This window comes from Acinonyx jubatus, chromosome D2 (genome assembly GCF_027475565.1).
Source record: "Acinonyx jubatus isolate Ajub_Pintada_27869175 chromosome D2, VMU_Ajub_asm_v1.0, whole genome shotgun sequence".
Lineage (NCBI taxonomy): Eukaryota > Metazoa > Chordata > Mammalia > Carnivora > Felidae > Acinonyx > Acinonyx jubatus.
Genome location: NC_069393.1, coordinates 9,266,845 through 9,338,933, shown reverse-complemented (window position 1 = coordinate 9,338,933; position 72,089 = coordinate 9,266,845). Strand labels below are relative to the sequence as shown.

The following is a 72,089-nucleotide window of genomic DNA, read 5'->3' as shown; positions in this document are numbered from 1 at the left end:
CTTGTGACATTTCAATAATAATCAAATAGAAGTTAAATCATATTAATGTACATCTCAGTTGTCTATAATTGTGTGTGTGTGTGTGTGTGTGTGTGTAATCTTTGTCAGAATACCTAAGAAAATGAATAACGTCATTAATGGCCTGTGAGGGTGTGATAAAACAGGTATCTCATAAACCGTTTGTGGCAAACATTTCAATTGGTACAGATTCTCTGTAAAACTGAATGCTGTTCACACAGAATTTTATATTATGAAAATAATTTGTTGGGGCACCTGGATGGCTCAGTTGGTTGACTGAGCTGGACAAGCTCTTGATTTTGGCTCAGGTCATGATCCCAGGATTGTGGGATGGAGCCCTGTGCTCAGGCTTTGTGCTGAGTGTGGAGCCAGCTTGTGCGTGCTCTCTGTCTCTGTCTCTGTCTCTCTCTCAAAATTAAAAAAAAAAGAGAAAAGAATTTGTTTAATGGAACAAGGATGCATATAGAAAGTTAAACTTCTGATGACAGTGTTTTGTAAGAGTTCAAAACTGAAAATAAAGTAATGTTTATTTGTCAATAAGACACATCGGGGTGCCTGCTGGCTCCATTGGTTAAGCATCTGACTTTGGTTCAGGTCATGATCTTGCAATCCATGAGTTCGAGCTCTGAGTCAGACTCTGTGCTGCCAGCTCAGAGCCTGGAGCCTGCTTCAGATTCTGGGTCTCCCTCTCTCTCTGTCCCTCCCTCACTTGCACTCTTTCTCTCTCAAAAATAAACATGAAAAAATTTTTTAAAATAAGACACATGTGTATTTATCTGCATGTATGTGTGTGTATATATGTGATAGTAAAACCCCATTTTTGTAAAAATGCATTATAAATGCATAAATTTTGAAATATCTTAAGAAAAATTCTGAAAAGTATGCCCAACATATTAAAAGTATGCTATGTCTTGGTATTTATTAGCATATTACACTAATTATCCATTGATCTATGCTTTCCCTCAGTCTAGCTGTTTTGGGATAAGTTATAAGGTCCCTAAGAAGGATGGGTGTCCGGAAAGAAATTTAACCAGACAGGGGCATCTGGGTGGTTCAGTTGGTTAAGCGTCCGACTTTGGCTCAGGCCATGATCTCACAATTCCTGAGTTCAAGCTCTGCATCGTGTTCTGTGCTGCCAGCTCAGAACCTGGAACCTGCTTGGGATTCTGTGTCTCCCTCTCTCCCTGCCCATTTCCTGCTCATGTTCTATCTCTCTGTCTCTCTCAAAAATGAATAAACATTACCAAAAAAAAAAAAAAAAAAAAAAGAAAGTTAACCAGACAAATCAACTGACATAATGAGACATGAAGGTATAGACTCCTCCTCCTCCTCCTCCTCCTCCTCCTCCTCCTCCTCCTCCTTCTCCTTCTCCTTCTCCTTCTTTTTGGTTTTTCTCCCAAAAGCAGAACTTGATAGAAAAAAAATGTATGTGCCTGTGGTTGGTTCTGGAACACTGTTCCTAAAGAAAGCATTAGGGACAGGGGTGTGAAACAGGGAAAGAGAGAAAATCCATTAAAGACTACATTATCAATTTGACTGCCACTTTGATGACTAGCTGCTTGATTTCATGGGCTTCGGAGGTAAGATTAATTTCATCTGCCTTGTGGCAGATGAAAAGTCTGACTTTCTTGTTCTCCCTGTGCACACCCGTCTCTGTGGGGCTCAGGATCTTAGGAACCAAGTTCTGCCAGGTGGATGTGACTGAGCTATTTGGAAGGAAATAACGAGAAAAAATGCAAATAATTATTGCAGTTGCTAATTTTGGAGGGAACATTGTTGTGATCATAAAATCCTAGCAATACAATTAGGCTTCAAAGCATTCCTTTGGGAATATTAGTTACTCCTTGGGAGAATTTCCTCAGCAATCCACAACAGTTGTAACTGATACTGTTGAAGGCAGAGAAAGCCCACACAAGGAAAGCTGCATTCAGTCTTTCCTGAGTTTCTAGCATGAATTACTAAGACTTCAGAAGAGACATTAGCCCCACTTCAGAAATGAAATCTAAAGAGCAGATACCTAGTTTGCGTTGCTAAAGAGAAGGGATTGCAGTGTAAACAAAGCAGGGGAGTGTCCTGATAAGCACACCTCTACGATTAGGGATGCATGTGTATCCAGAAAATGTTTTGAATCCCTGAGCCCTGATAAGAAGTTGATAACTGAGGTCAACCATACTGAGAATGGTTTTTATTTAGGATTGAAGGGGAGAAGTGTGTCTGGGTGGCTCAGTGGTTGAACGTCTGATTTTGGCTCAGGTTCATGATCTCACAGTTGTTAGATGGAGCCCTGTGTTGGGCTCTGCACAGTGTGTGGAGCCCGCTTCATCAAGATATGTCTCTCCCTCTGCCCCGCTCCCCCACTAGTGCGCTCGCGCTCTCTCTCTCTCTGTCTCTCTCTCTCTCTCTCTCTCTCTCCCTCTCTCAAATAAATAAATAAATAAATAAATAAATAAATAAAATAAAAAAAATAAGATAAACTTTTTGAATCAAGAATTTATTTTTGAAGATAACATTGGAATGCAATTTGTTTAGTTTTGGATAGCACAGTAGAGGTGGCTCATGCACTAATTAAATATGCTTACCTTGAAGAGCAGATCTATTTGCATGTAGAAAATGTGAACAGACAGGAATGGGAACTAGCATTATAAATGAGTAACTTTCATTTATGCATGTAGATGAATGAATCTGAGGTTTAAAAATAAATGAATCTTACTAGGCCCATGCTCTTACAATTGAAAAGTTAGTATCATTGAAATTCTGGTTAAATTAGAAATGTTCTAAAATGGGACTAATTGCCTTTTCCAAATGAAGAACAGTGTGGAGGTGAGCCCTTTTTTCTTTCTTTTTAATTAAGGCATAGTCATTCATTTCAACTATTTTATATTTAGTTTGGCATAATTCAATTAATAGGAACGTGATCCAGCGGTAAAGGAGAAAAGCTGGAATAATTTGCATAGTGCTGTTCAAACTGTATCACGATTGGCCATTCGCTAGGCCAGTTCTTCCAAAGGAATGTGGGATGCTTGGCCAGAAAGGAGTTTATTAAGTCGTTCTGCTCTAAGGGAGAGACTTTGAAATAAAGGGTATTTACTTCTGCCAGCTTTAATTTTTCTCAAGTCTCCAACCCATTATATTTTTTAATTGGAGAAATTGATATCCTTTCGATGACTTAATTGTCTCTGTACACTGCTCAAAATGCATGTCTTTCTCTTTCTAAGGAACTAGAATCTTCATCTTGGGGGAAACACTTGTGGCCATCCATCTTTTGCTCTGATTTCCTTGCCAACCTGTTCCTCTGACCTTTTCAGCCCCTACTAATTTCCATACCTTCCTCTACTGGTTATTTCAGTAGTGTTTGCTGGAAATGTTACCGAAACACCAAGAAGTTTTCTGACATCCTTCACCTTGCCTTAAATGTCTGCTGTGGCATTAAACATTGGATTGTTTGGATCTCAATCTGTCACTTTAAGGTTTTCCGTTAAGTGAGCAAACTATCCCTCACCCATTGATCTTGTACTGGCCGTGGCATTTGCTTTGTCCAACAGAATATGGGCAGAGTAGTGATTTGTCTGTTCCATGCTGAGGCCTCAGTGTCCCTTGCTGTCTTCCTGCTCAGGCGCTTGTCCTCTGTCATCCAGTGACCGCTTGCCTCAAGTAGCCATGGCTCCAGGGAAAGGGAAGAGATTCCTAGAACAAATCGAACCCAACTCAAAGTCTAGAAGCAAATCCAGGTGATCTGTAGGCTGAAGCAGAACAGCCCCAGACAAACCTGTGGGTAAGAAAAATGAATGTTTGCACTTGTCAGCCACTGACTTTTAGGATGGCTTGTAATGGAGCATTGTTATGGTGATGAATGACCTCAACCTATTCCTTTTACCCACTCGGATGAACTGAAACCCAACAACATGTACCCCTCTATCTTCACCTAGCTAAAAATAGCTATTTTACCTATGTCACTTTAAAGCGATTGAATCCGTTTGGAGAAGTATAACTGTTCTGGAGTGTAAGCTGACATCATCGATTCAAATTAAAACTAAGCCTCTCCTACAACCATGCACTCCTGGGTATACATTCAAAAGAAACGCTCACCCAGGCCCACAGAGGAGCATCCACGAAATTGTTCATTTAAGAGTGATGTGCTGCAGGGAGTTTGTTAGAACTGGAGTGCAGTCAGTAGCAGGTAAAGGGTTTATTGGGTTTAAATAGATGAATAGGCAATCAAACTAATCAATAACAAAACAGATTCTCTGTCGTCTCTCATTCAAGAGATAACAGATATCTATAAACCATCCATCCATTTACAGTGATCATCAAGTAATCAGACCATAAAACCAAATCCTCAGTGGCTGTCACCAATGGGGAATAACAATTATCCTCCTGTAACAAACCAAGAGCAAAATCACTCCATGCCCATCTACCATGGAGAATCATGTAGCAGTTTGAAGCGACGTTGTATTTGTACACATGGCAACCTGTGGAGTTTTAAAAACATAATATCCAATGTGTGTGCATGGGAGGGGGGGACAAGGAGCTAGACTAGGATATCTATCATGTATGCACACATGAACACATATAAATGGAAAATAGCAACATTTAAAAACATCACAATAATTCTCTAGAAGGGAAGCAGGAAGGGAGTGCGACATGAGATGAATGTTAGCACATTAAAAAACGTGGCAAGGGGAGAGCCTAGGAGGGATCCAGGATGAGAGTGTACCATGGACCGGGAGCATCACAGAATCAAATCTGCCTCATGAGTTAAAAAACAAAACAAAACAAAACAAAACAAAACAAAACAAAACAAATAGGTTATTAAAGTCTTGCCACGAACAGCATAAAAATAGTCATCTTATTTTTTTTCTCTGGGAGCTATTAAAATGATTGATTTTTCTCATTTCGTCTTTTGATATACTTGAACTTGCTTATACTAGATAGCATAAAAGTATGATTTAATTTTATTTTCTCTCCAAATAAATAAATCTCTCAGTCTTTTATGGAATAATCCTTATTTTTTTCCATCTGTAATTCCTCTGTTAAGATAAATGATTCTATGTCCTCTATGGACTTAAGGCTACTTCATGTTGTATTGAATCGTTTGCCTATTTTCCATATTACTATTTCAATACTTCAATATTGTAACTTTATATAATTTTAGATGTCTTCCCCTGAGACATTCAGTGGATTCACCTGACAGAACTGGATAAACTTCCTCTCTGGAGACGTGGGGAACCTCATGCCCAGGGTAAGTCTCAGTATGATGAATCCAAAGTGGCAGTAGAAAAATTAATTTCTCCTCTTCAGTAATTTTTTGTTTTGCTGTGTTGTGCTTTTGGCTTGTTTAAGGGAGATAAATTATGATCCACTGGTGTCAGCACGATTGGTAATTTGCTTTATGGTCTGATGGCTTGCTGATCTCCATAAAAGGATTAATGGTTTATTGAGATATTTTATCTCTTGAGCACAAGATGATGGAGAATCTGCTTTGTTACTCCAATTTATTTGATTGCCTATTTGTCAATTTGATTGCAAATCAATTATAAATTTTATGACCAATGGGAAGGAGAAAAATCCTTTAATATCTAGACTTGTGGATTTTTGTGTTTCCATATTTATTCTTGCCAATATTGTAGAATGCTACTGGAAACATCCTCTATGTTTATGTGTCTACGCATCTGTAATTTAGAACCGCCTTTACCTCTTATGATTGTGTAGTGTTTTCCTGTTTCTTAAGAGTATTAATGATGTAGGGACACCTAGCTGGCTTGGTCGGTTAAGCCTCTGATTTTGGCTCAGGTCATGATCTCACAGCTCGTGGGTTCAAGCCCCATGTTGGGCTCTGTACTGACAGCTCAGAACTTGGAGCCTGCTTTGGATTCTGTGTCTTCCTCTCTCTTTGCCCCTCTCCCGCTTGTGTGCACTCTCACTCTCTCTTTCTCTAAGATAAATAAACACTAAAAATGAATTTTTTTAAAGAGTACTAATGATTTAGATTTAAAAGATCCAGTTTTGAGAGGTATGGATATAAGCAAAGGGGCTATGTTTACCCATAAAACTGGGTATCCAACCCAAAGTGGGAGAGCATTAAGTCCCTGTATAATTTCTCCAGGTAGAAATTACTGGCCATGGTGAAGCTAACCACATCTTAAAACATTTTTTTAAACGTTTATTCATTTTTGAGAGACAGGGAGAGACCGAGCATGAGCAGGGTAGGGACAGAGAAAGAGGGAGACACAGAATCCGAAGCAGGCTCCAGGCTCTGAGCTGTCAGCACAGAGCCCGACGTGGGTCTCAAACTCACGAACCACGAAATCGTGACCTGAGTCGAAGTCAAGAGTCCAACACTTAACCAACTGAGCCATCTAGGCACCCCAAAAGTTTTATTTCTGAGAAAGATGCACAGAGATGTTCATATGGCATAGCTGAGATCAATAGTTAACAGTCACAATGTATTATGATTATGATTTTCCCAAGAGGAAAAGGAGAAAATCATGAGAAGTTTGGAAGGTGTTTGGATACTTCAGGATTGGCCCAGTGGTCACCTGAAATACCAGTGCAAACACACGCACAGCCACACACGTGGAGCTCCCCACACCCAGAAGCATGTCCCCAAGGGTCTATGTTGGGTTTTACTGAGAGCTCGGAGATGAGCAAGGGCATTTCCATAGCCCAGACAGAAATAACTCAAAGTTCAGTTTTAAATATTCCTCTTCTCTTTCCCCCCCTTTTTAGGAGACAGAAATAACAATTAATGGGAAAACAAATTCCCCTCATTTTCTAATTCAGAGAAATGTTGTTCTATCTCAGACCTCCAAAACCAGCTCTGAGACTCCCTAGTCCTACATCGTGCAAAAGGTAGTTAAATTGCTTTGCTGTACAGAGAGCCATCCTTTCAAGGCCCCTCCCTCACTTCCTCCTTTGCACCAAGGCTTTGAAGGCCGTGGAGAGATAGTAGACCTCTCCTCACAAACATGTTCCGTCACCGAGGCCAAAAGGGCACTATGGCTGACATTGCAAATCTCTTCTTTTGCCTACATCAGTGCAGTCTGATATTTGTATTTCTGTTTCTCTTCCCCCTCTATTTATGTGATAATTGTTTTCCTTTCCCTTATTTATTTTTAAACATTCCATATATTTCAGAGGTGTTTCTTATAACTGGCAGATAGGTGGATTCAGTTATGTAAAATAATTTATATTTTCATTTTTTTCTTTTCTTTCTTTTGTGTCTACTCCATTCCCACCCTCATTTTTAAAAAATTTTTACATGTCAGTTTTTACATTTTTTTACTTTTACATGTATATTTCAAAAGCATTTAGTATAATTGGCAGTTAGTTGGATATCATTATGTAAACTAATTTGAGGGCTGTCTCAGTTTATCAGGATGTGATCATCTTGTAACCATTGTGCCTCATTCTTGGATTCTGAGGATAGCATTTTTCTGCCTAATCTGACGCTCTAAGCTTTCTCTTAGATTGTAAGCAAAATGTAGGAAACACTTCAGATTCCTTGATGCGTCACTCCCGAAACGACACTGACTTCTCATCCAGATGAGATCCACCCCTGAATCCTATTTCTCACCTTTTTAATGAAAAGCAAAGGCAGGAAACTAGGAGCCCAGTGAGAGAGAAAGTAAGGCATCTTGAAGAAGTGGCTTCATCTCTCGTATTTTCCTGTTTCCTCTCCCGGCAGATCAATATTAGTACCTGCCTCCTGAGTTTTGGGTTAGAATTAACTGAGATAATACATTGTAAAATTCCTGGCATAGTGCTTGCCACAGAGCAAATAAAATCGTATGTATATACTTACTGTAATCACTATTATTATTATCAGTCAATCAGTATGGCTGGTTTTTAAGCACCTTCATTCCTTGGGCTGAAACGTATGGAGCTTCCCCAGCAGGTACTCGAGGTACTTGGGGGCACCAATTACTGTCACCAGGGTGCAGGAGGGATAAGGCTGAGTGTGAAGAGACTTAGGGCAGATACAAGTCAGGAGATGTTACCATAGTTCAGGCAAATCAAGATGACTGCCTCCTTCTTGCTTGCAGTCCCGGAAATTCCTACGTGAAAGGAAGCATCACATTGGTAACGGGACAGAATATTTGCGGGGGGGGGGGGTTCCTTCACAGTTTTGTCACTTCCCTTTGTGAAAGTTTGGGGAAAAATTTCACTTCGGGCAGCCTAAGTGCCCTGATCATTAAAGTCGGTAATGACAGTATCTCTCTCGTGAGTTACTTTGGAGTGCTCAGGCAGATAGTACCCACGAAGTGGTTTCATAACCAGAAAGCACTATTCAAATTTCAATTATTTAAGTAAAGAGCTTCCAGAATGTCAAACTCAATGCTGCAAACAAAAGCTAAATCTGAGTTCTTGGAAAAGTCTGGTAACAGGGCAAGAAATAATTTTCACATCCCTTCCCCCCCAACCCCCCTCATAGAAGAACTTCCTGGATGTTTATTTTCCTTCTTAAATAGATACTTCCTTTCTATCTAATTTTGCAGCATCGTACAGCTTCATCAGCTATCAGCAAAATCAAGCTGTCCTCACTTGACTTAGAATATCATAGAAATGATAAACTGAACAGCTTAGAATAGCACAAACTGGAGAGCATAATGCAAGCGTTTGAAGTTCAGAGTCTTAACCGTTATACACAGGCTGTATGTGTTAGCTTTCCAGAGCTGATTAAAGCCACACAAGTTCAATGGTGCCATTGTTTGCATTACACAGCATTTGCTACGTTCTCATTAGCGTGTGGTTTTCATCGCAACAGTGTAAGCCGTACGTTAAATTTAAAGTGTGGCTTTAAAAATGCCTTCAACACTGATGTCAAAAACAAAAATCTGCCCATCTCCAGGCTTTGAACATAACTTGTACAGTTTGAGAATAACTTACTCCTCAGCGTCTCAATATTTACGCTTTAATGGCCATGTCTCCCTGAGAAGAAAGATGTTTATCAAGAACCACATTTTAAAAATGTGAGAAAGATCACTTTTCTGCTATTTTAAAACAGTCTTCAGAATGAGCATAATGCACTCTCTCAGACAACTTTTGGGCTTCCATTATGAACATTTTCTTCTGTAAGCCTTGAAGAATGTGATTTCTGAAGACACAGACATGTAAATATTTAAAGACTTGGGATGCCCCGCCCTCTTCCTGAGGGTGCGGACCACTTCCCATCCATCACTTCTTTGAAGGAAGGGTTGCCTGAGCTTTCTCTAAGATGTCTCATTTAGGCCCAAAGTGGTAGGAGTCATTCAGATTCGCAAAGCACATTGAATTCTCATCCGTGTACCATCCAAGGAGGTAACTCTCCGATCTAGCTCTATATCTCTCTGTCCTTAGCCACAACCAGCCCAACTCCCAAGGCCGAGCTGGTCTGCAAGATCCTAGGAAGGTCCATCCAGACTGAAATGGGTGCCTGTGGTGTGAAATCACGCTTCCTAGACAGAGAAGAGTTGGTTGCATTCGGTGAACATTGAAAAGAATCTCTAGAGCTCCCCCATTGCTTTATGAGGCACTCTGTCCACTACCTTACCTTCGTGAGGGTGAGTCTGCAGTTCCCAGCCCATAATTAAGGAAACTCCCCTCCCACTGGCATTTTCACGAAAACTTTGCACTGTCGCAACAGACGTTCATGCTATAGGGGCAGGACGTGACAAGTCCACAAATGATCATTTGGCTAATTCCGTATGCACGTATGACTCACGACTCAAAGCATCACCGTCAAGCTGCCTTTGTGAGAGCGACAGCTGCTTTACATTAAGCATCATTATGAAACAGCTTCTCCTTATAGAAGATGTGCAGAGAATAATTTCTTTGTCTTAAAACAGGGTTGAGAAGACCAGATTGAGCAAGGTCTCCATATTTCATGGCAGGATCATAAACTCTGACACTGGCTCCCTTTGCCCCCTCGGGGAAGGGAAAGGCAGTGTGGAGCAAAGCAGTTAAGAGGCGTGGCCCCATTTTTAGTTTCATTTGCTCACCACTAGCTGGATGTCTTTAGGGCCTTTGATTCAGATGTTTTCCAGGTTAACCGTGAGCCTCATGGAAATGTATTTCTTTCTATATGCTGAGCACTTTTTTCTGTTTTTCTTTTCTCAGATGTCCAGGGATTTTATCAGATTTTCAACAGAGTCTGATTCCCAGCAGGTTAAGAACTACTCTTAATACGTAGTGAGTCTCATCATGGGGTTTCATTTCATGGATCTTTTCATTCTCTCCCAATTTCATCTAGCGATGATCAAAATAACAGATCATGACCAAAAGGAGGAGGCTTTATTTTCATTAAAAAATGCACAAATCCAGACTTCATTGCAAAAGATTATATTTTCAGTTACTCTGAACAAGGCTAAATTTTGGGTCAGTCACGGAGAAGAAAAATTATTTTGCTGATGGTACATAGTGGAATTTACTACACTAATGGGCTTCAGAATTTTATTTTGACTTGTGGAAGTCTGCTTTCTGCTTGGTGCTTTTTAAAACAAAGGGAAACCATCAAGTGGAAGTTTAATTATCTTATTTATTATAATAACAATTAAAGTTGTCCTCCTTTTTCATCTCTTAAGCATGTTACTGCTAACTTATGAGGGTATCAGGAAATCCAGACTTTCTGCCCTTAAATCTAGAGAGTTGGTTACTTCCGTAGCTCTCCCCTCATGGTGGCCTGTACGTGGTCACTGATGAGTGCTCTGTACGCGGTCATTCCAGCTACCAGTCTGCATGTCCCTACAGGAGCAGGTTGGGTATGAAGTGCTTACTGTCCTTTCCAGTGTCCCCAGATTAAGTCAGCTATCGATCAAATGTCACCCATGTCTCACTGAAGAATCAGACGTTTTGTGGTTGTTTTTTAAGATCAAACAATGAGAAGGATAGAGGCTCTACCTTTAACAAATTTACTTCCTTTTCCCACATTAGGATTAGGGACCTTTTCCATGTTAGGATTAGGATACCCTTCTATCTGGATATTTAAACGTTACTTTCTTTTTCCAGAGGTGACTTTAAGCTTTCCAATACCATGCTCTCTCTGCTTCCAGTGAACGTTCATTCTTCTCTGAAGAAGGAAGAGTTTCTCTCCCCAGAATGGCTCAGATCTCCCCTGATGCTAATCACAACCCTCCCTCCAGAGTCTCCCCCAGACTCCAGCAGTCCACTCACCATTGCTCTTGGATGGCTGACTGGTGCCTTGGTCTTAAGATGCTCCAAACTGACCTCATAATCTTCTTTCCCTAAACAGTTCTTCCTCCAGTCTTTCCCCACTGCCTTCTCCTCTCTCTCTCTCTCTCTCTCTCTCTCTCTCTCTCTCTCTCTCTCTCTTTTTCTCTTTCTGTCTGCCTCTCACTCACTTTCTCACCTACTTCCTACCCCTTTTCTCTTGGCTCACTCCCCTCTGGCCACCCTGTCTCCTTGCTCTTCTTCCAACACAAAGCACACGACCAGACACCAGACATTTGCTGTTGCTCTGAATGATCCCTCAGATAGTTTGTGGTCTTTGCTCAACCTACACCCTTCAGGTCTTTGCTCAAATGTGTCTTCTAAGTGCAGATTTCTCAGGACACACTGTTTAAAGTTACCACCCCTCTGCCTATGTCCCTGGTCCCCTTCTCTGCTTTATTCCTCCCTGTAGCACTTATGTCCTTGAGTCATAACATATAGTTTACCTACGTATTTCTTTGTGGACTGTGTCCCCCAAATCCAACTAAAAGGTAACCTCCGTAAGGGCAGGGATTTTGTCTCTGATGGTCACTGCTGTATCCACTGCACCTGGAATAGTGCTTGTCACAGTTTTTAGGCTCTCAGTAAGTGTTTGTTGAATGAAGTTATGAAAGAATAAAACTAGCATTATATTTAGAATAGCCATTTACCTTGGGAGTTTAAAATCTGTAATCTTCGTGAGAAACTGGCCATTTATGGGTGGACTTCTTTGTATTGGAGTGAAGAAAAGTCCTTTATTAGACATTTACAGCTATTGTGGTCCAACTAAAGAAATACCCAAGCTCGGGACCCGGCACAAAGGTTTCAACGTCAGATTGAGGTAGCCAATATGTTTTATGTTATATGGCAACTTGGATTGATTCATCAATCAAAGTACGTATATAAAGGCATACAATTAGGACTTGAGATCAGTTAGGATTAGGAGAATCTCCAGAAGTTTCCATTTTCAAATAAAATTTCACGAATCAATTCTGTGTTCAACTTCACATTTTATTTTTCTTAAAAATGGTGTTCATCACAAAGAAGAAGTAAAGATCACTGTTTATTAAATATCTTTTTAAAAATGTAGCCAAGAAAAACTATTTAGTTTTAATTTTTTTAAGATAAAAAATACTGGTGATAGGAAACAAAGCATGACTATTAACTATGGATTTCTTTTTAATTTACAAAAGCACTGGAAAGTAAATCACATTTCTCTCTTCCAACCCACACCCAACATTGGCTTCGAATCAGTTGTGAAAATACAGGTGTGTCATTTTATAGATCCCCAACTTCAGAATAATGGTGGATGAATTTATGGTCACTCTGGATTTTCACGTAATTAACCTACATAAAAATTGATGATACCTCATGCCGTATGACATATATTTAGCATTTGCTTTTATTTTGCCCAAGGCAGAATACCCATGGTTGAACTGTATTTGGGGGTTGAGCAGCGATGGAGCTGGATTTTATCTCCTCAAACGTTTGGTTAATCACTTCATTTTTTACATAAAGGGAAAAAAATGCATCCAGTGGAGTTCCTGGCACAGGGAAGGCATGCTATGATTGCATCTGTGTGTGCGATTAGAAACAGAGGCAGTTGGTTGTGTTGGTTTTTATATTAAATTATAATTGCTCTAAAAATTGTATTCAATATAAAAACAATTGAGAATAACTTTTAGAGGTAATGCTAAAGTCCAGTCCCATTCTTTCACAGTGAATTATGTTGAATTTATCAGTAAACCATTTTTACAGGCGTTCAGGACTCAGATGACTTTAAAACGTGGTGAAAATTCATGACCTGTGTCATGAAAAAAAACCCCCAAAAACCCAGATTGTCTGTTTTTTTAGTGATATTCAAAGGTCAGCACAATTCATCATTACCTTCTGTGGCAAAAGGTTATTTTATGACAAAAATTAAGGTAATAAAATGGTTTCAAAAAATTAGCACACGTTCCCTAGTGGTAACCGGCTGCTTGAAATTGCAAACACAAGAAGGGTTTGTAGGATATCCGTGGTGGTTCCATCTATTTTGGGAGAACCAGTCTGAGGCACCAAGTGGATACTTCTAGAATAGTGGAAACATTCGATTTCATGCACAGACTTATTTATTTAATTTACATATCTGTGCTCAAAATCCAGCGTCCTAAGAGCAAGTGGGAATTAAATGTCCACAGGCCACCTGAATAAGATGCAGGGGAGTCTGCTTTGACGTGCTGATAATTCATGCTCAGCCCTCACTGGGAAGAGCAGTGAAAAGCTTTGCCTGGCTTCTCGGGGGAAGGGATTTACCTGGGCACCCAGGGAGGTGCAGAGCTCGTGACTGAGGCAACTTACACTTGACTGCTCATCTCTGTCCTTTGGTCAAAGGGCAAGTTTTTGTTTGTCTCATCCAATCTCCTCACCTTTGCTCTTCTGTGTAACAAGCCCCAGCTGACTTGCCAGCAAGGGAATCATCTTTTCTCAGATGTGGAAGGGGTTGTATATCGGCACATCGAATGCATCGTCATCTTCTCTCCTTCCATCACTGCATTTTATTTTTGCAGGTGAGGTCTCTGCTATCCATACAGTTCTACTTGGGGAAAAAAAATCAGATTGAATGAAGCAAACCAAAACAGAAGTAACACTTTTATTTTCATTTCATTTCCTCTGTCTTAAATAGCCTGGCTTCCATGTGGAGATACTGCTTAATTCCTACACCCTTATTTTGTATTTCTAACTAACATACCATTTTCACTTTGATTGTCTACTCTTAAACTGCTCTTTTCTAGAGAAGACGATAACCATTTGCCATTTGTGTAGGTAGACCTTGTCCTAATACTTTAACGTAAGCATGGATTTTTTTCACTTTCTCTCTGCTATTAAACCTGTGAGGCAGAAATTATTCTTCCCATTTTATGGATGAGGAAATGGAGGTTCAAGAGGTTAAGTAATTTGCTCAACATCCTAGACTCAAAAATTTCAGGTATGGGATTTAATCCAAGGTCTGTGTTTCTTACCAATACTATGCAGCCAGGCTACATGAGCAAATCTACTGGTTTCAAGGAAAGACTACAAATGAGACTAAAAGAGTGTAGAATGACTTAAATTCTAAATCAGCTTTCAGCCCGACTTTCTCTCCATTTCCAGCACCATTTGCTCTTTCTAATTCTTTCTTAAAGGGCTTTGCATTTTCCATCTTTTTTCTGTCAAGTTTGCTCTTCCCACAGATGCTAGACACGGCTTTCAAATGTAAATCTGATAGTATTACTTTCTTCCTTAAGCTTCTTTGGTGTTTCCCTTCACCTACAGTTTTCCAACTGTTATTGCACGCAGGTGCTCTAGTGATTCAGCAAACGCTCGATTATGATTTTAGTTTGAAATAGTTGTAATCTTCTATACTGTTTCAAGAGATCAAGTGTGTTTAAATGAAATTTATTTTTAGCCTTTTGAAACTGGTGTGGGATTAAGGGGCAGTCTACCAGCTGATTGCTCACAATGCCTGAGGAGAAGAGGCATGGAAACCTCCCTAATAAGAATAGGTGTTTACATATACATATATTTTAATTTTGGAAAGACAGAGAGAGAGAGAGAGAGAGAGAGAGAGAGAGAATCTTAAGCAGGCTCCATGCTCAGTGTGGAGCCTGACGTAGGGTTCGATCCCATGACCCTGGGATCATGACCTGAGCTGAAATCAAGAGTCGGACACTCAACTGACTGAACCACCCAGACCACCCTCCCCCCAAAAATAGGTATTTTTAATGCCAGTAAACTCAGATTTCTATGAGGCACCTTTAACATCATCAGCAGAATGTAAATTTGTTCTTCCCTCGAAGTATTTAGTGCTCTCAAACAAAAATAAACAAAATAAATCCATAACAAAAAAACCCCGTAATTTTTACTGGTGCTGACCTACATTTGCTAAATATTTTACAGCTGGCACAGACTAAATGCATACCCCAATCCCAGTCCTGTTGCAAACTGATGTAGCCGATGTGGTTATTCTGAATTATCAGTTCTTTTTGATGGATATGGGCACTGGCTAATTTTTAGAGATAGCTGAGGTCTGTAGGTTTCCAAGCCTACAGCTGTGCCATGATAGGAGCCGTTAAAATGATGGTTCAATCTCAGACCGACTCCTGCCACACATACAAACCATCTATTAGCAAGAAATTACAAAAAGTTGTAGTATCACTTCTGAAAATTTGAAGTCCCAGCTCTCTGTCCTTGCACTTTACACAGAACATTCATTCACTCAAGCCAGATGTGACAGCGTTTTAGCAGCCAGTTTTCTGGTCAAGGGAAGGAAATATTTTTCTGATGATGCGCTGCAGAATCGCAAGCTTAGAGCTTTGCTTTGTAAGGTGTAGGACGTTGAGCTCATTGGATTCTTGGGTGGATTTCTTACAAATTTCTAGTCAGTGGGCATACCTTGAAAAATGTTAAGATCCATTATGCTACGTAACACAGTGTCCTCTGTAGCTGATGGAGAAAGCATTAGCACTTAGAGTAGCTATATTTGTTTGAACTACGAGTTTGTAAATAATAGACTTCTAAAGGATAACTAAGACTGGAGTTGTTTACTAACCACCTGTAAGATACGGAGTAAAACAACTTGAACCCCAGCCTCACTAGAATGAAGTAAATGGAATACAAAAATTCACTCATGTAACACACAGGTGATCTTGGGATATGGGGCCTAGAGAACATGGGGGAGGCTGCCTGATCCTCCAAAGGGTAAGAACTACTGGACATTGGCAGAACATTGGAGAATAAGGACTGGTCAGGTGATGGGAGACAGTCCCAACCAATTCATGATTAAATGTGAGGTTTCATGGGATATTTTTTGGCATATATCAAACTGTCTCTGTTGAAGTATTTCAAGATAAACTGCAAACCATAGAAGACCTCACTAGCAATCAAGTGAAATGCCTACCAAGAGTCCCTTGAAGTTGACTGTCCCAGTAACCATGAGCTCTAACCTAAGTAAACGGTCACCCACTAGTCTTTATTAGTAATGTGTTTTATTTTGTACCTCTGTATTTTAAAAATCTTTAAGATGTGTTTCAGGAAAATGTTTAATTTGGAAAATTACAAAAGAGCATTGAAGGGGCACCTCTGTGGCTCAGTCAGCTGAGTGTCCGACTCTCAATTTCTGCTCAGGTCATGATCTCAGTTTGTGAGATCGAGCCCCACATTGGGCTCTGTGCTGACTGTGCGGAGCCTGCTTGGGATTCTCTCTCTCTCCCTCTCTCTCTGCCCCTCCCCACTCTCACGCTCTCACTTTCTCTCTCTCTCTCTCCCCCCCCCCCTCTCAAAATAAGTAAATAAACTTTAAAAAAGAACATCAAAGAGAAAGTAAAAATAATAGAATATTAGGAAATGTTTTCCCACATAAAACACTGCAAAGATCAAATATATTTTAAAGAAAATTTGAGAACTATTAGCCAGTGTACTTCAGGGTGCCAATGTTAACTAGTTAGGAGTGATGAACAACTTGAAAAATAATTCCAAAAATTATATTTAGTGTATAGAATGTCTTCATTTTTCATGCAGAAATAGTTGTTATCAATTTTAGTTTGCAGGCCCTTGTGATACATGTAGCATATAAGCTGCAAAATGGGCTCTGGAGATAGATGGCCTGGATTTGGAACCTGGCTCTTCTCTTTATTTACTGTACAATTCTGTTGTTTAATTTCAAGCTTTATTTTTTTTTTTAATTTTATTTGAGGGAGAGAGAGAGGGAGTGCATGCACATGTGCTCAAGAGTGAGCAGGGGAGGGGCAGAAGGGGAGAGAGAGGATCCCAAGCAGGCTCCACTCTCAGCGTGGAGCCGGACCCATGACAGGGTCCCATGACCCTGGGATCATGACCTGAGCTCGAATCAAGAATTGGATGTTCAACCAACTGGGCCACCCAGGCAACCCTGTTTAATTTCACTGTTTCCTACTCCCTTGTGAGTAAAACGGGATAATGTTAGTACCTACTACATAGGGTGATGTGAGGATAAAATGAGTTGAATATGTAAAATGCTATGACTATTGCCTGGCTCATAGGAAGTGTTTTAAATTAAGCTTTTTTTTTTTTTCCTGAACATCTAAACTATCTGATATACTCTGACTTACCCACTGACTTGCCCTCCCTAAAAATATTTGAGAGTCTTATAATAAAGAAATTTCAACGAATGACTGTTCCTGAAGTTCAGTCCATGTTGGTAGTAATGTCTGTTGTCAGAATAATGATGTCCTATAAAAGTGGATGTTTCTCTGACTCTATGCCAATTTCAGGCATTTTCCTGTTGTAATCACAGGAAAGGTCACCAAAGACCAACCACCTTAGGTTACCAATCTGTTGTTTATGAATTCTCTGCGGTGTTGGGGAAAGAACAGGTAATGAGCCCCTGCTATTCACAGAATGCGTAATACTCTCATTCCCTTCGGAGTTGCAAGGGAGAACCCTGGTGATCTCTTTCCTCAGTGACGGACTGACTTCTACAGTCTAAACTTGATGCATAAGCTCGTGTTCTCATTGGCAGCCACCATTGCTCAACCTACGACTCCAGAAGCTGCAGAGAAAAGTTCCTTCTTCTCCCTGTCCCCAGAGAGTCAGGGATGGGCTCAGGATCTGAGCTCAGCTGAAAGGACATTGATGACCAAGGTAGGGTAGGAATCACTCATGAAGCCACTGCAGTGTCCCCGCAGTGGAGATGGTGTCCTGCTGCACACAGATGCGTCCTAACTGGATTGTCCCTGCTGAAGCTTGAGTTGCCATCATCCTTGATTTGGGAAGTTCAAGGTTGTCTCAGTTCCCGTGCACTTTCTAAGCTGTGTCTCCCGTTGCCAATGCTCTGAGCCCCCATACCTTCCAGTAATCTGTCCTGCTTGTTTCAATATCCAGACTTGGGAATTTCTTACTTGGTAATGAAAGTTTTTGAATATTTATTTATTTTGAGAGAGAGAGAGAGAGAGAGAGAGAGAGAGAGAGAGAGAGAGCATCCAAGCAGAGGAGGGGCAGAGAGAGAGGGAGAGAGAGAATCCAAAGCAGGCTCCATGCTTAGTGCTCAGCTCGGAGCCCAGTGCAGGGCTTGATCCCACGACCATGAGATCATGACCTGAGCTGAAATCAAGACTCAGATGCTCAACCAACTGAGTCACTCGGCACTTGGTAATGACAAATTTTGGATACAAAGAAGAAAACTGTTTCCTAAAAGAACTCCAACCCTATCTCTGTCTTTAGTAAATCTTAAGCAAGTATTAAGGCTTTTGGTGAAAGGACTATAAACCCTTAGCCAGTCCTGGGGGCTCCCCTGAAGGACCCATCCCTGGTCAGTTTATTAACCCCTTCTTCAGGCTTGCTGGCACACAGGCTCTCCCTTTGTCCATCAAGGTCCCAGAATAAGGCTTCTTTTGCCACTTCTGCTTAATAAAAGTTGTTGAATGACTATTTGCAAAAATTTCTCTCTATGACTTAAGAGTTATTTGGCTAATATGCAACCAAAATTCAGTTTAGAAATAAATATGCTGAGGGTGTGATTGGTGGGGTTCACTGAAGTGGCCTCATTGCCCTTGATGCTTGACTATTTAAGTTGATGTCACCAACTATAGCTTGTGTAATTACACTAATAAGGGGCTAAGTTTTTTTCATGTTTTATAAACTGGATCTCTGGGTAGCTATTGTTGGAATAAGGGGTTAATCCGCCTCAAAAGACTGAAAAGCGATGCCCTGCAGAATATGCTTCAAAGTATTTAGCAAAGGGTTAGAAAGCCCTCTATGATTTGGGCCCAACTACACTCTTCAGCCTCATTTCTGTCTACATAATGACTCATTCTGAAAACGTTCTGACAACTGCTCAGCTTGTAGTCCGCTTCTTCCCTCCCACACAATGTGTTGTTTTTGCCTCATGTTTTGGCTTCTGCCTGCAATGCTTTCTCCTCTCCTGTGAGTTGGTTAAGTGCTGCTACCCCTTAGGACTCAATCATTAGCAGCGGTGTCCTTCCTGCTCATAACTGTGTGGCCGGTGTAGGATCCCTTTAAGGTGGCTCCGTTGTGCCACAAGGAAAGAGATCATAAGAAATATATATTTCTTATTTCTTATATATCTCCGTCCCTATTTCTGGCACAGAGCAACTAAAACCCCTGTAAATTCCTAAGTGATAAGAGCACTAGTAACCTTTTTTGTTCTAGTATTTGGACTTCCATCTGAGTTCCTGACATAGGACTCTTGACACCCTTGAAATTTCCTGGGTGACATCAGTGTCTTTCGTTCCAATGAGGTGACTCTGGGTGGATTCTTGGATGAAGGCTGGTTACCAGAAAGACCATGCCATGAGTTAGAAGCTTGGAATTTTCAGTGCTTGCCCCCCCCATTCTTTTTTTTAATAAACAATTTTATTTTGTATTTTTTTTCAATATATGAAATTTATTGTCAAATTGGTTTCCATACAACACCCAGTGCTCATCCCAAAAGGTGCCCTCCTCAATACCCATCACCCACCCTCCCCATCAACCCTCAGTTTGTTGTCAGTTTTTAAGAGTCTCTTATGCTTTGGCTCTCTTCCACTCTAACCTCTTTTTTTTTCCTTCCCCTCCCCCATGGGTTTCTGTTAAGTTTCTCAGGATCCACATAAGAGTGAAACCATATGGTATCTGTCTTTCTCTGAATGGCTTATTTCACTTAGCATCACACTCTCCAGTTCCATCCACGTTGCTACAAAGGGCCATATTTCATTCTTTCTCATTGCCACGTAGTACTCCATTGTGTATATAAACCACAATTTCTTTACCCATTCATCAGCTGATGGACATTTAGGCTCTTTCCATCATTTGGCTATGGTTGAGAGTGCTGCTATACACATTGGGGTACAAGTGCCCCTATGCATCAGCACTCCTGCATCCCTTGGGTAAATTCCTAGCAGTGCTATTGCTGGGTCATAGGGTAGGTCTATTTTTAATTTTCTGAGGAACCTCCACACTGCTTTCCAGAGTGGCTGCACCAGTTTGCATTCCCGCCAACAGTGCAAGAGGGTTCCCGTTTCTCCACATCCTCTCCAGCATCTGTAGTCTCCTGATTTGTTCATTTTGGCCACTCTGACTGGCGTGAGGGATATCTGAGTGTGGTTTTGATTCACTCCATTCTTTTAAGGAAGGAGAAGTGCTTAAAATGGAGGTGGTGATTGATCATGTCTATGTGATGAAGCCTGCGTAAAAATTCCAAAGGTGCAGAGTGTGAAGAGCTTCCGCGTCATGAACCACAAGAGGTGTGGAGACAGTGGCACACCCGGAGAGGATGTGGAGGCTTCCCGCCCCTTCCCAATACTGTGCCCTAAGCATCCTTTCCACCTGGATGTTCATCTGTATCCTTTATCCTATTCTTTTATAATAGACTGGTAGACGCTAAGTAAACAGCTTTCCGGAATTCTGTGCACTGCTCTAGCGAATTAATCAAGACTGAAGAGGAGACGGTGGGAATCTCAGATTTATAGCTGATTGGTCAGGAGCATAGGTGACAGTCGGAACTTGCCCCTGACATCTGGAGAAGGGGGGTCGGATGCAGTCTTGTGGGAATGAGCCCCTTAAGCTGTGGGATCTGATGGTACCTCCAGGTAGACAGTGTCAGAATTGAGTGAAATTGTAGGACACCCAGTTGGTGTCAGAACACCGCTTGGTGTTGGTGGGGAAATGCAATACCCCCCCATTTGCATTGGTTCCAGAACACCCTTTTAGACTCCATGAAGGTTCATACGTGTCATGATAGCGTCACGTTAAAACAGCTAACACGTCAAATTTTCCACATTTTTGTTTGACACTGCATACGTATACGTTAAAAAAAATGGGAATGTGCTTAATATTCTCTAACTTAACCTGCTTCTCCTGCTTTTGCTTTCCCAGTTGAACTCTAGTTTGAGAGGTTTGCAATGGTTTTTCCTAATTCAGTTAACAGTGACTGTGGTATTGCAGATAAGAACCACAAAGCCGTTGTGGTTCTCTTTCCTTTGTAAACCTGGGTTTTTTGTTTGTTTGTTTGCTGTTTTTGTTTATCTTGGTGCTGTGTTTTGTGCATGTGTTCAATGTGTGTATCTGGACACTCATAGGAAGTCAAAAGTTCTAGTAGGATATGTGTGTGTGTGTGTGTGTGTGTGTGTGTGTGTGTGTGTTTTCCCAAAGTGTTTTCATCAGCTATGGAAATTTGTCATACATAATTTGATTATTAATTTCCATATTTTTTCCTTTTGTTTAAAGTGTGTTGGCGTGCCTAGATTTACCAAGCACGTATTTTACCTTGTATGTGTTGGATCTTTTCACTTTTCCAGCGTTTTAATACAGTTGATCTTCACAAATTGAGTTTCTAGAGCTTGCATTTTGTTCTTGAATTATTATGGGGTTATGGATTTTTTCATTCACGCTTTCCGTTTCTAAGAGCTCTTCCTGCAATCTGATTGCCTCTCTTTGCAACTTGTTCTTGTTCTTATCGCTGCCATTCTCATGAATCTGGCTGAGAATACTAATTAGATATTTGCAAAGACCTCTCTAATTCCTTTCACGGATTCTGTTTTCTTTCATAGTTTTTGTTCTCATTTTCGAGTGCGAAGTTATCGTTTCTGGCTGCTCTTTTCTTCACATGCCCAGTGTTGTGTACTGATTGCTCATGTTTAAGCAAAAATGAAAAGGTAGCTCCTTGTTTGGAGAGCTGGTGCTGGTTCCTCCAGGGATCCTGTGGCCCAGTGATAATCTTTCAGCAGGCGCGGTGGCCGCAGGTCTGTCTCCACTTCCTTCTCGCATCTTTTGTATTTGTTTCGGGCACCATGGTGGCAGCAACACAGGGAGAGGATTCAGAATCCAACTCTTCTGTGTTCAGATGTTTGCTGGAGATCCTAGAGAACTGATTTTCCCCCCTAAAAGTATAGTCAATTGATTCTACACTATTTTTGATTGACTTCATTCTCAGCTCTTTGCAACGGAAAGGCAATTATGTCCTCAATTCAGATAAATAAGAATAAATAAGAATATAAATAGAAATTCTTATAAATAAGAACCCTGAATTCTATCTCTCCAGAAACACGATCCATTGAAGTTTTACTAATATTTTTGCATAAGTAACCTGTTGTTTTAAGGTCCTTCTTACCTCTTCTTATTAAATATCTTAGCTATTTGGCCATTTATGATTTCACAGAATTTGCACTCTCCCTGGGAGTCCAAATTAAACCTCTTGAGGTTTAGTTGAAATTATACAAAATTATTTCTTTGAAGAATTAGCATCTGAAAAATTTCCTTCCACCTGTTCAGGCACATATTTCTATATTGTTATATGTGATGCATATTTCCTATTAAAAAAATTCCTACGAACTTTGTATTTTATATTTATTTTGAATGTAATTTTTTCCATTACACATCCTCACTGGTTAAAATGGTGCCTAAGAAACAGTTGAATTTTCATATTATCATTTGCAAGTGTTCATCTTACACGTTTTTTTTTCCTATTTCTATTAGGCTTTCAGGTAACTTTATTGTATTTTTTTATTTAAAGAAGACATATTTCAGGGGTGCCTGGGTGGCTCAGTTGGTTAAGCGTCTGACTTCAGCTTAGGTCATGATCTCACAGTTTGTGGGTTTGAGCCCCTTGTCGGGCTCTGTGCTGTCAGCTCAGAGCCTGGAGCCTGCTTCGGATTCTGTGTCTCCCTCTCTCTCTGCCCCTTCCCCGCTTGTGCTCTGTCTCTCTCTCTCTCTCTCTCTCTCTCTCTCTCTCTCTCTGTGTCAAAAAATACATAAATAATTAAAAAAATAAAGGAGACATTTCAAACACATAAATGATATAACAAACATTTGTATCCATCTCTTAAAAATAATATTTAGCTATATTTATTTTTTATATTTAAAAGTTATATAGGTGTAATTAAATAAAATGGTTGAAAATCCTTTTACAATGCCTCTTCTCAATCTTGTTACCTCCCTTCATTATGAGAAGAAAGCATGATCATGAATTGGTTGATTATCCTTCCTATCTGTGATTTAATAATTTTACTATCTATAAATTTATCTGTGAACAAGGCATAGTATTATTTTAAATGGTTTAAAATGTGCATAAATTATAATATATTGCATATATGCTTCTATATATTTCCAAAATTTTTTCACATGACCAACCCTATATTCAAAGGGAAGTGAAATAGAGCACAATTCTTGAAAAAGTTGCTACAAAAGACTGTGGCCATTAAAAAGCAAACCAACAACCAATCAACCAAAAAACCTACTACAATACAAAGAACTAGAAACAACATAACAGTTATCCAAATATTAAGATATAATTTGATTTTTAAAACATGATAATTATAATTGTATAATATTTTGCTTCTTGGCTATTCTAAATTTTTTTCTACCATTTTTCTTAAAAAAAATTTTTTTTAACGTTTATTTATTTTTTAGAGAGAGAGAGATTTTTCAGAGCATGAGCAGGGGAGGGGCAGAGAGAGAGGGAGACACAGAATCCAAGGCAGGCTCCAGGCTCTGAGCCGTCAGCACAGAGCCTGACGTGGGGCTCAAACTCACAAACTGTGAGATCATGACCTGAGCCGAAGTCAGACGCTCAACCGAATGAGCTACCCAGGCATCCCATTTTTCTACCATTTTTCTATCATTGAATATCTAAATTATGTATTTTGATTTTTACCCAAGAGGTCTTTGTGTAAATAAATTTTTGTGTTTATTTCTAATTATTTCTTTATGATAGATCTGCGGATTGAAAATACCTCCAAACTGCATGGTTTATTTAAAAATATTTTTTCCTAATAAGTAACTTTTATTTGCCGTCTATAAAAATTGTGGGTTTTCTTTTCTCTGCCACCGGCAGATAATTAAGATGGTTTACTTCAGTCAGGGTCCTTCAGAGAAATAAAACCAATAGGATGCATAGAATATATGCACATGTATATAAACATATTTGTCTATCTGTCTATGTATCTATCATCTATCTATCTATCTATCTATCTATCTATCTATCTATCTATCTTCTATCTACATATCTATTTATTTGTCTGTCTTCTGTCTTTCCTTTCATCTGTAGAAAGACATTAATTGTATTATAAGGAAATGGCAAACTGGGGACCCAGGAAGGCCTGAGTCCAAAGGCCTGACAACATACCTGAGTTTTGATGGTGTAAGTTCCTGTTTGAAAACCAATAGACTGGAGACTCAAGAAAAGTCAGTATTCAATTCAAATTCAAAGGAGGAAAGAGATCAGTGTTCTTGCTCAAGCATTCAGGCAAGAGAGGTTCGTGCTTACTCAGCATTTTTGTTCTGTTCAGGTCTTCACTTGATTGAATGACACCCGCTCACATTATAGAGGGCAATCTGCTTTACTCTGTCTCCTGATACATGTGAATCTCATCCAGAAACACCCTCACAGAAAGCCCCAGAATGATGTTTGACCAAATGTCTAGGCATCTTAATGGCCTCATCAAGTTAACACCTAAAATTAACCATCGGATGAATATATTTGTTATTGCTCTATGGACTCCTGTCTTCTATTCATCATCATATCTCATATGGACAGCCACTTAACATCTTTAATCAGTATGTCATGATTACTGTTTGCCAAATGGAAAAAAATAATTACAAAACATCTCTTTAGAAGAATATATTAAAGACTGTGTGTAAAATTTTACTCTTTGGAATCTTTTTATGTTTTATGTGCTCTATGCACTTAATTTTAGTGATAGAAAAACTTATCAAGGACATTGTTGTCCATAATTTAGAGCTTAAAATTCAAGAGATTTATTTCCTTGGAATAAGTCTCAGCTCACAAAGAAGACTGGACATATTTGAATAAGAACATGGAAAGTGGATGCCGACGGGGTTGGATTTGACCCCTGACTTGTCCACTTTGGCCAGTGTCCTTGGGCCGCAGAGAGGCTCAATTAAATGTTTCTTGAGCGAAAAATGAGTCAGTAGAATTTAGCATTCTATTTTACATTTAAACTGTTGTAAAGATTAAGTAAACTTAAATGTGAATATATACAGAAATCCTGGCAGGCAGTAATAGTTTGATAAATGGTAATAATAATTGTTGTTATGGTGGTGGTGGCTTTTATTACCCTGAAGCTGACATTGGCCTTTTGACCACAGGTAGTAGACGCAAATATCTGCATTGATATGAATGCCTGAGGAGACTGAAAGCCTTATTCAAGTGAACCTAAAAGCTGCACCTACAGTACATTCCCTATCAATAGATAGCATGTATTTTAGCACTTAAGAAATTTTTTGTAATAATGGTAAAATGACAAGTTGATACATATTCTGAGACATTTTCACAACTTACATACATGATTTAAAACGTAACAGGGCTATTTTAGCCATACATATATATTTTCATGGGCTTAAAATTATATGCTTGAAAAACAATTTAGTTAATATAGGAGAGAGCATAAAAAGTAATAGTAAATAGAAGAAACCAATTGTAAAACAATGTATCTAAAATGAGAGATGATCAGGGGCCCCTGGGTGGCTCAGTCGGTTAAGTGTCCGACTTCAGCCCAGGTCATGATCTCATGGTTCATGAGTTCGAGCCCCGCATGTGGCTCTTGTGCTGACAGCTCAGAGCCTGGAGCCTATTTCAGATTCTGTGACTCCCTCTGTCTCTGCCCCTCCCCTGCTCATTCTTTCAATCTCTCTCTCTCTCTCTCTCTCTCTCTCTCTCTCTCTCTCTTTCTCTCAAAAATAAACATTAAAAAAAGAATTTAAAAAAATTAAAAAAATAAAATGAGAGATTAGCAGATTGATTTGCATTTTCTTAGAAATAAGACTTGTCTATTTCTTCTTTCACTGCCCAAAACCATTATGAATTCAAATTCTATTGGGGCAATATTTGTCAGACATTTATCAGGATGGAAACGGAGAGACTGAATACAAATGGACAACAGCCAGACCACATGTAAAAATAGAGCTCTCATCCGCAATCCACAGCAACCAGAGCAGGGAGCCAAACCACAACCTCTGTAGCAATCAGTCCAAAATGGAAGTGATCAATAACTGCCAACTTCCCTAATTTTTGCTCCCACCTCTAACTTATGCCCAACCAAAGAAAGCCAGATATGCTTCCCTAACCATTCACTTAGAATGCCTTACTTCTAACTAGCCTGACCCCAGTGTCCACATGCCAACAGCCCCCAATCAGAGCAGACCTGAAACCTTCCATTTTTTCCCCAGCTGTAAAGCTGTCTCACTCTTCTGTCTGCCTGTGAGTCTCTGCCAGGCACAAGTGGTGGTGACTGACTCTTGTTACAGCAAGCTCTGGACAAAGCCTTTTGTTCTCATTTGGATGGGCTTTGTATATTTCCACAGAACAGAAAAAGGCAATTTCATGTAAAGGATTCTATGAAATCATTTCATATAAAGGATTCATATCATCCTTATAAAAAGGATTTCAAGCAATGAATAATTCTAAAGATTTACACGCATCATGTTAATTAGTTACTACCATGTGATTTTGTTTACCTTTTATGATGCCCTGGTTGTTTTACTGCTCTCCTTTCAACTACATTAACTTCCCTTTGTAATACCTAGAGTGGCAAGATTACTAGCTGTTAAGCTCTCTCCCATTGTTAGCAGTATAGTTAAGTATTACCGTGATAATCTCAGAGATAGCTTCTTATGTGTAAAGCATGGATTGTGATAATTTTTCCTGGAACAGTTAATGTTTAATGGATACTTGCAGCAGCTGGCTGTGTTTAGTTTGCGCACTGTTTTTAGAAAGCTTTTGAAGAAAGAGTGTACTTACAGAGTGTACTCTATGACTGCCTAGGTGTCAAAGTCCTTCTTAGGCTATGTGCAGCAAACAAGTTCAAAATCACTCCTTAACTAATAAAATGATTGCTAACTTGCTGTGCACATAAACATTTATAATAACAGTGAAGTATATTGCAAAATTGTTGTGCTTGGCTATGACACCGGATTAATTTCAAACTGAATAGAAGAAGGTCTAGGACAAGGAAAATACAAAATCTGTGATGGGTATTGCTATGGATTGAACTGTGTCCCATTCACATGTTGAGGCCCTAACCCCCAATGTGATGTAATGTGAAGTAGGACCTTTAGGAGATAATTAAGTTTAGATGAGGCTATGAGGATGGAGCAATCATGATGGGATTAAGGTTTCATAAGAAGGTAAAGAGACCAAAGCTCTGTATTTCTTTCTGCCATGTATGGAAGGATACAGGGAGAAGGCAGCTGTCTTCAAGTCAGGAAGAGAGCCCTCACTGGGGATAGATTGGGTGGCATACTGACCTTGAACTTCCCATCTTGCCAGAAGTGTGAGAAATAGATTCCTATTTATTTAAAAAAAATTTAAAGTTTATTTTGTATTTATTTATTGAGAGAGAGACAGAGAGAGAGAGAGAGAGAGAGAGAGAGAGAGACGGAGAGAGAGAGAGAAAGAGAGAAGAAAATACCAAGCAGGCTGTGCTGTCAGCACAGAGCCTGACTTGGGGACTGAATTCATGAACCATGAGATCATGACCTGAGCCGAAATCAAGAGTTGGTTACTTAACTGAGTGAGCCACCCAGGCACCCCAGATTCTCATTGTTTTAGCCATCTAGTCCATAGTGTTTTGGTATAACAGCCCAAGCTGATTATTACAGGTTTTAAAAATTCACCAAATTATCCAGTGAATTATATATATATAATTATCCAGTGAAATTATATTTCACATGCTCTTATTTTAACATTTTAATGAATGTTTCAGTTTTCACCCAATAACCTACAGTGTTGAGTATTTTCTAGTAGTTTTTTTCTTTTGCTTTAAGAGAAGACTTCTATTGAAATTATTCAATTGAGGGGACAGATTAAATGTAGATATCAAAATGAGTGAAAACCATGAATCTTAAAAGATAGGTTGAATTAGATTCAAAATAAAGTATTAAAATTGTGTTTTCATCATGAGAAATTTCAGCTATCAGTTGTTTTCGTTATACTTGTTTTCTTTAATAATTAAAGCATTTAAGGCAATACCATTTTTCCACTTAGTTTTGCTAGACTGTATGGGCTTTGGCATGATGTATTCTTTCCACACCTTTCCAAAGGGTGTACATTTTCTATTTTGATCCAAGAGTTATCGTGGACTATTATGCTTAATTTCTAACTAGGTAATATTATGTTAGTATGGTTTTTGTAATTTATTTCCAATTTCATTGGTTTCTGATAGGAATGGGATCTGTATTTCTTTCTGTCTAATAAATATCTTGCATGGGTGTTCAACGTTGTTGATTACTTATTCAATTGTTTTCCTCCTTTTTATTTATTTGTACTATAAGAGGTCTGTTTCTTTGCAGCTTATTTTCTCTTTATCCTTAAATACTTTTTTTAAAAGAATCAAACAAGTTGTATTTCTTTATCTTGGAGCCTTTATTTCATCAGTAGTTTCATCTCTGGCTGGGCTGTCACCACCATGCTCATGTTTCACTACTCTGCTTGGGGACAAGTCACCAGTCCTGCCCTCATGAGGACTTTACCCCCTGCTCTCTAGAACCCTTCTCCACAAGCTGAGGTTTTTAGAAAATACTTATTTCCTTACTCTCCTTTCTCACCACAATCTGAAAAGGACTTTCTTGTTTTGTTTTCTTTTCTCTCTCTCTCCTTTACCAAACTCTAATGCAGAGTTTTAATTGGCATTCTATATTTTCAATCCCAGATCCTTTTTATTTATTTTTATTTGTTTTTTTAATGTGTGTGTGTGTGAGAGAGAGACAGAGCTCCATCGGGGGGAGGGCAGAGAGAGAGGGAAACACAGAATCCGAAGCAGGCTCCAGGCTCTGAGATGTCAGCACAGAGCCCAAGGCAGGGCTTGAACCCATGGACTACAAGATCATGACCTGAAATGAAGCCAGACACTCAGCCAACTGAACCACCCAGGCACCCCTCCAGTTAACCTTATAAAGAAAATTTGTTTTTTTGGTAAATACATTAAATAGCATTCAAAATCGAATAAATGTTGCTGAGTACGGCAGGGTGCCACCATTTTGATGTGCACACAATTTCCATAAATATCTCTTGTTTTAGAATAAGCATAGTAGGGAGGAGAGTGCAAATCATGCGAATAACAGTGGCACTCCCACGTGTTGTAAACACTCCATGATTGAATCCAGCATCTATGGGACAAGGAAAGCCGTGAGGGTCTTACTCACTTCCCTTTGCAATTCCTAAGGTTGAATAATATATTATAAAACACTTCTCTGGTAAAAGAATGTTATTATATAGCTTTATTTTATATAGCTTCCTTATGTAACTTTAGACAATAGATCCAAGATCTTAGCGAAAGCTTTTTCTGTAAATTTTATGTAATGTCATATTTCCTGAATTTCTTTCTGAGGCTGGATAATGATGACCTGAATAGGACATTCGAAGAAAAATATACAATCCTAGGAGCATGAACATCTTATTGATGTATCAGTGAAGTTATGAAAATATTCTAGAACTCTTTTATGTGCTTGCTGGTATAAGAGTGAAACCAAGAATTCCACTTAAAATGAGAAGTTAAAACTTTATGTACAAAAAACAAACAAACAAAAAAACAGGGGCCTGCCCATTAGCCATAGTTTATCATTTTGTTTCTTTGAAAATATTGCATTAATAATGTAATTCATCTGGGGGCGCCTGGGTGGCTCAGTCGGTTAAGTATCTGACTTTGGCTCAGTTCATGATCTCACCTTTCGTGCGTTCAAGCCCCTCATCGGGCTCTGTGCTGATGGCTGAGAGCCTGGATCCTGCTTTGGATTGTGTCTCCCTCTTTCTGTCCCACCCCTGCTTATGCTATGTTTCTCTCTATCTCTCTCAAAATAAATAAACATTAAAAAAATTAAAAAATATATAATTTATCTGAAAGCTTTTACTCTAAGATCAGGAATAGGACAAGGATGACCACTCTTGACAATTTAATTCAACTTAGTATTGGAAGTCCTAGCCAGAGCAATTAAGCAAGAAACACAAACTAACAAAAAGGCTTCCAAAACAGAGAGGAAGAAGTGAAACTGTTTTTATTTGCAGATGAAATCATATTATATTTTTTTAAAAACCCTAAAGATTCCATCAAAAAAACCCCAACACCTGTTAGAAGTAATAAATTCAGTAAAGTTGCAGGATACAAAATCAATATACTAAAGTAAGTTGTGTTTCTTACACTAATAATGAAGCATCAGAAAGAGGAGTTAAGAAATCAGTCCCATTTACAGTTGCACCCAAAAGAATAAAACACCTAGGAATAAATTTAACCAAGGAGGTGAAAGACCTGTACCTTGAAAACTAAGTCACTGACGAAGGAAATTGAAGAAGATGCAAGTAAATGAAAAGGTATTTCATGCTCATGGATTGGAAGAATTGATATTGTTAAAATGTCCATACCACCGAAAGCAAACCTTATCACAATTCAAGTAGCATTTTTCACACAGAAATAGAACAAAAAAATCTTAAAAGTTGTATGAAACCACAAAAGACCCTAACCAGCAAAGCAATCTTGAGAAAGAAGAACTAAGCTGGAGGCATCACATTTCCTGATTTCAAACTATATTACAAAGCTGTAGTAACCCAAACAGTGTAATATTAGCATAAAAACAGACACATAGATCAATGGAACAGAATAGAGACACAACACATAAACCCACACATATATGATCAATTAATTTATGACACAGGAGGCAAGATTATACATTGGGGAAAGGACAGTCTCTTCAATAAATGAAATTGGGAGATCATGACCTGAGCCAAAACCAAGAGTTGGGTGCTCAACAGACTGAGCCACGCAGGCTTTCCAGAAGGTGACTTTATTGAACACTGACTTTATGCATTACAACACATACTCCATGGAACACTCCTGTGGGGGAGGGTTTGTAGTCCCACTTTACTCCAAGGAAACTGAGGCTTAGAGAAGTTAAGAAGTAAATGCAGTCTCTGGAAACTGGCTCCAAGCATATCTGTCAGATGTCACTTAATCTCCTGGAGCCTCAGGTTCCTTTCAAGTAAAATCAATACATTTGTTGTTGCTGCTGTTGTTTTTACTGTCATGTAATTGGCCAAAGGTCAAAAGCAACTGGAGGCATGTCTGGCTGCAACTAAACTCACAGAATTCCTTCCTTCAGAGGCTTGGCCTTGACCCTAGTTGGGTGGGAGCATTAAGGGAAAGGATATCTATTTACTTCTCTGTGACAGCTTTTGAAATACCACAGATACCATTTTCAAAATGTATCATGGCCTTGACCTTTCCCATCCGTTGAGCTAGCTCAGGGAAATGGCAGCTGGAATAGCTCCCTGGGTCCCAGAAGTGTAGCCACAGGGAATCCTGACGTCTGCACCTGCTGTCCAGCCAAGTTTGGCCAACAATGTTATTAACACCTCTTCTTTTATTTTTTTAAGTATTTATTTATCTATTTATCTATTTGTTTATTTATTTATTCATTTATTTATTTATTTATTTATATTTAGAGACAGCGGGGGAGGGGCAGAGAGAGAGAGAGAGAGAGAGAGAGTCTCAAGCTTAATCGGGGGATCATGAACTGTGAGATCATGACCTGAGCTGAGATGGAGAAGGATGCTTAACCAACTGAGCCACCTAGGCACCCCAATCCCAGATTCCTTTTAAACATTTCCTTTCGATGTCAGTTCTCTTGAATTTCGATAATTTATATTCATTGGATTTCAAGGATTTCTCTTTAATCGTGAGCATCCTTGTGATCATTTGATTGCATTCACTTCAGTTATATGTATATGAAATATGAGATCCATCCCTCCTGTCCTCTCCTGGTCCCCCCTTTACCTTCCCATCTCTTGAGGTTTTTCCTTGATACAGTTTTGCTGGTTAGTTGAGGAAGAAAAATAGTATATTTCCTGTAGGGTAGCATATCCACATATATCTTTCTTTTTTCCCTGTCAGGGATTAGTGTCTTGACTAGGAATGGAATGATCAGGCTGTAATTCTCACTTCTCAATATTCTGTGGGTGGTCTTCTGCTGCTTTGTTGTTGCCAGTGTGGCAGAAAACTTGCCTATGGCTGGTCAGATTCACTTTCATTTTTAAGCAATTTGTTTCTTCTCTCTGGAAGCTTGTAAGTGTTTTCTCCTTTTCTTTGAAGTTCTGGAATTCTTCCAAACATTTCTTTTTAATCATTAACTTTGCCTGGGTTGTCTAATGAATAATTTTAATCTGAAGGCTTGGCTCTTTATTCAGCTAAAGTGAAAAAAAATACATGTTTATTTTATTTCATTTCCTGTCTTCTGTTTCTGTCCCTCCCTCCAGAACTCTAGAAAATTCATGTGTATTTCTGTCAGCTCTCTCCTCCAAATTCTCATGTTCCCAGTATGGTTTTCTGTCTCTTTATATTTTTGACTCTGTGCTTTAAGATACTTCTTACACTGTATAATCTAGGTCACCAATTCTGATCTCACCAGTAGCTGTCCTATTTTCCAACATCTATTAAACATTTTTAGTTTTATATTTCTACAAAGTATTCTGTACCATGATTGAAACTCCTTAAATGCTCACTATTCATGATCTGACCTGTCTCATTTAGTAGTTTTATTTTCATATTTTTGGGGTGCTTAATCTAGGCTTGTTTTCTCTCTCTCTCTCTCTCTCTCTCTCTCTCTCTCTGCTTGCTTGGCTGTATTAGATGTGTTAGTATTGTTCTTTCCATGCTTACTGATGTTCTGATTTACCTTCCAGGGCACCTCCAGAGGAAATAGTCACATTAGTGGCAGAATTAACAGGATTTTTTACTTACGGTCTAGTAGGTGAGCAGCAGCAAGTTCTCAATCCCCCATTACAACATGCAGAGTTGACACTTTGTTTCTCTATCTCTTCTCCCTCTTTTATCTGGAAAAGGGATTGAGACAGCCTTGTGGCTTCTCAGCAATTTAAGATTGAGAAGACCAACTCATACCAGCAGAGGGACACATTTTCCCTTGGAGTGCACAGAGCTGTTTTCACTAGGGTAAACTATGTTAAGAGTCTCTCCTTGGGTATCTCCACCACCAGTCTCCAGGTTCTTCTATGGCCCAAATATAAGATAGTCACATATCAGTTATTTTGGTCACGTCTCTCTTATATAGTCCAGGTACCAGCAGATACTTGACTCCAAAGAGGTATTTATACCTTGGATATAACTTGAATCACACTTGATTTAACTTGAATAAAATAACATGGTTTGGTGCTATATACACTTTTGTTTATGTATCTTCCACTGTATAAATAGCCTCTGTCTTTCGGTTCCCAGAGGATCCTAGACATCCTCAGAACCAGTTCATTTTTCTCCTTCCATGGAGCCTTTCCTACCCAGTGTTCTTTCCTCTGACTGTGTCTTGTGTTCATACCCTCTTCCTTTTGACATAAAGTTTGAAGACTTTATGTATTTTGTTTACTGGCTCTGATATTGTATGACACATAGGAGTAACTCAATACATGTACATTTAATGAATAAAAAAGTGGATGAATTCATGCTAACAAGAGTATTTTTAATGCAAGATCAAATATGGAAAACGTATATATGTCACAGCATATGCTACACTTAATAGTTAAAAAAATAGTATTTGTGGAGTATTCTGTAAGAAGCAGGAAGTCGCTGGTCACTGGGAATCTTTTAGTGCTCTCTCATATCAGTACATTTGTATAATTTTACTAAAATATCATTGGCAAAATGTATAGACTAAATGGGTTGGAATCACCTCAGATCAAATACTAGGTCTTTTTCCATAAGTTTATTTATTTATTTTGAAAGAGTGAAGGAGAGAGAGAATACCAAGCAGGCTCTGTGCTGTCAGCACAGATCCCGACGTGGGGCTCAGTCTCACAAACTGTGAGATCATGACCTTAGCTAAAATCAAAAGTAGGATGCTTAACCAATCAAGCCACCCAGGCGCCCCTCAAATACTGTATCTAAATCACCATCTTATCTCCAGACCTTAGGGCAGATCTCCGATTGACAAATGTTAGTGTGCATAAGAATAGCCCAGAGGCCCTATTGGGGTGAAGCCTCCTTTGTCCCCTCCTTGAACTAATTCAGTAGGGGTGAGGTGGGTCCCCAATTTCTCCATCTTTATAAAGTGCCCAGGTGATTCTGTTTAGGTCATGCGAACTCCACAGTTGGAGACATACTGGTTAAATGTCTCAATAAATATTTCTTGAAATGAATTAAAGAGCTTAATCATTTCATAATATATTATTCTTTGAAAAATGAGTAAAGAATTCTCCTAAAAATTAAAAAAAAAAAAGATTCAGAGAACAGATTGGTGGTTGCCAGAAGCAGAGGGTGGGGGTATGGGAAAATGGGTGAAGGGGATCAAAATTTATAAACGTCCAGTTATAAAATAAATGAGCCCGGGGGCTATAATGTACAGCATGGTGACTGTAGTTAATAATACTGCATTGCATCTTTCAAGTTTGCTAAGAGAGCTCATCTAAAAAATCCTCATCACAAGAGGAAAAATAATTGTGTGATTATGTGTTTTGACAGATGTTAACTAGATTTATTGTGATGACCATTTAGCAATATATAAAATATGAAATCGTTATGTGGCACACCTGAAATTAATACAATGTTATATGTCAGTTATACCTCAAATAATAAAAAAAAGGAAAAGAAGAGATTTTTAACATATAATTTCTCTACAGAGATATAATTCTGATTTAAAAGCCCAAGTGAAGGGCGCCTGGGTGGCTCAGGTGGTTAAGTGGCTGACTTCGGCTCAGGTCACGAACTCGCGGTCCATGAGTTCGAGCCCCCGTCGGGCTCTGTGCTGACAGCTCAGAGCCTGGAGCCTGTTTCAGATTCTGTGTCTCCCTCTCTCTCTGCCCCTCACCTGTTCATGCTCTGTCTCTCTCTGTCTCAAAAATAAATAAACGTTATAAAAAAAAAAGCCCAAGTGAAAGATGCCATTGTGACTAGTGTTGAGAAAAATCTATGTAAGTGGGTAACAGACAAGGAGCGATGTGAAATGTCATGTCTGGAAGAGATAAATTCATGGAGTCAGAAAGTAGATTAGTGGTTTCCAGGGGCTGCAAAGAGAGTGACTGTTAATGAGAATGGAGTTTTTTGGGATGGAAATTGTTCTAAAACGAGGTAGTAGTGATGGAACAACTCTGGGAATATACTAAAAACTGTTGAATTGTGACCTTTAAGAGGATGAATTTTATAATATGTAAGTTATAATTCACTTACCCTATCTTATAGTCTCAATAAAGCTATTATTTAAGAAGAATATGAATGAGGGGCCCCTGGGTGGCTCAGTTGGTTACGCATCTGACTTCGGCTCAGGTCATGATCTCATGGTTCGTGAGTTCAAACCCCATGTTGGGGTCACTGCTGTCAGCACAGAGCCTGCTTGGGATCCTCTGTCCCCCTCTCTCTGTCCCTCCCCTGCTCATTCTCTCCCCCCCCAAAATAAATAAATAAACTTAAAAGAATAGGAATGAGTCCAGTTATATAAAGATTAATAAGTCAGGTGCCTGTGTGGCTCAGTCTGTTGGGTGACCGACTTCACTCAGGTCATGATCTCACAGATCGTGAGTTCGAGCCCCGCGTGGGGCTCTGTGCTGACAGCTCAGACAGAGCCTGGAGCCTGCTTCCGATTCTGTGTCTCCCTCTCTCTCTGCCCCTCCCCCACTCATGTTCTGTCTCTCTCCTTCAAAAATAAATAAACATTAAAATTTTTTTAAAAAAAGATCAATAAGTCAAGTGAAAAACAAAAGACCAGCTGTGCACTTATGTCTGACTTCTTTTAGTCATAAGACTGACACCTTTGTGGAAGACATTCATATAAGAACTCTTGTGGGTGTCCAGGGAACTTTATATTCAAACCTGACTTACTTGGAGAGAGAGAGAGAGAGAGAGAGAGAGAGAGAGAGCGAGCGCAAAAGCCAGGGAGGGGCAGAGAGTGAGGGAGAGAGAGAATCCCAAGCAGGCTCCACACTGTCAGTTGTCATCTTTTTAAAGTAAAGTCATACATAGCAAAGGGTCTTAACCCTCGCTGAACAAACTCTGTCAGTAGAGCTCAAATATTTAATGAGATTTTGTACATTGGTATCAGAAAGAAGAATTGTATTTACCATGGGAATAAGCCACACACACACACACACACACACACACACACACACACACAGTATGATGTGTTATTGCTCTCATGGTCCTACAGAGAAATACAGCAATAAATCCCATGCAATTGCTCTATCTGGAGATAAAAACTGAAGTTAGCCTGTTAATATTACTATTAATATTTTCTTGTGGTTTACTTGATTTTTTTCCTGCTTCTTAAAGGGCAGGCGTCTACCTTCATGTGCCCTTAGTATTAACAAAAGATTCAGAAACCCGTAGCTGCTATTGTATCTTGATAGCGAGCGGCAGAAGGAGCAGAAAGGATGTTTTGAGGCAAGCACTGAGGAACGGTAACCGTTACCAGGCGGCCTCATAGGCGAGGAGGTTTGTTTGTTTATTTATTTCTCTTTTGTGTGAATGTGAGAGAAGGCCAACCATGTCCTAAAAGGACTAGATACTCCTTAGATTGATTTATTTTTCAAAATCGGTAAAAAACATTCAAAAGATGCCACAAGCTATTCACAATGAGTGAGTGAGAGGGCAAGAGAAGAGACCTGCTAGATTTTGTTTAAAGCTCTGATTTTTCTTACAAAGCAAGCACAATAATAAATATTTTTAAAATTGCCTGCCTGCAGATAATATAAAATTTGCTACTATTCTTTACATAATTTATAACAACAAACTTTAAAAGTGGAAGTGGATTATTTTTATTGCTATAATCATCCTAGAAAGATGATAGTGTATTAAGTAGGTAGTTGTTGTTGTCCCTCCTTGGTGTGTCGGAATTAGTGAGTTTACAAGAGTGTTTCTTCAACATGGGCAGAAAATTAATGCCTAATGAACTTTTATTAGATGCTCAATTTATCTCTTGAGGAAGGCATAGAAATTGCCGGTTCTATTTCTAGAAATGTTGACTAACATATCCTCAGAGTGATAGCTGGGAATTGACAACATTTTAATGTGAATAACTTGGTTGACCACTCTTCCTGGATTGCTGTGTGCTAGCAAATGGAGCAGATGAGTTCTGGAATGCATAGTTACACTATGTGTGAGTCCTTAGGTGGAGTAACAAACTGCATATTGATATATATCCTCTCTATGCCATTGGGAGATATACACATACTTTGTGGCATCATGTTACTTTTGTATGCTTTGAGTATCAAATCTACACCGTGGTACAAATAGTTTTATTCAGTTACATAGGTTTGGTTAAATAAAGGCATTTGCATACTTAGCTCGGCAATTGCAACAGACATAGAAAGGATCAGAGATTTCCTCTACTCTTTTTTTGTTTGTTTGTTTGTTTATGTATTTATTTTTGAGAGAGAGAGAGAGAGAGAGCAAGCAAGCATGAGCAGGGGAGGGACAGAGAGAGAGAGAAGGAAATACAGAATTTGAAGTAGGCTCCAGGCTCTGATCCCATTGTGGGGCTTGAACTCACAAACTGTGAGATCACGACCTGAGCCGAAATCAAGAGTCAGATGCTTAACCGACTGAGCCATCCAGGCGCCTCTATAATGAGGGGTTTTTAAATAATATATTTAATTTTTAGAATATTATTATTTTTTTAAAAAATCTTTATTTATTTTGAGAGAGAGAGAGAGCGCACACGTGTGAGTAGGAGACAGAAGGAGAGAGAAAGAGAGACAGAGAAAAAAAGAGAGAATCCCAAGCAGGCTCAGCGCTGACAGCCCCTGCTGATGTGGGGCTCGACCTCACGAACTAAGAGATCCTGACCTGAGCCGAAATACAGGGTCCGACGCTTAACTGACTGAGCCATGCAGGTGCCCTTCAGAGTGCTTTATTTTTAATTTTGTTTTTAATTTACAGAAAAATTGATACGGTAGTATTAGAATTCCCATATACCCATAAGCCTGGCATCCACTTTCCCCTATAATTAATACCTTATGTTTGTATGATACATTTGTTACCGTTAATGGATAGATATTGGTACATTCTTATTAATCATAGTTTATTCAGATTCCTCATTTTTAGCTAATGTCGTTTTCTGTTCCAGGGTCCCATTTCAAGATACTGCACTGTATTCAGTTTTCTTGTCTCCTTAGTCTCTTCTTGGTTGGGATAGTGTCTCAAAATTTCTTTTTTTTCTTTTCTTTTTTTCAACCATGATAGTTTTGAGGAGTACTAGTTATGTATTTTGTAGGATTTCCCTATATTTGGATTTACCTGATATTTGCTTCATGATTAGACTGGGATTATGGGTTTTTCGGAGAAAGACCACAGAGGCCAGGTACCATGTTAATATCATATCAAGGGTATGTGCTATCACTCTTGGTATTGACCTTGACCATCTGGCTGACGTAGTTTTTGTTAGTTTTCTCCACTGTAAAGTTTGTATTTTCCTCCCTTTTTCATATACACTTTTGTATGTAACAAGGAAGTTACTGTGTGTGGCTCATACTGTTAAAAAAAGAGATAACAGACCTCAAATGGAGTGGTTTACGCTAAGCCCATGTTCCAAATCAGGACTTAATATATCTAACCTAATTGCACTATTAGCCTCTTCAAGGAATGTAATCCTATATAATCAATCTGGAATTACCTGGTCAAAGCTAATAGGGTTATATGCCTGATAGATTCCTGTTGTCCCTCAAAGAAAGGTAACCTTGCTGAAGCAATCAACTCTGAGTAGAAATAACTTTTTAAAAAAATTAGTTATTAATTTTTATTTTTTTAACTTTTTGTTTTAATCACCTAGTGCTCATCACAACAAATACACTCCTTAATCCCCATCACTTTTTTCACCCATCCCCCCCATCTCCCCCCTCCTCTGGTAACCAACCACTTTTTTCCCTCTCTTTTCCCCTTTGCCCAATTTGTTTTGCTTCTTAAACTCCACATTATGAGTGAAGTCATATGGTATTTGTGCTTTTCTGACTGTCTCATTTCACTTAGCATTACACTTTCTAGCTCCACCTATGTCATTGCAAATGGCAATATCTCATTCTTTTTTAACATTTAATTGTACATATATATATATATATACACACACACATAAATGCATATATACATATACATATACATATACATATACATATACACCACATCTTCTTTATCCATTCATTGATCAGTGGACATGGGCTGCTTCCATATCTTGGCTATTGTAAAATAATTCTGCTATAAACATTGAGGTGCATGTATCTCTTTGAATTAGTATTTTTGTATCTTTGGGTAAACACCTAGTAGTACAATTGCTGAATCATAAGGTAGTTCTATCTTTACCTTTTTCAGGAAACTATACCGTTTTCCAGAGTGACTGTACCAGTTTGCATTCCCACCAACAGTGCATGAGGGTTTCTTTTTCTTCACAGGTGTGAAGAACACAGGTGTGTTTCTTGGCAACACCTATTGTTTCTTGTGTTTTTGATTTTAGCCATTCTGAGAGGCGTCAGAATGAGATGATATTTCATTTTAGCTTTGATTTGCATTTTCCTGATGATAAGTGATGATGAGCATCTTTTCATGTGTCTCTTGGCCATCTGGATGTCTTCTTTGGAGAAATGTCTGTTCATGTCTTCTGCCCATTAATTGGATGCTTTGTTTTGAGGGTATTGAGTTTTGTAAGTTCTTTATATATTTTGGATACTAACCCTTTATCAGATATATCATTTGCAAATATCTTCTCCAATTTCGTACATTGCCTTTTAGTTTTGTGGATTGTTTCCTTTGCTGTGCAGAAGGCTTTTATTTTGATGTAGGCCCAATAGTTTATTTTTGCTTTACTGGTAACTTCTTTATCTAGCCTCCTTCTGCCTGTAAACATCTCTTATTTTGTACAGTTCTTTGGAGGTTTTTTCTATCTGCAATATGGGATGCTTCCCAATTCATGAATTATTGAATAAAGCCAATAAGATCTTTAAAATATATTCAGCTGAATTTTGTTTTTTGATAATACTTAACGAGCTGGGGGAGTGGTTGTGCTCTCCCTCTGAAGAAAGAGTATCTATATAAATTATGCAGAATTCTACAATGGAAATTTGTCTCTTTTCTTCTTCTTATTTATGTATCCAGTCACTTATTTATATCATGTGTTTGTCACAATTATTTATATCACATTTGTAACTGTTTTCTATTTGTTGTACTTCTTTGTTTATTTTTTTTAAGATTTTATTTTTAAGTAACCTCTCCACCCAACATGGCACTCGAATTTATAACTCCCGAAATCAAGAGTCGCATGCTCTACTGACTGAGCCAGCCAGGCACCCCTCTTTGTTTCTTTTTAAAAAAATCATCCAGATGGTCAACAGGCACACGAAAAGAGCCTCAACGTCACTCCTCATCAGGGAAATACAAATCAAAAACACACTGAGATACCACCTCACACTGGTCGGAGTGGCTAAAATGAACAAAACAGGAGACTATAGATGCTGGCGAGGATGTGGAGAAACGGGAACCCTCTTGCACTGTTGGTGGGAATGCAAACTGGTGCAGCCGCTTTGGAAAACAGTGTGGAGGTTCCTCAAAAAATTAAAAATAGATCTACCCTATGACTCAGCAATAGCACTGTTAGGAATTTACCCAAGGGATACAGGAGTACTGATGCATAGGGGCACTTGTACCCCAATGTTTATAGCAACAGTTTCAACAAAAAACAGCCAAATTGTGGAAAGAGCCTAAATGTCCATCAAGTGACGAATGGATAAAGAAGAAATGGTTTATATATACAATGGAATACTAGTTGGCAATGACAATGAAATCTGGCCATTTGCAGCAATGCAGATGGAACTGGAGAGTATTATGCTAAGTGAAATAAGTCAGGCAGAGAAAGACAGATACCATATGTTTTCACTCATGTGGATCTTGAGAAACTTAACAGAAGACCATGGGGGAGGGGAAGGAGAAAAATTACAGAGAGGGAGAGAGGCAAACCATAAGAGACTCTTAGATACTGAGACCAAACTGAGGGTTGATGGGGGGTGGGAGAGAGGGGAAAGTGGGTGATGGGCATTGAGGAGGGCACCTGTTGTGATGAGCAGTGTGTATTGTATGGAAACCAATTTGACAATAAGTTATATTTAATATGAAAAAAAACCTTTTCTTTTTATGCCTTCTCTAGCTTTGAATATGTATTCATTCATTCATTTATTCATTCATTCATTTTTTAAGTTTATTTTTATTTATTTATTTTTGAGAAAGATACAGAGAGCAGGTGAGGGAGGGACAGAGAGAGGAGATAGAATCCCAAGCAGGCTCCACATTATCTGTGCAGAGCCCAATGTGGGGCTCAAACTCAGGAGCTATGAGATCATGACCTGAGCCAAAATCTAGAGTTGGAGGCTTAACCAACTGAACCACCCAGGCACCCCATTTAGTCGAGTAATTTTATGACCTTATTTTCTCTCCCCCTTTGCATATTATGTCTTTTTGATTTTTTAAATTATAGATTGCCTTATAGCTTACAGTATACACTAACAACTAATCTAAATCCACTTTCAAATTCTGTTATACCGCTTCATAGATAGTGCAGATCACTTATAACACAGTATTTCCAATGCTTTCCTCCCATTCCTTGTAATATTGCTACAGTTCATTTCACTTATCCACACGGTACATCACCATTATCATTATCTTGAGCAGAAAGTTACCTACTATATCAATTAAGAATGCACAAATATTTTATTTGACTACTTTATCCTTTTTGTGACTATTTTTCTTTTTTATGTAGATCCCAGTTTCTGACCTGGATGACATTTATTTTTCTTTCACATTTGAAGTGTAACTTTTTGGATATGTAGAATTCTAGATTGGTGGATGTTGCTTTGAACACTCAATATGTCACTCCATTCTTCTCTTGTTTGCACGGTTTTTGACGAAGAGTGGGCAGTATGTCTTATTTTTTTCTTGTAGATGAGGTATGTTTTGCCTCTAGCTTATTTCGAAACTTTCTCTTTGCTTTTGGTTTTCTATACTTTGAATAGTGCATGACTAGGTGTAGATGTTTCTTTGTTTGTTTTTGTTTTTGTTTGTATCTTATTTTGTATTCTGAGCTTCCTAGATCTGTAGATAGGTGTATGTCATTAATTTTGGAAATTTTTAAGCTGTTATTACTTCATATATTTCTTCTGCTCTATTTTCTGTTCCTTTGGTACCCCAATTACATGGGTATTATACCTTTTGAAATTTTCTCATAGTTCCAGGGTTTTTTTTTTCTTTTTTCCATTTGTTTTCTCTTTGTATTTCAGTGTGTGAAGTTTCTATATCTTTAAGTTCACTAATACTCTTTTTTAAAAAAAAATTAATGTTTATTTATTCTTGAGAGAGAGAGAGAGAATGAGAGCAGGAGAGGGGTAGAGAGAGAGGGAGGCACAGAATCTGAAACAGGCTCCAAGCTCTGAGCTGTCAGCACAGAGCCTTATGAGGGGCTCAAACCCAAGAAATGTGGTATCATAATCTGAGCCGACATAAGAAGCCCAACCAACTGAGCCACCCAGGTGCCCCAAGTACCAACTGAGCCACCCAGGTGCCCCAAGTTCACTAATACTCTTGATGAACACATCAAAGGCATCCTTCATTTCTGTTAGTATTTTTACTTTAGCCTTTCTGTTTATCCTTTCTTAGAGTTTCTATCTTTTTGCTTATATTACCCATCTATTATTATATGTTACCTACTTTTTCCATTAGAATTCTTATAGTAATTATAGTTATTTTAAAATGATAATTCCAACTTTCATGTCATATATGAGTCTGGATCTAATGCTTTGTCTCATTAGATTGCATTTTTGTTGCTTATTAAAATGTCTTGTAATTTTATTGAAAATGGACATAACATATTGAGTAATAAGAAGGAGGTCAATGAAGGGTGTCTGGGTGGCTTAGTCAGTTAAGCATCAACTTCGGCTCAGGTCATGATCTCCTAGTTCGTGGGTTTGAGCCCCATGTCTGGTTCCACACTGACAGTGTGGACCCTGCTTGGGATTTTCTCTCTCTCCCTCTCTCTTTGCTGCTATCCCCCAACTTGTGCTTTTTCTGTTTCTCTCAAAAGTGAATAAGTAAACTTAAAAAAAAGAATGAGGTCAGTGAATGTGAAGCCTTACATTAATTGAGCCAGGAGTTGGATGGTGTGTAATATTTGCTATTGATGCAGTTTCCAGGGTCTTCAGATGCCTCTAGTATCTTTGTCTTTTATGTTGTCTTTGATTTCCCCCAAGAACTTCCTAACGTTGTGCCTTGCCATTCATTCAGCTGCATCCGCTGTTTTTATCCCGGAGTCTTTGATGTGGTGGTAAGAAGTACGGGATGGGAAGTATCCTGTCCTCTTTTGATTAAATCTCAGTCTCTTAGTAGCTTGTGTGCCTGGGATATGACTTTCCTAAGTGTATCTTGGCTTTTGTTTTCCTTTCCCACTCTGGGTGAGACAGGAAGCCTAGAGGGGCCACCAGGTGGGTAAATTGCCCTTACTTCTAGGTGAACTAAGGTATTTATTTATTTATTGGAGAGCAAGCTGTCCTCATGGAAAACATTCTGGGCATATTTTTGAATGGCTGCTTCTCCCTACCAGAGCCATGAGGGGCTTTCTTGCCTCTTCACCATGAGAATTCTGTGGGGCTCCTGGAGGCATAACCCACATAAAACTAAAGCCTTCGGGATTTTTTTGCTCTTAAGCTGGTCCGCATTCAGGCTTTGGTTGTTTGCGAACACTACCATTTTAGTGTTCCTACCTGTGTCTGGATTTCTGCTCCAGTTAAGCTGATCGGGTCTGTGATTCTCTGATCTGGGGCACATAAGGAATCTTCCTGCTCCCTCAGAATTCTGGGAGAATATTTTCCATATGACCTCAATTCTCTCATGGGTTTAAGAAAAGCCATTAACTTTGTTTAGTTTATTTTCTTTTTGTAAAAATGGGACTCATGCCTCTCAAGGTCTTCATGTGACTGATCTGAAACCAGAAATATGGATAAGAGATTTACTAAATAGCCATCACATTTGGGTTGCAGGAACAGCATAGACAATACTTACCTGATTTATGATTACAGTTTTACTTTAAAGTTATATATTGTCATGCAATCACATCGATATAGTAAAGTGAATTTGTAGAGCTCTCACAACTAATTCAATTAAGTTGATCCCCAAATCTCAAATACTGACATTCTGATACCACTCAACATACCTAGCTTGATTCTTGGATCTTCCAAATTAGGGGTAATTATTACTTAGCTTCATTTGATAGTTTATACTACAGGCATACATATGTAGCCTCCAAAATATTTAAAATAACACACTATTCTGTGCTTGTTCCAGGGTATATATGACCCATCTCCGTTTCTGTTGTTACACAACGGAGAAAAAATCATTAACCTGGCCTGTCGTGAAGAACAGCTGGTAACCTTGTCTGCCAAATACGCCATAGATAAAAGTGGTTAAGGACAGCTTTTGACCAAATAAGTTGTAACTTCCAACAAATACAGAATACACTCTCTGTGCTGAATAAATACCCATGTTCTTATTTCTGTTTATACCCCATTCACTTAGCAACACTTTCATTACCCATCTGAATTCATTGGAGATTTGATTGAACGTTCTATTCTTAAATTGTAAGCAGTAACCTAATGTCAAACTCAGAAATGCGGGGTGAGGGGCGCCTGGATGGCTCAGTCAATTAAGTGTCTGACTTCAGCTTAGGTCACGATCTTGCAGCCCGTGAGTTCGAGCCCCACGTCGAGCTCTGTGCTGACAGCTCAGAGCCTGGAGTGTGCTTAGGATTCTGTGTCTCCCTCTCTCTCTGCCCCTCCCCTGCTTGCACTCTGTTTCTCTCTCTCTCTCTCTCAAAAATAAATAAGCATTAAAAGGTTTAAAAAAGAAACATTTAAAAAAATGCAGGGTGAGTAGAAAAGTCATTAGCAAAAGTAAGATTTGCATCTGTTTTGCAGTGTTGTTCCCGCAGTCAGACTCTGACAATTCACCCTATACTTGATCTTCTCTCTCGTCCAAGGCAATTGTCCATCTGCTCCCATAGCTTTGGCTTTAAGATAACACAAATGGTATTTCTTAAACGTGTATACTGCTTTGTATTCTATGCCATATTGCAGAACATGTACAGTGCACTTATCTACACGGATGAGTAAAATATACACCATGGCCTGGCCTGGGACCTGTAGTTTACTTTTCATTCATACACACAAAAAAGATGTGAGTGCAGTTTGCTCTTTTATCATTTTTAGTTTGAGTGCAATGAGTAAGACACTTTCAGCCTGAAGGTAATCGGGAACTAGGCTCCCAGACTGTGTTTCGGTTTTCACATTTGTTCATAGGACACATACGTGATAGCCCACAGTGACAGAATAGAGTAATTTATGCAATTATTCTTATTTTTAAATTCATAGTCTCATAGCAGGCAGTGTTTTAGCAAATTTTGACATAAATATTTTGGAGGTATAGGTGACACTTAACACCAATCTTGATGCCAAGATTAGGAAAGGGTTTTTTTTTTAATGTTTACTTAGTTATTTTGAGAGAAAGAGAAAGAGACAGACAGAGAGAGAGCGTGCGTGCTCAAGCGGCAGAGGGGCAGAAAGAGAGGGAAAGAGAGAATCCCAAGAAGGCTCTGTGCTGTCAGCATGGAGCCCAAGATGGGGCTCAAACTCACAAACTGTGAAATTATGACCTGAACAGAAACCAAGAGTCCAAAATCAAGAATCTGACACTTCACTGACTGAGTCACCCAAGAGCCCCAACATTAGGGAAAGTTTTGAGCAGGATGACCTAGAAGATGGTTCCTCTGGTTTACCTGCTGCCTAAGGTAGGGTACATTGGATTTAGTACTCAGTTACTTGCTATATTTAGCCTACTCTGAAAACTTCCTGTAATTGTTTGGCACATAAGCCTTATTTCCTGGGTCAAAAGATATAATACTCTTTTGCGGTAAATGTATAGAATGCTTTAGCCATTTTACTCATCTTCTTAGTAAGAACTTAACTCTGGAAAACTTATTTTGGTGATCGTACAATTAAGAAAATAAAAGGTTCCATAGAAGAAGGTAAAATAATCTGAAGGCAAACAACTCTGATGTTTTGCTGAGTAGCACCAAAAAATGTCAAGGAAGCTACTTGATAGTATTTGTGAAATGTTCAGAAAACTTTAAATCATTCCTATGTATAACATGCCAAGAATGTATTTATTACTCTTACCTTTTTGAAGTCTCCCCTTTGCTAAAGGAAGGTAAGCTCTGGGAACTGTTTTTCTTTGAATTACTTTCCAGCAGTATTCCACTTGGATTTTGTTAGTAAGAGGCATTTGGCATTTAAGCAAGATGTAAAGATAAAAGACAAAGGGAAGCTATGAAGCTCTGATTTTTACACTGTAACTGATTTGATTAACGGATCATATTCTGCAATCCACAGCATCACATAGGTGTATGAAATGAGAGAGAGTAGGTTCCTTTCCCTGGATATTTACATCAAAAATAATGAATTTTCAGGGGCTCCTGGGTGGCACAGTCGGTTAAGCGTCCGACTTCAGCTCAGGTCGTGATCTCACAGTTGGTGGGTTCGAGCCTGGAGCCTGCTTGGGATTCTGAGTCTTCCTCTCTCTCTGCCCCTCCTCCACTTGCTCTCTCTCTCTCTCTTTCTCTCTCTCTCTCAAAAATAAATAAACTTTAAAAAAATAATGCATTGTCAGAAATTGTGAGCTTATGTTATGCATATGTGGGTACATTTGTTCATTGTAAGATCCTTGAAAATATAAGTGAAACTAGTGAAGTTTAGAATTGCCAAAGGTAGTCAGAATCTTCCAAATGCCTGAGAGAATCTGGCTCTCTACCTAGAGCTGAAGCTCTCCCAGGAAACAAAACTACAGCTGGAATCCTGACTGGGGATGACCCCGCGACTACTGTTCATGATCAATAGTTAATTGACTTTAGTCTCTGGTACCAGAAACAGTGAACGTATAGTGACAATTCTTTTGTTTGAGCTGCCATTTGAAATGTGTTACTGAAGGGGATCTGAATATGCCTTAAATTTGCCACTTTGGAATGTGAATTATTTTGAGCTGATGGCTATTGAGAATTAACAGGCTCAGAAAGGAGTCTTCTCAGAGCTTCCCTTATCTGATGAGAAGCAGAAATTTCTGAGGAATGAAGACTGTCATAAATCCCCTCTCCAGAGGACTTTTATGGCCATAGAGAAGACACAAAACAGTGAAATGATTCTGCACAAACAAAGCTTCATAAAGTCACCCTTATTTACATTAGTTTCACCGTATACTTAACCCTCCCACAATGTATTGTCCATAGGAGCCCCCAACCCCCCTTTCCTTTATCTAGTTACTTCTCCAGAATTTATCGCCCTTTGTTAAAATGGTATGTAAGCTCTCAGGTCTAACCACCTCTTTGGATTTTCACTTCTTTTCTGTGAAATCCCCTTGCATTAAAAAAAACATTAACATCAACGAAATTTGAGTGCCCTTTATTCTGTTAATCTGTCTTTTGTCAATTCATTTCATAGGCTCTGGTCATTAACATTAACAGGATAGAGGAGAGGTTTTCCTTCCATTTATTACCCCATAGAAAGAAATGAGTAATAATATTTATCTCTTTGCAAGATGAAAAATTATAAGATGAGACAAAATGACATTACAAGATTTTTAAAGAGTTGGGAATAAAATTATTCATGAAATGTTAAAAAAAAACCCTTATTTTATAAATCCTTAGTTGATTCAAGAATCCAGTCTTGCCCATATAATCCTTATTCCTCCATATATTCTCATTTCTGGATTTTTATGAAATGGGATAAAGGCATGGGTGCCCTAATTCAAAGCAGACTATGAAGGAGTGGCAGAAGGGAAACACTATTGGAAAGATTTTTGTGCCAGCTCAGACAAGATTTGAAAATTTAACTTTGATACTCACTATTTAGTGTGTCTCATTTTACCTTATTTTATTGTTTTTCTGGGAAAGCATAATTTAAAACATATTTGCCTCTATTACAGTCAGTTACAATAACCAATCAACTTTGAAAACAAAAATCAACCCAAACTCGCATAATAGCTGAGTGAATTTTTTCCCCTTGGGATATATATTTGAAGTGTTCTATGATTATTGCTACCTAACAGGTAGAAGTAAACATTGTCTTGCCAAAAAACAAAAAAAAAATGTTTTTTTATCTTTCTGCAAATTCTGATCTGAACCTTCAGTTTCTAATCTTTTTCCTCCATCCAAAACAAAGCAAAACCAAAAAGACCCAATAACAATGCTAAACGCACAGCAGTGGTTCAATAAATACCCAATTGTTTATCTTTAGTATAAAATTTAAATTATTTTAATGCTGATGTTGTACCTTCATTTTTATTTTTTGCAACTGCCTTTATTGCTTTGATATACTAGTTACTCAAACATGTATTTTGAATTGGAATAAATTACGATTTCTTTAGCTAAGCACATCCTAATCTATTACTTAAGACACATTTAATATTCATATGAATATGTCCTTTTTGTGAATTTGCAGTTTTATATGTATTTTACTGTCTTCATTTGAACGTACTGCTATATTCATCAGGACAACTGCTGAGGGGTGCCTGGATGGCTCAGTCAGTTGAGCGTTGACTCTTGATTTCAGTTCTGGTGATAATCTCATGGTCATGAGATTGAGCCCTGCATGAGGGCTCTGCACTGAGAGTGGAGCCTGCTTGGAACTATCTCTCTCCCACTCTCTCTTCCCCTTCCTCATTCTCTCTCTCTCTTTCTTTCAAAACAAATAAGTAAACATTAAAAAAAAAAAGAACAGCTGCTGATTTTTAAAGGGAAGGGACCTTTGTATGTATATTATTGACTGAGAAAGCTTTTATTTAAAATAGGAATACCTAAGTGAAAATGGAAGAAATAATAGTAATAAACACCTCCAGATGATCTCGGACATTTAAGAAAATACATTGCAGTTGCTTCACTTTACTTATGTCAAGACTGGATGACTAAAGAATATGATCTGGAGTCTGTTCAAGGAAAAGAAAAATCTCTTATGTCAAACATTTTTCTAACCTTTGTATTTTTCAGTATAGGTATCTAGACTATATTGCCATTTGTTTTCCATCTATGGTCTTTGGATGTTCAAGGATACTTGCTTTGGGGAAATGGAGAGCTAAACTGCTAATAGTTTGGAGCTGGCATCCACAAAAAAGTGATGGAAAGGTACAGAGAAGAAAGTAGAAAAAAAGAAACCAAGAAGAATGTGGCCACATAGAATTCCCATAGTAGTAAATGGTCAGTGATTTTGAAAATAGTGAACTCCTTGAGGTCAGGGGTTACATCTTAATTATCTCTTTTCCTCTAGTTCTTAACCAAGTACTGGCCTTTGTCTAGGACCTAAGTAAATGTTGAAATGAGTCAACCAAGTTAGCCTATTGCATTTATACAATGGCCTTATTTGTTCAATAGTATTTCCTATTTACAAATGATGATATCAAGGCTCAAAGATTTAATTAACAGAGGCAGGACTGGGAAGGATTGGGATTTAAACGTAGTCTCCAGAAATCTGAAAACTCATAATATTTCCACTATAACAAGATTTTCGAAACACGTCTTCAGTCCTATGGTAAAGTTGAAAAAGGAACAGTTCTGTTGGGGAAAATTTTTTCCCCTACCTTTCCAGATTTGTTGATCTAATAATTAAATTGGCATGAGACAGATCAACAGGTGGAAAACAAAACTTCAGTGATATGTATATTTCCTGTATACATGAAAGAAACCCAGGAAATGAGTAACAGCTCAAACTGACCAAAGCCATCACCTTAAATACCAACGTACTTAAATTTGTCAGCTAAAGACAAAAGAAGACATTGGAGGTAGGGTGTTAGTTATGGGAGGCTACCAGGAAAAGCATAGTCAACAATGGTAAGGTTGTTGCATAGATTGAAGTCATTGCCTTCTCCGTAGATAAATTTCTATACATTGAGTCATTCCCTTTTCCAGGTATAGTGGGGGAGACATCCTTACAACTGGAGATTTCTCTTATAAATGTATTTTTCTTTTAACAAAAGTGTGACTTCTACTCAGTTTTCAGAGCTTCTCTTGTGTCTGCAGTTTCTTAAAAATAAGCGGCTTAAGGGGCGCCTAGCTGGTCAGTAGGTAGAACATGCAGCTCTTTATCTCAGGAACATGAGTTCAAGCCCCAGGTTGGATGTAGAGCTCACTTAGAAAACAATAACCGGCTTAAAATAATCAGTATGCCAAAGAGCCATATCTTGGGGTGGAAAATTTTCTGTCCTTCAGTCCCATGTTTATAAATTTTCAGGAAATCCTGTACAGAGTGTTGTCCCTTCTGAAATTTCATAAGACATATTAAAATATTAAAATATCTGATAAAACTTTATTTATTTATTTATTTATGTAAAAAGATACAATGTATTCATATCCTGATTAGACTATTACATTTAGCAATTAATACCATGGGTACAAAAATAAATCTATATTAAAACCCTTTGTTGGAAAGCTTTACACTTTCCACAGAATAGAAACTAAAATGTCTTGTTATACAGTTAGTCACAAATACAGTCCTCGAGTTTTGTGCCCGTATACAGGAGTACTGGCTAAGACATGTCTTCTTTGTAGCAGCTAGGCCTCACCACCACTATGTTCGGCTGGGCCCACAGACCTGTTGTAACCTGTAGCTTCCCTGTCACTTCTCTGGCTCTCCTCTCCTGCTAAGTTTTGTTTCCTGGCAGTAATTAAAACCTTCGGCTTCTGACATAGCTGCTACTGCTGCTGGAACTGCCACAGCCACCTTGGTTTTGTGGTTTGGCAAAGTATTGGCCTCCACCACCCAAGGGGCCGGAACCTCTGCCTCCAAAATCTTCTCTTTTCATGGGTCCAAAATTTGAAGAGTGATTGCTGTCATTGCCAAAATCATTATAGCCTCTGCCACCTCCAGAGTTGCTTCCAGCATTACCAAATCTGGTATAGCCATCCCCATTGCCACCATATCCACCACCATCTCAACTGCCACCAAAGCCACCCTGCCCTCTCAAGTTTCCTCTTTGACCACAGTTGTCATACTCACCAAAACCACCACCATGGCCACCATCCAAGTTTCCAGAACCACTTCAACCTCTTTGCCGGGATGAAGCAGCGGTCATCTCCTGCTTAGGTAGAGCTCTCCTTACTTCACAGTTGTGGTCATCCACAGTATGGTATTTTTGAATGGCAGTCTTGTCTATGGAGTCATGGACATCAAATAGAACAAAAGAAAAGCCTTTCTTCTTGCTGCTGCCTTGGTCACTTACGATTTCAACGGCGTCAGTTTTCCTATATGTCAAAATAACCTTTTAGATGATGTTCTTCAGTGTCTTCTTTAGTGCCACCAACAAAAATCTTTTCCACAGTTAAGTGGACACTGGGTCTTTGAGAGTCTTCTCTTGAGAGAGCCTTCTTTGGTTCCACAGCTCTTCCATCTACCTTGGGTGGCCTTGCATTCATGGCTGTATCCACCTCCTCCACAATGGCGTAGCTGACAAATCCAAAGCCTCTGGGGCACTTGGATCTCTCATTACCACATAGTCTGTGAGCGTTCCTCCTTGATCAAAATGGCTCCTCAGATTCTCATCAGTTTCTTCAAAGCTCAGACCTCCAATGAAGAGCTTCTACAGCTATTTGGGCTCTTCGGGAGACTCTAACTTAGATATGATGGCAGTGGGAGGGGAGACTTCAAGGATGCTTACCCAGCATCATCCACAGGCAGAAAACTCTGACGAAGCTTTTAGTTAAGCAATTGCTCAAACTTTGTTTTTGTCAGAATTTTTCAAAGGTGATTTATTATAGTTTTTATGTCTTTTTTAGATGGCTTATTGTTTTGAAAGGCAGGAGGAAAGTGGCAGGAGATGTTTACTATCCATAATAGTAAAAGAAATTATTTACTGGCAAGAAAAAAAAAGATGAAATATCATAGTATTGACATTCTGGAAGAAAATAAGCTTAGATTACAGGAAGCTGTTGAGAGAACTGATAGTTTTTAAATTCTCGGTACTTGTAAGGGTATTTTTCTGAGCTTAATCAGCTATCTATGTCCATATTTCCTGGAATAATAGGACCTATAATTGGAAACATCCATTTTTAGCATATTCTACTTCCCTGAAATAAAATGTATGGAAGAAATGGATTATTTTACCTTCATTTGTTCAAATATTTGTCATTCAATTTAATTACAAACTTCTATGGGTGTTTGGGTGACTCAGTGGATTAAGTGTCTGACTTTGGCTCATGTCATGATCTCACAGTTCGTGGGTTCGATCCCAGAGTAGGGCTCTGTGCCGACAGCTCAGAACCTGGAGCCTGCTTCGGATTCTGGGTCTCCCTCTCTCTCTGCCCCTCCACCACTCTCTCTCTTTCTCTGTCTCAAAAATAAATAAACATTAAAAAAAACTATAGACTTCTGTATTTGGAATTACAAAATCGTTCATTTAGGGAGTTTATTCTGAGTGTTGTATCATTAATGGCTGCTTCCAATCTTTACTTGGTAAACCTGAAAATAAAAAGCCACAATGAGAGACAAATGAGTGTTTATTTGCAGTTAAAGTATGGAAATTTAGGGAGCTCAGATTCAGGTGGTTACCCAAATAGTGCTCCTGCTTCTAGGGTGGAGGCAAGGGTGTTTTATGAGTTAAAGAAAGGGGGGGGGGCGGCAATCACATAAGTTGAAGAAAAGAAAAAAAGAAAAAAAACGTTTCTCTGGATGGTAACAAGTTAACTCTGGTTAGGCATTGACTACTGATTTTATCTTTTGAAACTCCACAACCATCAGTCTTGTGACCAGAATGTCCCTTGTCTCATATTGACTTCTCAAGCAATCGCTTAAAACAATTGCCATTTTGCTCAGTCCAAAGGTTTTGACCCAGTTCAAACAAAGGTGAGTAAGGCGGTTTCTCTGCAGTGGCTGCTCCGATTTTATTTTAAAATGGCTCTAGTCATGTCAACCTTTCACACTTCAAGTTCAAAGAAATCAAGCTGTAGATGAAGTTAGAAATACTGCAGTCTTGAAAGGAGGTGGGTGGAAGCAAATTAATTGATTCCTAAGTAAATTGGTGAGCTGTAGAAATGGTACCTTATAAATGGTTAGTTACCTGTAAGATGCTAACCTAAAATATTCTTTTTTATAAATAAGGTGTTTGACAATCACAGGCATATATCCCCTTTATTAATAAGCTTATGAGAAAGAAATAAGTAATGTATACTTGTAAGGAAGTGTTAACATAGCTAGCTCACTTAATGTTAACACCAAAGTGCTGATGCTTTATTCTGGATTTATTCCGAATTCTTATTCTGTTAAGTTGATTTGGAATAAGGCAAGCCATATTAATAAAGATAGGCAAATCAGACAAAATCTGTATAAGTTTCTGGCATTTTCATTGTACCATATACATATTTTTCCATAGAAACCCTATAATTTTTATAAAACGTCCTAAATTAGAGAAAAAATGCTTACTCACTTTGCCTTCAGGGGAGGTACATAATGCACATAAATATGTACATTATATGTTTAATATGTGCACAGTTACTCTATTGCAGGAAGTGAACAGTAAATAAGGGAAATTAATAAACAAGTATTCACTGAGCAGCTACTACTTTTTAGGTTGATGCATTTACTTTTGGGATGCAAAAGTCCCATTTGAAACATACCAAAGAGGTTTGGTTGCAGAAACAGTATCTGACCATGTTACAAATTCAATCCATTACTGTTGATAGATGAAACATAAAAACATGAAAACAGCACATTATATACTCTTCTGACAACATAAGCATGTGTAGAATCATTACTAAGGAATTCAGAATAGTGAGCTATGAATGTGGGTTTTATAACAGGAGAAAACCTCAAATCAAAATGGGGCTTAACTTGGATTTCGAAGGTAAGAGTATTTTTTTTTCATATGGGAAGTATGGGCAGGGACAAATGCTTAAGACAGAAGCATTCAGAGATATGAACGAATGTGGCATGTCGGAGTAGGAGCCAGAGATGGTGAAGATGCCCGCTGGCTTGATGGGAGAGAAGGATACAGAGACAGAAACAGATTATAAGTATAAATTGTAGAAGCTCTTCTTGAGGAGGTTAAATGAGAGGGAAAATCTAATAGGATGTGAATTTTACCCATTGAACATTTTTTTAAATTAGGGAATAAGGCCCATTTTATTCATTAAGACGTTCTGTATGGGCTAGATTAGGGTTTGTTGAGCAGTAGACCATAGATAGATTTGAGAAGATATTCTGGAAATTCAGTCTTGATGTAATGGGGGCCTGGGGTAAGAAAGTACTACTGTGTGCAGGCTGGATGGGCATGAAGAAGGAACAGATGTGAGAAGACTTTCAAGAGAAACTCTGCAGGACTTACATACCATTAGTAAAATAGCAAATATACTGAAAGGAATAGCAATATTAAATAACGAACTTCGTTTCTCCTAAGAAAAATTTTACCTAGCAGAGCAAGGACAGAAGAATCCAAAAGTACCAAAGGTTATACCTGAATGCTATTAGAAGCTTGTAAACAGTACTCAACAAAAAGTCTATTTTGCATAGTAAAAACTATAAGTACCTATGAATATATATGACAAAGTTATGTAGAGCTTTATGGAGAAAATTGAGAAGCTTCGATGAAAGATGGTAAATAAGGCGCACCTGGGTGGTTCAGTCGGTTGAGTGTCCGACTTTGGCTCAGGTCACGATCTTGCAGTTCATGAGTTGGAGCCCCACATTGGGCCCAGTGCTGTCAGCGCAAAGCCTGCTTCAGATCCTCTGTCTGCCTCCTCTCTGCCACTCCTCTGCTTGCAGTCTCTCTCTCAAAAATAAATAAAAATATTAAAAAAAAGAAAGATGATAAATAAGATTGAAATGGACTGAAGAGACATAAAATGCTCATTAGGTGTCATAACTTTGTCAATGTTTCTGAAAACATTACATCAGTTCTGTGTAATTCCAACAAGAATGAGAATTATATATATACATTTTTTTTTCAATTTGAAAAGCTGATTCTAAAATGTATATTTAACAGTGAGTAGGGGGAGCATTTGTACTTGGTGTGTGTGTGTATTTGTAGCAATTAAGGCAGTATGCTTTCGGTTAAATGATAAGAAAAGTGAAAATGGAATGGAAAAAAACCCAAAATCAGATTCATGGACACATATGAATGAGATGGTATTGCAGATCAATAGTTACTGGGCAGACTGTTCAAGAATAATACTCGGGGGGGGGGGGGGGGAAAGAATAGCATTCTAAAAGAATTATTTAATGGGAAGCCACCTGGATGGCTCAGTCGCTTAAGCATCTGACTTTGGCTCAGGTCATGATCTCACAGTCTGTAGTTTGATACCCATGTCAGGCTCTGTGCTGACAGCTAAGAGCCTGGAGACTGCTTCAGATTTTGGGTTTCCCTCTCTCTCTGTCTCTCCCCGATCATGCTCTGTCTCTCAAAAATAAATAAACATAAAAATTCCTATTAAAAAAAGAATTATTTATGGGTCGCTTGCCTGGCTCAGTTGGTTGAGCGATCGACTTCGGCTCAGGTCATGATCTCACAGCTCGTGAGTTTGAGCCCTGCATTGGGCTCTATGCTGATGGCTCGGAGCCTGGAGCCTGCTTCGGATCCTGTGTCTCCCTCTTTCTCTGCCCCTAACCCACTCGCATTTTGTCTGTCTCTCTCAAAAAATAAATAAATATTAAAAAAATTCAAAAGAGAATTATTTAGTGGGATCTTTATTTCATACAATTCACAAAAATAAATTCCAGATAGGTTAAAGACAAATGTAAAGAACAGAATTTAAAAATTTTATCAGAAAATTAATCTTGGGGGAGTGTGGGATTCTCTAGACTATATAAAGAAGCATAACAAATTAAGAGAATCTTTGAAAAATTAATAACATTCAAACTAAAACTTCTTTTCATTCAACCAAAAAAACTATTAGAACTAACCAGTGAGTTCAGTAAAGTTGAAGACTTTAATTAATTATTAATTATGTACAGAAATCTGTTGCGTGAACTAGCAGAAAAAGAAATTAAATAAACAACCCCTCTTACAATTGTATTGAAAAGAATAAGATGCCTAGGAATAAATTTTAGCAAGGAGGTGAAGGACCTGTACCCTGTAACTATAAGACATTGATGAAAGAAATTGAAGATGACACAGAAAATGGAAAGATATACCATACTCATGAATTGGAATAATTTATATTGTTAAAATGTCTAATTCGACTTTACTGTACTATCATTCTCAGATTATCATTTCATATTTTTGTTTGATTGTTTACTTGTATGTTATTTCTTTTTAAAAATTTAATGTTTGTTTATTTTTGAGAGAGAGAAAGCATGCGCAGTGAGTGGGGGAGGGCCAAGAGAGAGGGAGACCCAGAATCTGAAGCCAGCTCCATACTCTGAGCTGTCAGCACAGAGCCCGATGCGGGGCTCAAACTTATGAACCGTGAGACCATGACCTGAGCTTAATCGACTGAGCCACTGAGGCACCCTCTTGTATGTTATTTCTTTCTTCCTCTAGACAGTAAACTGTAACAAAGAATATGTCTGTTTCATCTGCAATTGAATACCTAAATCAAAGCCTATGTATGGTCATTTCTAAATATACATTTGTTAAGTAAGTGAATGAGGACTGTGAACCAACAAAACTGGAGAGAAAACAGACAACTTCTCACCTCTATATGACAGAGAGAGCAAGGCCTGGCTAATTTCCTGAAGGCTGATATTTTTTCTCAGTGAGATAGATGAGCCTTTGTATGATGGGTGATCCAGGACCTGTTGGTTCAAGGATTAGACACCAGCCACATCTGACTGCTCCCTTGAGTGCTGTACCTCTTGTGGACTGACGTTAGAGGTTCATTCTTTGGGATCATGCATAAACAATAGGGTCAAAGTATTCTTTTGCCATGACTTCACCAGAATTGCTAACACTTCAATACCTTCTTCTTTTCAAGTATAAGGTCAGAACATTGGATTCCATATTGCTTCACATTTGCTCTCTTTTTCCATTAATACATGTGCATTCTTACTTCTCTGGGCCCTCAGGCCAGGTCAGTCCATTAGCCATGCCTCAGACTGTGACAAGACATTAATTTCTATCTGCACTGGGGCCTCAGTGGCCACAGTCCTGAGCATCAAACCCATAATTTCCCTAAGTGTAGCAAATTCACTTTTCAAATAAAAAAGCAGACCATACTCCTATCACTGTATTTCTCCCATCTGTTTCAGAGAGGAAAAACACCAACCTTAAGGAATTCATTGGGACTTGTTCTCACAGATATGGGGAAGTGAAAAGTTACCTCTTTGCTCTCAGCCATTGGTCAGGTCATTGTGGTCTTCATCCATCGGATTGCTTACATTCCTCCAGTGAACTCCCTTTACCTGCTACCCAAACTTGTGTCTTTTTTTAAAAAAAATTTTTTTAATGTTTATTTATTTCTGAGACAGAGAGAGACAGAGCATGAGTGGGGAAGGGGCAGAGAGAGAGGGAGACACAGAATCTCAAGCAGGCTCCAGGCTCCTAGCTATCAGCACAGAACCTGATGTGGGGCTCGAACTCAGAAACCATGAGATCATGACCTGAGCCGAAGTCGGTCGCTCAACCGAGTGAGCCACCCAGGCGCCCCAAACTCGTGCCCTTTTATGGATCTATTGTGTTGTACAAGGGAATAGAGGTACTACTAACTTAGACTATTATGGTAAATATCCCATATGACTAGAAAGATCACATCAGAAATTTTCAAACTCAAAATGTGCCTTGAACATGGTAATAGAATTCACAAACAACTATTTTAACTTTACTGTCCCATGGAGAGATCATTATAGATATTTATAAAATGAACCTCCAAAGATTTTAAAAATTAAAAAAATACTATCTTTTTCTTTCCTTCCTCCCTTCCTTCTTCCTTCCTTCCTTCCTGACTTCTTTCCTTCCTTCCTTCCTTCCTTCCTTCCTTCCTTCCTTCCTTCCTTCCTTCCTTCCTTCCTTCCTTCTTCCCTCCCTCCCTCCCTCCCTCCTTCCCTCCCTCCATCCCTTCTTTTCTCAGCCAATTCTATAGAATAAAAATGGGTTGTATGTCTTCCCTAGGCTTTCCATCCTGGAGAGAGATGAGGGGTAGTGAAGTCATTTGCTGTCCTGTATTTAAAATTTTGACAAATGGTTTGCACTTGCCTATGCATTTGATTATACAAAAATGTAATCCAAGCAACTTGTTTTGGTGATAAAGTCCAATTATTTATTATTTTTTCAACTTATTGCAATAGATACACAAAATCTGATGTAATCCTAGAAATATTTTGGTTTGCATTCCATTCATTTAGGGTAACACCAAGCAACAAAAAAACATTTCACCAAATATATGCATTACTAGACAAAGCTGGGGTATGACAGTTGCTCAATAACATTAATTGACTACCTTTCTAATAATGACTTCATTTTTGTTGATTTTGATAGCTACTTTCTACATTACTAAAGTTTTATCTCAGGATAATATGACCACTTTATAGGTTAAGGAGATGGAGTTGTATAGAGGTAACTAATGTGCCTCAATCATACACAGTTAATTATATTTTGAGCTACTATATAAAGCCAGATCTGTAAGCTTCAGAGTTTGCACATTTATCCAATAGATTATGTAACAATCAATAAGTCTTTGTTTAATTTAAGTGAGTTTTGCTACCTGAGAATCAAAGTGCCAAATTAAAGGTTGAATGGGTTAAGCAAGTGAATTCAGAATTTGAGGGAATGGCAGAATTATTATAATGAAACCTGTATCTTGTAGAAAATGCTGGCCATGTTATCTGTGTATATGGGATGGGGTGTGTGTGTGTGTGTGTGTGTGTGTGTGTGTGTGTGTGTGTGTGTGTGTGTGTGTGTCTTTGTATTTGGTGGTGCCCAATATTCAGGGACTTTTTCAATAAATATTATAAAAGACAATGATGAAAATTGTAACTGGCAAGGCAAAAAGAATTTGGTGCTCCATAATTACAAAAGGCGAAGAAAGCAAATTATTTCAAAAGGAAAATACTCACATCCTTTAAATCTGTTCTCCCAGTTCCCAAACAGGCTAATAATTTGCTTGATTTCTTTCTTTTATGCTAACACTACTGATGAATTGATTGAAAATTGTGTATAATACAGCAGGTGTTTCTTGTTTTTGTTTGGGGATAATACTCATAAGGAGGCAGTGAAAAGCAGTACGGAATGAGAATAATCAGAGAATAACAGGTGGAGCTCTTTCTCTACTAGCTGAGGGCTCTATTTTCACAAAGTCATTATAGTTGCATGAACCACACACTGGGAAAACAAAAATCTGGGAATAAGCTAATATTAAAGTATGTATTTTACAACACCAAACTTGATGAAAGCAATATATTTATTTCTTTTATTCCATTTACTTGAAATTTTCTGTTTGGGGTTTCCAATTTCAAATTCTTAGTTCATCTTAATCTTTCTGTGATAATCATATTATCCCATGCCAAAAAATGTATCCTTACCTTACCCCAAAGCATACAAACCAGTCTCTCATGCAAATGCACATGTAGACACACACACACACACACACACACACAGCTACAAACACATACAAATAAACACAACTCATACATACACACACATGCTCACTCAGATTAGGAAAATCACCTTGATGTAGCTATGTTTTATAATTCAGCTTTGTATTTCAAAAGTACGACTACTCCAGCAAATGATAAAAGGAGGCTACCGAATAAAAATTTTTTAAATGTTTTTCAGAATGTTTGTCTGTATACCTTTTTTAAATGAAAAATTGACACACAGTAAAACAAATGAAATCCAAATGTAGGCTTTATGAGTTATTATAAGGGAAATATTTGTCTAAACTCCATCAGGATCAAGAAAGAGAATATTTGTAAAATCCCTGAAGCCTTGATTCTTTTCTTGATTCTTTCTTCTCCTTATAAGTAACAACACCTTTGAAATTTCTTTAGAGTTTCACCTCCTGTGAATATCTGGCTAATGACAGTTTAATATGTTTGGGATGTTTTGCGAGTGTGTTCATAGAGTATGTATCCCCTTATGTATGTCTCCCTCTCCTCAGTTTTATGTCGGTATGATTCACTGTTGTTGCATTGTTTTATTTTCATTAGTAGTATAGCAATCTATAACAAACTATATTCATCCTTCTAGTTTTGAGCAATTGGATTCCCCCCACCCCGAGTTTTACTGAGAAATGACTGACACGCATCACTGTATAAGTTTATAGCATGATGACTAAATTTACACATATTGTGAGATGATTCAGCCAACATTCAACATCTCGTATGGATACAATTTAAAAGAAAGAAAGAATAAAAGAAAAAAGGAAAAAAAAAGTTTCACCTGTGTTGAGAACTCTTAGGATATACTCTCCAAACAACTTTCCTGTTTTTCATACAATTAAAGCAATTGGATTGTTTTTTATTTTAACCTCATAATGTAGCTGTGAACGTCTTTGAATCTATCACTTGGTGTTTCTGTGCATGAATTCTTCTGGGGAAATAATAAGAATGACATTACTCAGTCATAGGCAGTATTACTATGTAAGTTATTATAGACACCGGGACACTTGGAAAGTTAAAGGTGTTCTAAAACAAATAACATTTTATAATTTTAAGTTTTGTGACATTTATTGACTGACAAATTGGTTATAGTACATTAGTTGACTAATTAAATAGTCCTGTCCTAAATGGTTTTTAGAAACAAATTAGTTCTGAAGAATAAGGATAATATCTGTGTAGAATGAATAAAATTGAAAAATGCCTTTATATTTATATTTAAGCACTTAAATGAATTTTGCAAAATAATCTTAGATTTAAGTAAAATAATATTAAAAAGTTCACTAATCAGTCACTATTTGCATGTTGAATGTATTTTTAATGTAGTCTTAATATTTTCAGATTTCTTCCACACTTGCTATGTGTTCCTTGAAATTTTATTTATAAATCTAAATTTTCCACTCTTCTGTATAATTGATATGATTAATAATTAATTTAGTTAATGAATCTAAATTTTACACTCTTCTGTATAAGTGATACAAGATATTCTATCTGAAAGGACTAACATAAATCTAAACTCAGAACAACTTTTGGTCACTGGAGGATATTTTTTATTGGAAAATTTCAATATTATACACTAAATATTTCACAGATATTGTTTTTGGTGCTCTACTAAGAATCTTTTCCTTTTTCCAAATAGTTTGATTAGTAAAAAAAACCCTCACATTGTTTATGTTGCAAAATTATAGGCCTTCTTAATTTCATTCCTTTCTAGTAAAAAAGATACATACGTATCCTGTTAAAAGTAGAAACTCCATGAAACATTTCCTCCTGGAAGGCAATATTTTATAGAAAGGAATTATATAATTTAAAAATGAGATTTTATGAATAAGTAGATGCTCTTTGTTTCATTTATTCATTTTCTCTCTTGACCTTATTATGTGTTTTTGTTTGTGTAGATCTTCCTTGACTTACGATGGGGTTATGTTCTGATAAACCCACAAGTTGAAAATACCATGAGTCAAAAACGCATTTAATACACCTAACTAACCAAACATCATAGCTTAGCCCAGCCTACCTTAAACACACTCAGAACACTTACATTAGTCTACAGTTGGCCTAAATATCTAACACAAAGCTGGTATTATAATCAAGTGATGCGTATCTCACGTGACATATTAAATATTGTACTGAAAGTGAAGAACAGAACGGCTGTGTGGGTACACAATGGTCAAGTGTAACAGTCGATCACCTTCGTGATGGTGTGGCTGCCTGCCAGATGTTGTCACTCGGCATCACGAGAGGGTATCATGCCACATGTCACTCACCGGGGAAAGGATCAAAATTCAAAATTTGAAGTATGTTTTTTATTGAATGCATATCACTTTCACACCATCACAGAGTCAAAAAATTATAAGCCAAACTATCATAAATTAAGGATTGTCTGTACACTTTGTTTTCAATAACTAATTCAGCAAAAGTTTCCAAGATTCTTGATACTAAATTTATTAAATAATTTAATTGAATACTTTTACTGGCATTAGAAAAACAAGGCTCCCTAACTTCAGAGGACCCGTTTACAAAAAAAGTTCATGGTAGTATACTTAGGTTGATTTACCAACTAACTCTTCAAAGTCTCAGACATTTCTAAAATAACTGTGTGGTGCATACTGTGGTGCCAAAAGATGTTTTTGGTTTTCAACGTCAAGAATATTATGAAGACTTTATAGTTAATTTACTCAAATCCGACGTATGTTGTAAAATTTGACAACCACAGCTTCTGTCTAGGGCATTGGGATATTACAATTTGTTTAGATGCAGTTATGAATTTTGTATGCATCACAGATCCGAGAACATTTATGCTATCCAGGCTTGTTAATTTCGCAAGAATTTTGTGTTTACCATGATACAAATGTTTGTTCCATCAAAATTTGTATTTCTGTTATCACCATAAAGCAATCAGTTTTATCTTTAGTATTAAACTTTTTTTTAATATTTACTTATTTATTTTGAGAGAGAGAAAGCAAGTGGGGAAGGGGCAGAGAGAGAGGGGGAGAGAGAGAATCTCAAGCAGGCTCCATGCTCACCACACGGAACCCAGCTTGGGGCTCGAATCCTCGAACTGTGAGATCATGACCTGAGCCAAAAGCAGGAGTTGGATGCTCAACTGATTTTGCCACCCAGGCACCCCTAGTGTTAAACTTTTAATAAACTCACAAAAGGATTTATTATAAAGTTGAATGTTTTATCATTGTCAGAATGAATTTCTAAACTCTTTGACTCCTTAAATTCAATGATAAATATACTATGGGAATTAACTGGTTTCTATTTGAAGTATCTGATGAAACTTCTGGAATCATCACATTAACAGGTGCCAATTAATTTTGTAATTACTCACCATAACTCCTTCATATAGAAAAAGTTTATTTAAGTGTTTAGCCCATTTGATCTGAATGAAGAGTTATGCTTCACAGGCATATGTGTTTTACCTGTAAATGCATCTTCCTCAGTTTTGTATGATAAATCACCATCTTTGGGGTAGTTGTGTTAAATGTACTAACTTACATATTTTATTTATTCATTAATTCATTTATTTATTTATTAAAAATCTCTTCTAATGTGTATTTATTTTTGAGAGAGAGAGAGACAGAGAGAGAGAACACGAGTCAGGGAGGGGCAGAGAGGGACTGAGACACAGAATCTGAAGCAGGCTACAGGCTCTGAACTGTCAGCATAGAGCCCGACACAGGGTTTGAACTCAGGAACCATGAGATCGTCACCTGAGCCGAAGTTGGATGCTCAACTGACTGAGCCACCCAGGTGCCCCTGAATTTACTAACTTTTAAAGTGGATATTGATTATCCTTCCACAGGATTATCTTATATCGTTTTTTAAAAAAATACTGATAACAGTATCACTTTAACATGTAAGGAAATCATAAATACTGTAAACAGTTCATAAAATGTTTGTACATTTCAGCTTTCTAAGAAATGAAAATCCCATAGTTCACTTTTCAGTTTACATTACTTGCATTTTATATGTAACTTTTGACTCTTGAGCCATTTATTCTGAAAGGGGTTATTTCAAAATAAAAAGAATATCATCAAACAACCGATTAAAGTAGTTTATAGATGTACAGTTTATGATAAATGCCAAACGTACCGTACCAAAAGCATTCAGATGATTACTTAGAAATTCTCTGGCAGGATGGCTCAGCCTCTTTTTTATGTATATTTCATATCTACTTTAACTATAACTTCTTTCATTTCCACTGACCCACTAATTGGTGGCCTGATCGCTTTTACATGTTGCAGACTGCATGCTGCTTTAGGAACAGCTGGCTGGTAAGCCAAGTGGCTGGCAAGGGCAATGATGGTGAATAATCCTCTGGTCAGTACTCTAGACCATTAGTACTAAATGGAACAGGATGCTAGAACAATAGGTAAATTAGGACTGTTTTGGAAAAATTATGATCACGTTCATCATCAGGTCAGTAGATAATGCCAGATTATTCCAAGTGTATGTATAAATGGTTCCATTGTTTCATATTGTCTTTGATGTAGTAGAATGGGGCTTATCTCATTCAATGTTTTGTTTTTCAAGTTCATTAAATGATATATATTTTATTTTTATTCTTCATCTCATTCCTCAAGAGTTTTATCTTCTTTAACAAAGGAGAACACACATTTTAAAAATTCAAATTCATCAATATAGAATACACAGCATTAAGATATGCCAAGGAATGGGGATGCCTGGGTGGCTCGGTGGGTTAAGTGTCCCACTTCAGCTCAGCTCATGACCTCACAGTTCACAAGTTCGAGCCCTGCATTGGGCTCTGTTCTGACAGCTCAGAGGCTGGAACTTGCTTCAGATTCTGTCCCCCTCTCTCTCTGCCCCTCTCCCACTCATACTCTGTCTTTCTCTCTCTCAAAAATAAATAAAACATTAAAAGCAAAGAAAGATATGCTGGCGAATGCAATGTTTAAAAGTGGGCAAAATTATCAATATTACCCCTTGTCGAAAAAGTGTGTAAATTATAACAGTCTCTTTGGAAGATATTTTCACAATATATGCTCAGTTTGAAAATATGTATATCTTTCATACAGAGACTAGGGTTCTTCCTGTGCATCCCAGAGAAATATTTACCTGTTAACAACAACGCTGGCAAAAATTTTACTAAAGCTACAATATGACGACTTAACACAAAAGTTATATGCAATATTTTAAATAAATTATGTGAGCTGTATATTATTTTGCAGTGAAAATATATCCCATGTAAATGTTTCAGTGAAAAAGAGGAGGTCGCTGTATTTATAGACAGGTAGGTTTACCACAGAGCAAAGGAAGCGTAAGAAGCAAGCACTTCAGAGACACGTGGATTGCTCAATCAGCTGAGCGACCAACTTTGGCTCAGGTCATGATCTCGTGGTTTGTGTGTGTGTGGGTTCAAGCCCCGTGTTGGGCTGTGTGGTGACAGCTCAGAGCCTGGAGCCTGCTTCAGATTCTGTGTCTCCCTCTCTCTCTTGCCCCTCCCCTGCTTGTTCTCTCTCTCTCTCAAAAACAAAATAAATGTTAAAAAAAAAAAGAAGCAGAGCACTTCACTTGCATGGGGGGGCGGGCCTGTCCAATTCTTGGATCTGCCCCCCCAAGATATGTACTTTATAATTTACATGTGTAAAAAAAGGTTTTCATAAAACAAAAATGTATTTCTATATGTTCATGTATATATACATTATTCTAGCAAACTCTAAATACATAAAGATGAATATACTCTAAATATACTCTAATTGGGAATTAGCATTCAGAGTCCGGGTAGAGGCAGGAGAAGCTGGAAGATGATTTCACTTTATGTACATCACCAGACTTCTGTAGATTGAGAATATATTATTGTATGAGTAATGCAATTGAAATAAATCTGTTAATTTTATATATCCAAAAAGTAGGAAAAAATACTTCGTAGAATTTCATTTTCTTTTCAGGTATAGAAAAGGGGTATGGAGTCAATAGAAAAATTATGAAAAATAAAATTGGGGCTTGGAGTATAATTTGACAGTCTGCAACAGATTTCTAAAGAAAGCTACAGAGGATGAAAAGAGAGGGAATGGAAATGATACTCTAAAGGATGAAGTCTGAGAATATTTATACTAAAGTGGGCAGGAGGGTTTTCAGTTTGGGAATAACCTACAGGATTATGGTGGAATGAATTCTAGTCCCCTTATTGAAACCTTCCCTTTGTCGTCCTGTATAGTCCCTCCGCTTAGGAGAAAAGTCTGCCTCTGCACTTCTTGACTCTGTATTTGATCGCACGACTGGCTTCAGCCTGCCCTATGTGGGCTGTTATATATTGTGAGAGTATTATATCTTGTTCCAGACTGTAGTGGGCGCTACATCTTGCCAAGTCCCATTAGGTCAGTTAACCCCAAGATGAGCTGTAGCTGCATGAGTGTCTGTGAGTGATGTTGAAAACCACCGGCTCTTCTTTGTACAGTAACTGGCTAATGCAAGTGTCATGTAGGGTAGATAAAATAGACCCACACATGGACATAATGAGGTGAAATATTACAATATCAAGGATAAAAATAGAAAATTCTTAAAAGCTACCAGAAAAAAGGATTATCTTCAGATTCACAGCAATTATAGTATTAGCAGACTTGACACTCAAGGAAAACAGAATTATATTTTTAATCTAGAAATGTATACCCAGGTAAAATACTCTTTAATAATGCAGGCGGAGCAAAAGAGATCAACATGTCCAAATACCTTCACCTAAAACTCGGCACTGCTAAAATAAAGGCACCAATCAATGGATGCCCTGTGCCCAGTGTCCCTGGACGGAGTTATTACCTTGATCAAGGCAGCTCCCTTTGGCCCGAGGCCCTTACCCAGAGAGGGACTCACCAGCTGAAGAATGAGTGTCTTGATGCTGAGGAGGGGATTGGCCAGTGCAACAGCCAATATGGCTGCTTACCAATCTGTAGTTTCTTTTTTTTTTTTAAGTTCATTTATTTATTATTTTGAGAGAGAGAGAGAGCATGTGCACAAGTGGGGGAGGGGCAGAGAGAGAGAGAGAGGGAGAGACAGAAGCCCAAGCAGGCTCCACGCAGTCAACACAGAGCCCACAGCGGGGCTCAAACTCACAAAGGGTGAGATCATGACCTGAGGTGAAATCAGGAATCAGACGCTTATCCGACTGAGCCACCCAGGTGCCCCATAGTTTCAAGTAGAGGTGATAAATAGTATTTATCCTTTTGTGCGTCTCACCATTCCAGAGATGTTACTCCTCTCCGACTGTGAAAGACTGCTGTGCTTAACTGTTCCTTACAGTCCGCCAAGGCTTAGGCATCATTCTCATCTCTTCCGAAGGTGCTTTCTTTCCAACTGCATCCTGTATAGTCTCCTCAACGTAGTACTTCCTACTTCTCTGAACTGTGCTGTGCTTTGGTTCTTTATTTATAATACGAGGCGACCCAAAGCCAGAAAATCAAAGTTTTTATCCCATGAAAAGCAATGCATCTGTTAATACAAGGAACACCTATTCCACCACACTCAGTTTATCCTGCCCGGCTGCTAGCAGTTTTCTTGAGGGTAGGAAACTTTAGTTGTCCACAGCGCCCTGAGCTGTACAGTTGGTATTTTTTATTACTTGGTTGTGGTGGGGTCATAGGGAAGGGGTCAGATGACAGAAGATTCTAGACAGCAGCTTCCCCTGAGCTCCTGCTCTGAGTAGCAAGCGACCCTCCCAGCAAGCTGCAAGAGTGTTCTAACCTTTATTTCCTTGGCTTTGAGCATAAATTGTCGATCCCTGAAGAAATGAAATGTCAGCATTGTTTTGACCGATTCTGGATGCTAAGGCAGAGTTCTTCCTTCTCTCTACACATGGAAAAACAAAGAAGCAGAATTCTTAAATGAAGGGTTTCAGTGAGGGGATAGTGTTCATCCTCTGTGACTGTAAATAGGACTCGGCTGATGTGAAATTTTCATAGCTTGCTTGCTAAAAGTTGTCCTTCTTCCCATTTGTTTCATACGCACCTTTGAGAAGGATATCTCATTTACATGTTTGTGTCCAGAGTGTCAGGCCTGATTTTTGTCTTTTTCTAAGCATCCCCCCCCGTAGCATATCACCAGGAAAAAAATCTCTCTATCTTTTTTGTGTTCGTATAACAGTTGTGATCTTGACTCAGTGTTTTGTATCAGTAGGAGGAATCTGCTGGTCCGCAGAAAGCTTGAGTGTGAGTTGGGGCTCTACCAGTTCTTTCTTATTTGATTTGAGCAAGATAATGTAGGAGAAGATTAACCAGGCCATTTTAAACATGAGCCTTTATTTGTAATAATTTGGCATGAGAGCTCTGAGGTAGTGTTTTACCTTGGGAAAGAAAGGTGGAGTTTTTACAGAGCGTTAGCCAGAGGCATAGCCTGAAATTCAGCTCGTTTTAGGAATAGTAGATCAAAATGGTTTTTGGAAGAGGGAAGAATCACTCTTGCAGTTGGCAGTTGCTGGTTGGACAGTTTAGGTGTAAGGTGGAGTAGGAAATGTAACAGGGGCTAAATTCATTTCTAGAAATGATGGGAAGAAAAAGCTCCGGGGGTCAAAATAATGCTAGTGCCACCGTAGAAATTCTTAGTCTTTCAGGCTCTCTTCCGGGCTGTCTTCGGGGTCAACAGGGAGACGGTTGCTCTAATCTGACCTCTGAAATAGCTACCTCTCTTGGGTCCATTGTGATCTCGGACTAACTGGGCGCGACTGCTGTCAGGACTCCTTGCCGCTTTTGTCATTGTAAGTGGAATTCCAATCACTGGTTGAGTGAGTAGCCGTGCAAAAGCATTTAGGAATCAGGAGAAAACACAGTGAACTGTGATAAAAACAAGCACGGGCATGACAATTATTAGAAGGCTTGGGATCATGCCTCTCAGACCAGATTCTGTCCCAGCTAGGGTCAGCCAGGAGACTATATCCCACCCCTTCTGGAGTCTATAGATGAGTCAGGCTTGATACCATGCATTTGTGGGCCTTCTCTAGATTTGCCTACGCAACCGGGGTTAGGAGAAGAAACTTGCGGAACTTCATTCTAGCAATCAAAAACTTTAATGCAAGAGAGAGGGGGAAAAGGTGACAGAAAGACAATGGTGAAAAGACTAAATAAATAGGCTGGTGGTCAGAGGCCTGAAGTGTGAGGGTCTCAGTCTAGAGGTGTTGGGTCAAAGCCATCTGTTGTCTACTTGGACAGTGGATTCGGAGTTTTGGGGAGAGCTCCCTCCTTTCTGATGAAGTTTGACTCTGGAGAATCCTGAGAGATTCTGTCCATGTGGATATTTAGGAGGTCAGTGTAGGAAATCCCTTATACTTTGAAACAAGAAAGAGTGGAAACTAAAAAATAAAATTGAATACTATATGATACTTTATTAAATAAAACAAATAAAATCCTAGCTATTGAATTGAAGTAATGGGTGGGTGTGCTAAGAGCTATGCTATCGTTAGTCCTCTCCAGGCCTCCACCTTCCCTTAAAGTAATCCCCGTGTCCTCCTACTGGATCCTATGAACAAAGCTTTAAACTGGTATTATGGAGAACACAGCATAAATTTACGTATGTGTGTATATGTGTGTGTGTAATGCAAGCTAGAACACACGAAATGCAGCAATATTTTGGAGCAAATTTTATAGCTTTTCAGGATGGAAGCAGTATCACTACCTATTAATAGGCATAATGTAAACACAAAAAATCTCAAAATGATGCTGGTAATAGACCAATGGCAGGGTCCTATTTAGGGAGGAATAGACAGTGAACGGAAAGGTTTACTGAAAGGCAGTTGGAAAACAGTTTTTGGACAGTCTGCTATGTTATGCTAATGAGTTATCTTGTAGGCAAAGGGGAGTCCCTTCCGAGTGTTTGATCTGGGAGAGAAGGGAGTAAAGTTCCTATGGCAACGGTGTGTGGCTTGGCTCCAATCGAGAGAGCCTAAAGGCAAGAGTACAAGTTATAAGTTAGTGGAATAGTCCAGATAGGTAATAGGATTTAAACCAGGTGGCAAGCATATATATACTATATATATGTGTATATATATATATATATATATATATATATATATATATATACATAATATATATAATCAGAGATATCTTAGAAATAGTATTTTTTAACCTATAACGGCTTTGTGACCAACCAGATTTTGAAGGGATAAGGGAGAGAGGAATTTAATTGAAACACAGTTTTGAGGTTTAAAGCTTGAATATCTAGAAGGATAATGGTCCTATTAACAGAAATAAAAGCAACAGCAGTACAATCAGGTTTGGTGTGGCTGGCAGATATGCCAAGGATTTGATTTGGGACATCATGAGGCTTGTCACCTTGGTCACTCGTTCTCAGTGGTATCATATTATTAGATATTAAATCAGTCCTTTTGATGAAGCTACATTTGCAAAATGACTAATAGGCCTGAAGGGTGCGTAGCATTATCTTCTCACAGTTTATAATTTAAAAATCAATTTTTCAGTAGCCTTTTGATGACTATTGAGGCAATCTCCACTGTATAATAAGTTTACAAAGCCATTTATCATAATGAATTTTTACACTCGGAAAGGTCGAAAAGTCCCTGTGTGTATGTTAGGAAATCAACTGCGTAACACAGAAGCACGTGCAATACTGCTGGGGAATTGACAGCTTATTTTGGTACAATAATAAATGGACAACTCCAATGGAGAAATGTTCCTCAGATATTATCACAAATGCCTAACAGACCACCAATATGGCTCAGACAGACAGACATGAAAAGCTCTTCTCCAATTTAAGCTCTCCAGTGTACCAATGGCACAGTTTCTTGCCTTCCTAATGTGGAATAAATTCTCTTGGCACTGGCCACTGCTTTTGTGTGTATTGATTCTTTCTCTACAGGTGCAATTGAATACGTGACAGACACCCAGCAGATTTGTTGTGGATTCTATGGTGGGACATTTAAGAGAGGGGACTTGTCCTTTTTCTAGGCCCAAAAGGAAGGCTGGGTATTTTAAACCTCAAGGCAAACAACTTAAAACATTCTTCTTCATCATTACTAATTTGCAAAACGAAAGCTCTCCCTGTCTTTTTGTAACTCATGAACTTGTTGAAAATGTGTGTCTATTGAGAGAAAAAGTAGGATTTGTACGCTTTATGGAGGAAAGTCTGAGCCTCCAAGCCATTATCCTAAAACACAGATGTGCATACAATAATTCTTCATCTGGGTAGGGCTATCTGAAAGAAACATTGACAACTCCACGTCAGCACCCGCATAATATGTCCCAAATGAAGCTTTAATCTCCCCAACCCCCTCCACCTCTCACCAAGACTGTACCTCAATGACACTGATGCCATCTTTCCCCAGATCATGCTCTTTATCCTTCTGTTTTTGAAATGACACTCTTACATATAAATTTATCTTCTAATTTACCTAGAAAACATGTATTTATTCTTTGAGACTAAATTCAAATGTTTTCTCTTATCTTACTGGAATTTCTCTAGGTGACATTAGATTTAAATTAACTATTATCCTGTCCTATTTTGTTTTCCATTTGAACACTTAGCACATTAGTGTGTTTTTGTATATTTATGTTGATTGTTCAGTTGTTCTGTCTGTTCTGCTTCATTATATGCTTCCAATTCATGGATCCCACAGAAGTCCAATTGCATGCATGTCTTCTTTTATTACCTTCACCTTATGACGTTTTGCAGATCTTGTGTTTGTTACAAATTGAAGGTTTGTGGCGACCCTGTAGCCGAGCAAGTCTGCTGGTGCCATTTTTCCAACAGCGTTTGCTCCCTTTGTGTCTCTGCATCACAGCTTGGCAATTATCACAATATTTCAAAGTTTTTCATTATTACTATATTTGAATTACAGCGATGTCAGGATAAAACTGTGACAGATGAGGAGTTGCTTCTTACGGATGAGCAAAGAAAGTGATTTAGAACGTGATATAAACTTAGTTGATAAAGCAGCGGCAGGGTTTGAGAGGATGGATTCCAACTTTGAAAGAAGTTCTACTGTGGGTAAAATGCTACCAAACAGCATCCCGTGCTACAGAGAAATCATTGAGTCAATAGATGTGGCAAACTTTATTGGAGCCTTATTTTATGAAATTGGCACAGCCACCCCAACCTTCAGCAACCACCGCCCTGATCAGTAGCGGCCATCAACATGGAGGCAGGACCCTCTACCAGCATAAAGATTACAGCTTCCTGAAATCTCAGATAATGATTAGTATTCTTAGCAATAAATTACTTTTTAAAATTTAAGGCACGTTCATTACTTTATGAATTATTGCAATAATCATTTTTATTTTTTAGCAATAAATTATTTCTTTAAATTAAGATATGTTCATTGCTTTGTGAATTATTGCAATATTCTTTT

At 38.4% G+C, this 72,089-nt stretch overlaps 1 pseudogene; it reads right to left on the bottom strand.

The window, feature by feature from the left end:
* Positions 1 to 50,786: 50,786 nt before the first annotated feature.
* Positions 50,787 to 71,480, bottom strand: LOC106987224 (heterogeneous nuclear ribonucleoprotein A1-like; annotated as a pseudogene).
* Between the last annotated feature and the right edge of the window lie 609 nt (positions 71,481 to 72,089).